Raw genomic sequence first — 63,510 nt, forward strand, 5'->3', positions numbered from 1 at the left:
CAGAATCCCACACGGTGTCTGGGTGGAGAAGTGGACTTCTTTCTTCATATACAGTGAGGGGAAATAAGTATTCAGTACACGTTTGTTTTTGTTATATAATACACTTCCAGTGTGTATATCCACTACAGATCTACACACATAATGTCTTTTGACGTTGTACTGACAAATAAAACCAAAAAAGTGTGTAATCATAAGCATAAAAATTATGATTAAAAAAAAGAAATTGCTAGGGAAAAAAAAGTACCACAAATGACCAACATTAGCAGTTGATGAAAAGATGTTGTTTGCAAGCTTTGAGATGTCTACAGTAAGAAGTAATTCACTTTTTGCAGTATTGTGGTTCAATTTTGGTCCATTCCTCTTGCCAAATTGTCTTCAATTACCCAAGATTATGATATTCCTTCTGATAGACTCGCAATTTCAAAATCCTGTATTAATTTTCATTGGGATTCAAGTCAGGAGATCGGCTAGGCCATACAAGGCCTTCTTGAGTTATTTAGCTGTATGTTTGGGTTCATTGTCTTGTTGAAATATCCATTTTCTCCGCAGATTCAGTTTCTTGGCCAGTTACAGATTAGCCAGATTAAATTCTCCTCTAACACGTCTCGGTACATCGCTCCATCCATGTTTCCCTAGATGCCCCAGTACCGTTTTCAGAGAAGCAGCTCCATGTCATGATGCTCCCACCTCCATACTTCACTGTGGGTATGGTGCTCTTGGATGGTTCATACACACATGAACATGATGAGCTGATATATATTTGGGTGGGTGGAAACGTCTTGCTGATGAGAGGTCAGAGGAAAATGGCCAGATTGGTTCGAGCTGCCAGCAAGTTTATAGTAACTCATATAATCACTCTTTACAAACGTGGTGAGCAGAAAAGCATCTCGTCATGCACAAAACATCGAACCTTGAAGTGGATGGGCCACACCACATCAGGTTCCACTCCTGTCAGCCAAAAACAAGAAGCTGAGGCTATCATGGGCACAAATTGGACAGTTGAAGATTAGAAAAAAAATCACCTGGTCTTTTTCCAGTCTTCAACTGTCCAGTTTCAGTGAGTCTGTACCCATGATAGCCTCAGATTCTTGTTCTTGGCTGACAGGAGTGGAACCTGATGCGGTCTTCTGCTGTTGTAGCCCATCCAGCTCAAGGTTTGATGTGTTGTTTGTTCTGAGATGCTTTTCTGCTCACCCCGGATGTAAAGAGTGATTATTTGAGTTACTATAGATGTCCTGTCAGCTCAGATCATTCTGGTCATTCTTCTCTGATCTCTCTCATCAACAAGATGTTTCAGCCTGCAGACCCTCCACACACAGGATGTTTTTTGTTTTTCGCACCATTCTGTGTAAACTCTAGAGACTATTCTGTGTGAAATTCCCAGGAGATCAGCAGTTTCTGAAATACTCAAACCAGCCCATCTGGCAGCAACAACCATGCCATGGTTAAAGTCACAGAGATCACATTTTTCCCCATTCTGATGTGTCATGTGAACATTAACTGAAGCTCTTGACCTGTATCTGCATGATTTTATGTATAAAACATATAGAACTCACTGTATAAAACTTATATACAAAACAAAATGTAAGACAAATGAAATGTGAGTGTATCCTGTAACAAATTATCTATTCAAAAGATATGGGAAAAGAAAGAAGTCAAAGGTTTTGGTCTGATTTGAAAAAGCATCTTATGACATCTGGCAGGAAGAATGAAGCAAATATTACTGAGAGTGTTGGATGCAGGCAAATAAAGGACATTAGTTTTTGCATATATAATCAGAGGATATTCATATATTCTTTATACAAACTATAAACCTTAGACTTGATAGCAGTTTAATGTTTTTTCACTATTATCACATTGTAAATGGTTTGTGGAACCTATATTACTAAAAGTCTTGTTGATATGACTTTGTTTTCACTTTGTCCTAAGTGTAGGAAAACTAACTTATGTAGGGAAAACATGCCTATTGTTTTTATTCAGACAACTAGCATGTTTTTTTTCTAAGATCAAAGTAGTGGCAGTGTAGGGACTGGGGAAAACAAAGTTAGTAAGGGACAATGTGATAGTCCCTTTGAGACAGTGCTGGAGCAGTGAGTCAAGTTCGTAACTATTGATTTACTGTATTACTGGGCCACAGAGGAATTTAGGTTAAGGATTGCTGTGTCATGCTAACAATGACAATCAAGGGGCCAGCAAACAATCCTGAAAAATACAAGAAATGAAGGAGGGTGAAAAAGAGACAAAGAGTGAGAGCAGTCATAAGATATAAAATATATGGAGTAAGAGGGGGTTTGGGTTGTCTGGACCATTTGGATATCAGGGTAGAAATGTAAAGTAAAACCCCACCAACCAAATACTGCTGTATCTAATGTTTATTTGTGATATTAAAATCAATAATAGCATTAGACTATCATGGTTACAAGCAAAATTGTGGTACCAACTCCGGGCTGATACAATGCAGAGACATAATTACGGATAATACAAAATGAGAAAGAAACAGAGGCACAATAACACAAGTAGACACATGTTCAAAATTCGTCACAACTGATTTTAAGCCTACTTCATATCTGTACATTAACAATGCTCAAGAAACCAAGTTGTTTTCCAACCAGTTGTGCCTCTAAAAATGAAAGAAACAAAAAAACGTGAGAAAGAAAAAAATCCAGCACAACACTGAAACATAAATAGAACAACTGTTAAGATATTGTATTTGAACAGGCATATATGTGAACTACAAATATAGACATTGCTAATAGGATCAAGTAACTGTTAGTTTCAGTAGGATACACTGCAGAATTCTGCTTTAGAATCACCAAGAGATCTAGAACAGAGCACTTAGCAATGAAATACAGCCTTCCTACTGTGACAAAAAGAGATTTTACACTTGGGGAGTACACACACAGTACTAGCTACTTAAAGATCCCATGCTAATTTATCTAGTAGAATACCATACAACATCAGAAGCATTACATCAAGGTCATGAATTGTGATTTTTTCCAAATGGGTGACAAATCCTTCAATTGAAAATTGAACGTTGTATGGATTTCAAAACAAGCAAAACTTTTGTGGTTTTTATTACATTTTTGCAAACCACACGCTGAAGTTCAATAATTAGCAAGAACAATAGAAATTTGGCAAAGTTTGGAAGGAGATGTAAATCATTGCAGTGTGATGTGTGAGTGTGGTGCTCAGAAAAAACACAGGGGTCTGTTATTATCAGGTTGTGTGGTTGTCTTCTGAACGTGTTCAGGACGAAGTCGAGAAAACTGGGGCCAACAGTCCAGGTGACCCTACTAGCGCTCCAATGTCCTCCTTAAAGTAAAAAACAAACAAACAAACAAAAAGAGCTACCACCGCTACATTTACACACCCCTCTCCCACCCGACCGCAGGTTCTGTCCATGCCCATCACAGTCATCCTTTAATGAGGACGAGGCCTTGGCACGGGTGTTTACAGTGGCTCCAGCTGATGTCAAATTGACCACTGTCTAGCACAGTTTCTTGCAAGGGGGAAGAAAAAAGTCCATGAGCCTGACAACAGATGCTAAGTCACAGCTCTCATGCCACTGAGGGTGTTCAAGTATGTATTTTCAAAATTCAGCACCAATGGGCGGCGAGACGGGACTCCTACCCAAAGTCCATGTTTTGTTTTGCACAAATGAAGAGCTTCCTCACCTCCAAAAGCATGGAGGGAAGCCATGCGGTTATGGAGAGAAGACTCTGCACTTCTCGGTGGAGGCGGTCAGGTACAGGGAAAACATGCTGTCGGCAACTTGCACGAGTGGAACATCAACTGCTTCACTAATATGAGCAAAAACAATGCAGAACTGCTTCCTTCTGCTTCCTGCCCTCTTATCAACTGAAACAGGATCTCAGCTAGATCTATGTCAAACAATGCACATGTCTACATGTGTCGTTGATTTGTATTTGGAAAACTGGGATTTCTGTTCATTGGAGAGTAAACTGGTGAAGGCAATTTCTGTTGGTGAATGAATAAACACTGTTCCAAGTAAAGTCACACATGGTAATCAGAGGAACAGTAGAACCAGAAGAATCAAGAGGCACAGTAATCTTGAATGTTGGTGAGGGGACACAATGCTTACAAGGTCTGACATTGTCTTTCCAAGGCTGATCTACCAGCTCCTTCAAGGGCCCTATGGAAGTCTTTAAATGTCTGCTAAATGTATTTAAGCAAGACCTTCTCATGTATCATTCTGGAATTACGGAAAAAAAGCATTTTCAACCAGATATCACTGTTAGCAAGTTGAGAAAAAAATAACAGTACAGGAAGTGTGATGGCAAGTTAAAGGTAAAGATCACAGAAAAAAGGTAAAAACAGTTCAGACTTGTGCATTCACCTACTGATTTGAGCCCGATGTACCCCCAAAAAACAAAAACAAACAAACAAAAAAAAACTATGTTGTGTATATTAACAATATTAACATTTTAAAACAAGTCTACATCATGACTGCAGCACTCTTTGGATAGTCTCTTAACCAGAATGTTCCACAAGTCAAAATGTACAAGCTTAACATATTAAATTGACTTCACTGAAGGAAGACTACATTCATCTTTACATGAAAACTGTCTGAGGCAAAGCAGCAACAGCTCTCATTCTGCAGAAAGCTCATCACAATAAAAAGAAAACAAATTCTTGATTTAGTTCTTGGCATAATGGGCTGAAGTCGTTTCCTTATAAAACATCAATAAATCAAGTTTGGATATTTCATTTGTTTGAATAAGGCACCTGATTTTGCAGGCATCATTTAAAAAATAATTTTGTAATTTGTAGTTAAACCAAGTGCAATTAGGGTCTTTTTTCAGCTTGAAGTATCTGTAATCACATAAACAGCTGGAGTGCCACTGAATTATGTCTACCTCAAAGTCTGTGCGGCATCTATAATACACCCCCTTGTGCTCATCATTTAAGGTCAGTAACTTGATCAGTGTGTATATTCTTTACTCATATTGTCCTTAACATAGACTCACTGGATGGTCGATTACTCTGTACTGTATGAAGTGAGTTAAGTCAGCATGCACAATGCTCATACTTCGTCATCATGCTCAAACAACAATCTGATATTTGTGAAACGGTACAACAAAAAAGCTACAAAAGAACATTTACAAGCAAAAGTAAGCTTGAGGAATGCCATTCTACAGCACTCTTGAAGCAATGGTGTTTACGCATTAGAGTCTCATCTAATGTTACACACCTACTTCTGTGAAACAAGTTTTAGGTTTTTAATTAGTAACAAAAATAAAAGCAAAAAAATGCTTGGTAAAGGTCCATTACATGAGAAACAAACGGACAAAACAACATAACAGACAACCATCCAATAGGTTAAATACACTAGAATGGGCATGTTTATTTAGCAACAGTAAGACAGGCTGCCTCTCATAAAATGTTTGTCAAATGCTCTAAACCATTCATCATCCTTTAATAGTAAGTTATGGCCACCATAAGGAACAAATTGTAGACTTAACCTGAACATTATTAGATACAATTTCTTAGTAAAAACAAAAAAAAGAGCAAACATTTCTTTACTGGGAAAGTTGAAAACTAAAGCAACGTCCCATTTTACTACAAAGACATACAAAATGCACCAATTAGAGCAATGTCTCTCACATGCTCAGGACAAATATTTACAAAAACTAGGCATGCCAAAATTATACAAATGAAAAGGAAACACATGAATGCAAACAGCTCTCTTTTCAAATGCGTACTGTAGCCATTTTGGAAAATTACGCAAGAAATGTTTCAATAAATTTCTACTGGGATCCAACTGGCCATTCTTTGTACAAATACAGTGGCAAATACTTAAACAATAAAAATATTTTAGTTAGGAGTGGGCTCACACACAAGTCAAACAGAACAAGGAATGGTTACTGATTTTCTGTACAATTTTACAAATGATTAAGCAGCTTCAACCCAAACATTCATTTAATCTTTTATATAGTGCAGACAACAAATAGAAGCATAATTTGGATTCAATAGCTAGCTTACTCGTTTTAAGAATGCAATCTGGCAATAATAAAGTTGAAATGGTAATTGAGACTCAGAATAATATGCAAAAACCAATACATCAAATAAACAAACAACAAATTGCTGGTTGGATCATTATTTCTATCTTGAAAAAGCAGTATCAGTTGGAGTATGAAGCAAATACAACGAAGGAACACATGCAAAATAAATGTTATGTACTCTACTAAACAGTTGGTATTTTAAATATATTCCAGCTTAAGATAAGTGTGTATAATAAAATAATGTACAAGTTTTGAAGATCAGAAATAGTTCAGATTTTCATTAGATTAACCAGATTTGCAGCAGAGGCCCCTTATTAACTCTAACTTAAACTATATGTAAAATTCACATGATGCAATAGCTCTTTTCATGCTTTAATTTAAAAACCAAACAACAGAAGAAAAAAAAATTACTGGCTTAGAATAACAACCATTTCCTTAACTGTTCGAATGCCACAGAGTCTCCGGGTTAAACACTTAAACTCACAATATCACATCAAACGCAAGAACCTGAAGTAAAAAAAAAACAAACAAAAAAAAAAAAAAAAGTCGAAGACAAACACAGATACTTTCCCACTACAGCAGGCCACTGACTTATAAACATGCACCTCCACCTTAAATCCCCATGCTCATTGTCACTTGCTAAGTGTTTTTTTTTTTTTTTTGGTGATTTTTTTTTTTTAATTACAAATTGGTCATAACTACTGAGAGCCAACGCCAGGCTAAGAAGCTTTAGTTCAAGATGGCACGACGAAGGCTAGGATAAGTTGTCATAGCAACAAAGCTTTTACAGCCTTGCCTTCTATCAAGAATGGATGGGTGTTTGGAAAGGCAAAAAGGATGTAGTCTGATTAATTCCCTATGGCAAAGAGATTTGCCTTACAGTACAGTGATATAGGTTTTTTTTTTTTCTGAGCCACTAATAAGAAGCTGACGCTTCCTCAAACACCTCAGATTTCCCCCATTAAGTACAAATTACTTTAAAAAAAATTATTGATAACAATATTCACCTCTAGCAATGTCCAGAGAGAACATGTCAATACTGTACATCAACCTGAAGAAGAACACAAAGCAGAATTTGCACTTTTCCATAGGAAATGTCTACTAAAGGCAAATGGAGTTTGTGACGCTTGACTTGTCGTCACACAGGGGCCTGTCCTCTCGAGACTTCACTGTCAACCTGTCCTGGTTAAGATGGTAAAAGTCAAGTACTCACTGCAGCATTCAAACAAGGCCGATTTAGCAGCAGATGGAAGGAAAAGAATGCTTTTTTTCCTTTTTTTTTTCTTTTTGTCTAGACAAAGTGCTTTAGTTATCATACATGTAATATAGTATGTTTATATATACACAAGATAAATATAGAAGATATATCTCATTTCTATGTATAAAGAGAACACTGCAAATTACAATAGCCTCTAACATGAACGATATATACAAAATCTACTACGCTGCCAAATGAAACAAAAAAAAAAAAAGAACAACTATGAGCTACTATGGTGTCCGAAAATCTTTAGCTTAAATATAGTAGGGGTTGTAGAGGAAAATATTCTCCCTTCTTTAATTCAATCAAAAATAAGAGCTCCACGAAACACCCAAAGACAAACCATGACTATCAATCAAGTTTTTTTTTTCTTTTTTTTTTCCAGATAACATGCAGTTCTGCATTGGGAAGTGCAGTAGCTTTTCACACTGGACAAGTATGAAGGTGCAGCAGCTAGCCATCATGGTGCAATTATAAAGCTCTCTCTCAGAATGCTTTCCTGCCTCAAAGTATAAGCACTCTTTCAGGTACGGATAAGGAAGAGCCTATGACCGGGTCCAGGTTTGAAATATTTTTGGGTATGAGGTGCTGATGATAAATTCATCAAAGCCTTTCTCCAAAAGGGTTTATAGATATGCTCATAGAATATTAAACAGAAAACATCAAGGTAACCATTACAAAAATACAGAGAATAAGTCTTTTTTTCTTATTTCCAGGTTACTCACTGAATATAAAGCTGTAGAAATGTGTCATGCTTATTAACATATCCATTGAAAAGGTACCATATTATCAATACATATACAAGTGCGTGTATGCATGAATTACGGACTATACACATACGCAAAATAAAGTTTTTGTTGTATGCTTATTCTCCTCCATAAATTTAAAGGATATTAATAAAAGTGAACATTTTGGTTCTCTGATAACGTCATACGTATGCAATTACAAAAGCATCTTCAGCTCTACAGTTTTAAAAGCATTAATGGACAAAATTGCAATGGTGGGAAACTGAACTGCTTGATCCTAGTACAAAGGTTTCCAAAGCAACACTTCAACTTGAGAGCTGAAGAACAGCACAAGAGCTCTAGGAGGATGCGAATGAATGCTTCTTTCTGTAGATAATTGGACCCAAGCAAATTTCACAGTTCGTTGAAAATCCCTGACCCTACAACGTTTTTTTTTTTCCTACATTCAATACGGTGTCAGGTTAGCTGTGCAAAACCTTACTTAAACTGGCTAGTTGCCAATTTACGTTGCATGTGTCTTTGGTACAAAAACAAAACAATCAGAATATAGTGTGCAAATCTCTTTTTCGTATTTAATATATGAATAGTTGTCTTAAAATAAACCCCCCCCCCCAAAAACACATACACACGCACAAGCACACACATCCATTCTCCACTTAAATGAAGTACCAAAATAGAGAGAGGAAAGAAATATTTGTCAGAGCCATCTTATATTACCTAGCACAGACTCTGTGGCATAAATCAATATTTTTCCATGTTCCTACGTTCATTCAGCGTATCTTTATCGAGCTGAAATACATAACAAACCTGCAAGTCTGACTTGCCTCACTGTTCTTCTTCTCCTTGAAACATGGTCCACTTGCTTTCAAGTGAGATTCGTTATCCCCTCAACATCTACAAGGCACAATGAATCTTACTTTTAATAAGTACAAATATGAACAAGACCGAGTCGGGGAATCAACTTTTGAGCCCCATCGATGCGACTTCGGAAAACGTCCAGGGTCATTTGATGTGAGGGCACTTTGATCAAAGTGGAGTCACCAGTACAGAATAATAGTTCTTCCCAGTTAAGGAGGGAGATTTAAATGGACCATCTGCTCCAGTCAGTCAATAATCTCTCTCTATTCACCCTGAGACCACCAAGACAAAAGGAACAGAACATTCAAGCCCAGTCCTATCCTAATTGTCATGCTGTATCCCTGTCCTAATTTTACACGCCTACCATCGATCTTTGAGTTGCTTTCCAATAAAGGTAGATGATTAACATGTTTGTGTGTTTGCATTGGCGTTATCAGAATTGGCATATAAGGGTGTAACTTGTTTAATCCTGCAAATGCCACAATACTAGAATAGGAAAGCAGAAGTTTAGTTAATGCTGAAAAATTTACATGACCAGGTGAAATATGACATTTAGTTAATATCTCTAAAACGTCTTTTTCTATCCATGAGTCTTAATTAATGATCATAAGGTAACTATATCCCCTAAAGAAACACCTCTGCTTTCTGAATCCAGTAAAGGGGCATTTGCTGGACATAAGGAATAAAAATGGCTACAGCAGGAACCAGTTGCGTCTTCATCTCTAAAAGGACGATATATTCCGGGAGGTATCTCATAAATTGGCTTTTGAATTTTGCAAAATGGCGGCTTGCAGATGGAGGTTTTTTTACCAGCCACATGCACACATGGTAAGGAAACAGACTACTGAGTGCAGAGATTTCTGTAGGTGCGTGGAAGGTGAATATATACATACGTATGCACAGACGGACAGGTGTTCGTATGCATGTATCCACATTAAGCATTTTGAGCATCTCCTGTTGACATGGGCATGCAGAGTGTTGGGCCGTTACAGTGTGAGACAGGAATGGCGCGGATGGCTTCGAGTGTGCTTCCAAATACTATCTGTATGCCTCTACACTTTCAGTGTGGGCACACGCAGTCCCACTAGACCTCCAGTGGGGTCACCCTTGCCTGTATTCTCAAGGATCTGGTTCACAAAGTCTGAAGTCTGGCCAGCTACTGGTGACTGCACTGCACAAGGGGAAAGAAAGAAAAAATTGAATAGAAAGCTAACCATTATTCAGATTGTCTTTCAGATCTCCAACCAGCTTTTAAATGCTGTCCATATCGAATAATTTTCAGAAAACAGACCTCAAATAGTCTGGGTCCAGTACTACTAAATATGCAGAGTAAACATGCACATCTTTGTCTCTAGAATAAAGAAGGATCAATTCCACAGGACCCAGTTTGTCCATTAATACATAGAACTAAATTTTATACATCACAATTAACTTTCACACAGTATTTGTTTACTCTTAAAAAAAAAAAGTAATTAATTCCAAAACAACTGTATCTGAGACAATTTCTTACCTAGTGTCTCTTCTATGAGCTTGTCAAGCTTCTCTGCCATGCTTGTCCCGTTGTTATTTGAGTTATCTTGAACGCGGTTCACAATCTCCTCTTTGATTGTATTAATCACAAACAGCAATCGATCTGCAGATGACAAAGCATACATAACATTGTAAACACAACATATAATAGTGGTGGCCTGGTTCCAGGTAGGCAATGATGGCCATTAAAAGACATCACATTTAAGACACACAACAAGAACAAATGTATGTTGGAAGCTTTTTGTTCAAGAAAGTGACTTAAATTCCAGCACGGAAGTTAACAACCTCACGCATTTATTTTCATCTGTCTAGTGTAACTTTCAAACTGCCGTACCATATTCAGTGCCAAGACCCCACAGCTTGACCTTGTTGGCTTCATACTGAGCTTTTTTCTTCAGTCTGCAGGCCCTGGAGAAACAGAACAATGCACAGGTATATTTAAGACATGAGCAATCCTGAATATGATGCTGTTTCAAGTAGCAGTATTCCACTATACCAGTATGAGGAAATACTGTAATGCTATGCTCATTTGTGTTGTTCAAATTGCTGTACATTCCTGGTTAGTTGGCATTTCTGTCTTTAGTTTAGTAGCTGCTACACAATAACTATCTAACTACAGAACAAATACAAAACCACCCATCAAATCAAATGTATTCTCACTAAAAATGAAAATCTGGATGGAAAATGCATGTGTATAATATGATGTTGGGATGTACCAACAGAGAATGGCGAAAACACCAGGGCTTTTCTTTTCGGAACCAAAAACACAGATATTGTTTCACAGTGAGGAGAAAAAAAGAACAATGCCACGTCCCTCACTCCAGTAGGTAGTCGTCACATCCCTTTGCTTCTCTTTTACGTAGTTAGACTTTAAATTGAATTGGATAGATTTTTTAAAGCAGACAGCAACATTTTCAAGATACTAGAGGATTAGCATTAACTAATGGCTCAGCTTGAAATGTATATGCTAGTTAGTCAACATAACTATAAGATTAGTTTAGATTAGATTCAACTTTATTGTCATTGTCCAGAGTACCAGTACAGAGCCCGTGAAATGCAGTTTAGCATCTAACCAGAAGTGCAAATAGCAATAGGTCTATATGTGTGTGTGTGTGTGTGTGTGTATATATAGATATATATATGTATACACACATGTGCAAGGTATGAGGTAGAGAAAGTAGAGACCAGCTCAGTGCAAATGACAAGCTGTACAAATATACAAGGTGCATTATACAGAGATATGAGATGTGTGTATATATATATATATATATATATATATATATATATATATATATATATATACATATATCTGGTAGAAAAAGCAGAGACCAGCTCAGTGCAAATATAGAAGGTGCATGCAGTAATTAGTCAGTATTGTGCAAGAAGGCAAGTTCTGAATGAGGTATAAGAGCAAGTTACATCTGTAACATAGATAACATAGCTTGTCTAATCTAAATGCTTATCTTAAACTTATTTTAATATACAAAGTAAACACCTTACATTGCTTGTTCATCTACTTTTGCCATTATTTTTGTTAACTAACACAGATGGTTAAGTTAGCTCATAAGCTAATTTATTGCTGCTCCTACAGCCTATTACTTTTGTTGCATTCTACACTTATAAATAATGGGCAATTTAACTGATATTTAAGACTTAGTTGATATTTTTTTTTTTTTTTTTTTTTTTTTGTTTTTATTTGTATAGCGCTTATTACAAAGGTCATTGTCTCAAAGCAGCTTTACACAAACAAAAGTAAAGTGAAGTGTGTGTGTGTGCCGTCTCAGATGAGCAAGCAGGGCGACGGTGGCAAGGAAAAACTCCCTGAGATGGTGATAGGAAGAAACCTTGAGAGGAACCAGGCTCAACAGAGAACCCATCCTCATATGGGTTTACACTGTAGTGTGCGTGTGTGTGAGCACAATGTGTGTTGGTGTAGTCCATGGAAAACAGCTGAAGCGTTTTCGTGGCAGTATGAAGCATTGCCGGTGGACAGGTCCAGAGTGAAGGGGGGGAGGTCTGGATCACCGGCAGCTCAGGAGTGTAGCTCGGCAGAAGGAGAAGGAAAGTGGTTAGGTACACTCACAGTCACTGTGTGGAGATAAAACTCAACATCCACGAGTCCCCCAGATCTACTCCTTTGATAAAAACACTAGTCGCTAAATGCTAGGTTAAATAAATAAGTCTTCAACCTCGACTTAAACACTGAGACCGTGTCTGCTTCACGTACATTAACTGGGAGACTATTCCATAATTTTGGGGCTTGGTAAGAGAAAGCTCTGCCCCCTGCCGTGGTTTTGGCAATGCGTGGTACTGATAGACAGCCTGCATCCTTAGAGCGAAGTAGGCGCGGCGGAACGTAAGGTACTAACATATCGCTTAAATACTGCGGAGCGAGACCGTTTAATGCTTTATAGGTTAGGAGTAATATTTTAAAATCGATGCGGAATCTTACTGGGAGCCAGTGTAATGTAGATAAGACTGGCGTGATATGCTCATACTTCCTAGTCCTAGTCAGGACCCTCGCTGCTGCGTTCTGAACTATCTGAAGCTTATTTATGCATCTAGATGAGCATCCAGATAGTAAAGCATTACAGTAATCTAATCTGGACGTGATAAATGCATGGACTAGTGTTTCAGCATCACTTAGCGAAAGTATATTTCTAATCTTAGCAATATTTCTGAGGTGGAAAAATGCTAACCTGCTTACATTATCTACATGCGCCTCAAATGAGAGATTAGAGTCTATAATCACACCGAGATCTTTTACTGTTAGACTACTTGAAACAGAGAGACCATCTAAAGTAACAGTGTGATCTCTAAACTTACTTCTAGCGGCTTGTGGTCCCAGTACCAGAACCTCTGTTTTTTCTGGGTTTAGCAGGAGAAAGTTGCTTAGCATCTTAACATTCTTATTCCTAGCTTAAAGTACCTTTTGAAACAAATTTTGCTGCACTTCCCAACAAAATGTTAACAATTATTTCTAAAATGAAAATGATCAAGCATGGATAGTATTTTAAAAAAATGTTAAATAAAAAGTGCATCATCTTTACTAATGTTTTCAATATTTAAAAGTGCAACAAATGGAAAGGAGATTGACAGGCAAGTGAGTATTTAAACATATTTAAATAGTGAAAACATTAGCTGAGTTGGTTTACATTTTTATTTACATTTTTAAGAGAAGCAATTCATGTTTCATTGTTTTGGTTTTTATTGCACTTTCACTGAATTCTGTGTACAGCTGAGGAATGGCGGTGTTCGAAAAATATTTGCAACCCTGTAAGTCGTAACGAGGAACTATTTTTAGAAGTTGCCTACCTTTTTGGTGGGTATTATATTCTTGGCTAGGTAAAGTGTCATGGCATCAGTGATGTCTTTCCAACACTTGTTTTCTCATGAGGATAAAATGCATGTGTTCACTTCAGCGCTGTTTCTGGTTGCGGTGCTGTTTCATGTGTACACTCCCCGTGTTGTCTGGATTTTGGCATACCCTTTGGGGTGCTTTCTTGTTGGTTAAACAAATTCATCATGTTTCCTTGATGTGCCAATCTTGCAAAAATATTTTGCAAACAATCGTTGTTTCTCGCTATGTCTGTTGTGTAAAATCCAAACCAGTTCCATATAACCAATGTTGCCAAACAAACGAGCGGTAAGCTAAGGAACTGCCTGCTCTTGGTTACTATTGGTTTGTTTATGTCTGTCAGGGAAAACGCAAGCTGGGCTGGTGAATAGAGTAAAATTTTGTTTGTATAACTGAAGAGTCAGATTTCTATTGTGCCTGAAGTTGGGGCATGATGATGTCTGACACATTTGAGCTGGCATATGACCAAAAATTGGATACACATTTCCTGCCAATTCAGACCCAATGCCCATTAATTACTATTTCAGGATTATCAAGGAGACCTACAGAAGCTCATGATCATGATATAGAGGATATTTTTTTCTCTGCTGACTCAATAATGTTTTTTTTTTTTCTTTAAGACTTTATTAATTATTTTGTACTTGTACTGTAGTTTGTGCTTTGTCTAGATGTTAGACCACTCATAATTTTGATTTTTGTTCTTTTCCATGTCCATTGTAATAACTACCACTGATATTGCATACAGGAAGAACAGACTACTGTATTATTATTATTAGAAGGTTATGTGCATTATTGTCAATTACCATATTCATACTGAAGCAACACTACTGTAATTCATTAACAGTTTTCTGAAGTTATGGTCACTGAGCTCTAGATTTCTCACCAGAGTCTTACCGGCTTGTAGCTAATGTTAGCTTGAAGGAATTTTTGGTTCCTGCCATGTCTTTAAAGCTTACTGCTAAGAAATATGCTAAATAGGAACAGTCACAGTAGGGTCAAACATTAATTGCGAAAAAGGAGTTCACACATGCTGATGTGTAGATGAGGGTAGCGTTTAAAAGGTATATTCCTCACGTCAGACAGCACTGCCATCTTGGAGAGGGCAACCTGAGACAAGCTCAATTGAATTTAACTAAGTTTTTAACTCCAAAAAAGAAAAATACTGACACCCTGAGCAGCAATCAAACAATTTTATGAGCGACTTTAAACTTGTTATCTAAGTCACTGGTTAGATGGATTTACAGGTCAGGCTACTGTTTAGCACATCTTACCTTATATTTAACTTGGCCTAAAGTGTTATAATGTTCTTCATATTTGATGCTACTTGTGAAATTAGGGAAGATTAGTATATTTTTTGAGTGCTGTTAAGTTTGTCTACGTTTATAACAATAGCTAAGTAAACAATTGTTATGAAAGGTGAGTTATAGCTAATTTGATCTGAGTAGACTTGCATTTCTCCTTAGGCTTGCATTGGTTTACAATATGTGTGATTTGTTTGATCAATTTGATCTGCTTGCATTTACAGGTTGCTTTGACATATCACAGTTGCTAGCAACAGTGGCTAATGTGGCGCATACTGTTTTCCTTTATGCAATGACCTATATTCATGTCTTTCTCACTCCAGAGAAGATGAGGAACAAACTACAAGCAAATGTATTTCTCCAATATTTTGTTAAAGCTAGCTGGAGGTACTGCTTCAAACACACAGATTACTGAATCATTACGACTGTCCAAAAGTGTATGAAGTGGGAAAGAAAATTACCCCTTTCATCACCAACTGTTGCCAAACCCATGAAAATTCACTCTGGCCCTGGACAAAGTTTTGGTTGCTTATACTCACATAAGAAAGAACATCATAACACTTTTTTCCAAACAATCTCCTGGTGAGGTCTGATTGGAGCACAATTTTGCAAGTGACGAGAGAATATAGTGGGGAGGAATTAAAACAGCTCCTGAAAACAGTGGTTTGTAGAAAAGCTTACCTGGACGCCAACTTGTTTTTCTCCTTTCGAGAGCGAGGGCGAGCAGTCAGGGGCAGCTCACTAACAGGGGTCAGGTCACTAATCACCTTGTTAAGCTTGCGCAATTCATTCCCGATCTGAAGCAGCTTTCGTGGGTTGGGGGTGAGATCCTCTACATCTGTCCGCCGTGACTTCTTTAGTGTATATTTTCCTGAGACAGAAAAACAGAAGGTTAAGTAGGTAACAGGGGTGTAATGCAATGCCACTGTCTGTATCTGTATCAGTTTAGTACTTCAAGTACCTGTACCTTTATTCTGTATCTTTATTAAACCAGAAGGTTGGTTTAATTAAATGTGAATTCTACCTCTTTGCCCCCAGAAACACTGGAAAACTAACAGCGCTAATGTTAAATGAAGTCATTTATCATTCACAAAATATAACAAATAGCAACCTGCAGAACAACTCTTTGTTCAATGCCTGAACTTCTACAGGTCCTCAGCTATATGACTTGAGTTGATTGGTCTCAACCTGATGCCCTGAGGACTTTCTATCTGTGACTGATTAAGCTATCATTAAAAACGAGATCTTTCCTAAAACTATTGTTTTTTAGTGGATAACAGTTAGGAGACATTTATTTAACATTTATGGAAGGACTCGGTTGTTAATGATTTGTATCACAGTCAACGTCTTCAGCTCAGGAAAACCTGCTGCATTTTGTGTGTGCGTGTGTGTGCGTGTGTGTGTGGGAATGACTGTTTATCGCTGCTATAACATAGGTGAGAACAGAAATCAACTTGATTCTCGGACGTTCCATTAAATCTAACTATAAACCGTTAAAATGTACTACACGTCGTTCATTAATAAATGAAACATTGTGATAATTGGCAAATCGCTGTAGTATAAGTGGAATAACTCACACCAGATCATTAGATTAGCGGCATGCATGAGTTGTGCTTAATTGGCCTTCCTTTAACAAAATTACTTTAGCGTTTTTGGGTGAGGATTTGACAAATTCATCAAGTTATTTTTAAATTTATATTTGTAAATGCTGCAATGTGCAAATGTTTGTCTCATCTTCTCACCATGATGCAGGCCATTCTTTTGATACATGTTGCTGGGAAGGGTGTCTCTGTCCCATTCGGAAGGTTTTAGCATACGTTCTTGCTTAGATGGGGTGAGCTGCTCGCTGTATTCCCAGAAGTATCGGCGCTTGCCCCTCTTTCTGGAAATTCCAGCCGTCAGACCTTTAACGTCCTCTACCATGTCAGTGTCACATCCTGCTCAAAAGGGAGCAGAATGTTCAGATTTACATAAAATTTGAAAACACAAAAAGCCTTACTTGAAGATACAGAGTGAAAAAACACTGCCATCTCAGCTGTAGCCTGACTTAATAAGCCCTAGACATGGTTATCATAATGTCTCATCAATTAGAGCTCACGCTAGGTCTAAGCTTATCAAACAGGAAAAACATGACCCAATTCTGAATCCGCCAGGACACTGCTTAGAAAAGTTATCATACAACATGCTGAATTAACAACTACACATCTAAACTACACATCTGAATACGTTTGCAAATAATTAGCCTGTTGCAGATCACGAGACCTGTAATGAAAACCCATATAAACAGTAAATGTATGTCAAGACACTTGAATAGATTCATCTATATGCTGGTTTGTACCTGGCTCTGAGAACGCATCGCTGATGTCATCATCTTTGTCTCCCTCATAATCATCATCTTCTTCCTCCTCTTCCTCTTCATTTTCTGAAAGCTCATGCTCGCTGCCAAATCCTTCATCGTGGTCTTCATCATCCAAATCCACCCCCTCTGCCTCCTCCTCTTCCTCTTCCTCCTCGCCCTCTTCTTCTTCCTCATCTTCGTCTTCCTCCATGTCAGTGGGAGCTTTGCCTGCAAGCCTCGCTCTGGTCAGGAAGAGTGAGTAGTTGTGCTCCTCCTCTTTCTTCTTCTCAGCAGCAGCAGTAGCATCGGCTCCAAGGGCACTCACGGTGAGCAAGGTTTCACTGCTGCCGGCCACAGGGAAGTTAAGTTTCGGTGGCTTTCCTCTTGACAATCCAACCTCTGGAGTGGAGCCACATGGAGCTTCTCGTTTACAGATTTCCACTCTTTTCTCACAAACCAGGGGAATCAGAGACGATGGAGTGTCACTAGTGGCTGCTTGGACATTACTGATCAAAGAAGCATTTGACTCATGCTCTTTGATAAGAGGGGAGCTGGCTGACACACTGATCTGCTGAGCACAGCTCTCTGGGAAGGGCTTGCGTGGTACACTAATGCGAACCTTGGCTTTGCGTACATAATCTGTGTTCTCTGGCTGTGGCGATGCAACCCTGCTAGGCCCTTGCATCTGGGCCTTTGCCATAGTCTCAGTGCTTGAGGGCACTGGCCACGTGGCCTTCTGGGAACCTTCAGCGTAATCCGGCAGTGTACTGTGGTTGGAGGACGTGCCTGTGACAGAAGGGGTGGTTCGGCCCATCTTCTTACCTACCACTGGTGGAGGAAAAACAGTCTGCTTTTGGCCTGCCAATGAATCTGGAAGGTATAAAGTGTCACACACAGGCTGAGAGTCCTCACTGTTGAGCTGGGCCAAGGTGGGTGTACGACCTATGACTTCCTCATCTTGGTAAGGGCTGGAGAAATCATCCAAGCCCAAGAAGTCAACCTCCTTAGTGCCCCAGATGTCACAGCTGGTGAGGCGTGTGTACTTGGTCAAGTCTTCCCAATACGTGTCCCACTGTTCGAAGTTGGAGCTGTAGGCCAGGTCATTGTCTATTAGTTCTGGAAGATTTTCCATGCTGTCAAACTCCTTGCAGTCCTCAACTTCAAACACGTCTCTTCCAGGGCTCTGGCGACAAGTCATATCTCTGTCCTGCAACAGGGATACGATATCAACAAGAAATAACTAAACAAAATGTTCAGAGTGATTCAGAGTGATTCAAACCCTCTGCACAATCTCACCAGTTCATAAATGAAGTCTGGGTCAGAGCTGTTGGCTAACAGGTCAGTGCTGGTCAGTGCCTGGTCAGCGAAAGTGTAGTTTTGAAAGGCATCCCCAAAGGGAGGATCCATTCCACTGACACTAGGCTACATGACAGATGAAAACAGATCCTGCTGAATTATCAATTCAAGGGTAAAAAATGTTGATATTGGTCTTTAATAAATAGATATCTTGAAAATAAGTACGGTAGACATCATTGCACGTTGTTGACAAAATGTAAAGGAAATGAAATACAGTAAATCTTTAATGTACAACATTTCTGAATACAGCTGACACGTTACATAATAAGCCTTACCTGAGGCATTGCCGAGAACAGATCCCTGGTTCCTTGGTGGAAACTTTTCTGCCACCTCACTCCCCACAATTCCCTTGTTCTTATGTCAGTCTCTGGCAGAAAATCAACGTGACCACCAAGTCGTTCTGTAATAACAATGCCTTAGCCACACATGCGGGTATGGCTGTGTTTTTCTCCTCTGTTCTCTGCAGATAAGTCAAATGTAAAAAGGTATTAATAATTGAAAATGGGTATCTGGTTGAAATAACACAATGATACACATTATCTGCATGTGTGTTACACTTCTGTATGACACTCAGCCTGTGCAGTGTTGTAAACAAGTTGTCCATAAATAAAATGTCACTTACAAACTGCAATTCAGTGCACAAACAGTAGCTACAAGCGGCTGTCACAAACGGCTGTTTGCTGAAATTAGAACAAGCACTAGCAGCATCAACTAATAGACCTCTGATCCTCGGTGCTGCACGACACAAACAGCAACAGGAGACAGGAAGAAATGGAATTTCTTGGTGCAAGATAATGCATGTCTAGCCATGGTCAAAAAAAGTTACAGAGGCCCTCTGAAAAAGGCGATTCAGCTCCATGGAAGAAACGATAGCAGCCCTGAAGCCAGATCGGAGGAAGGCGAGAGAGCAAGAGCGTCGAGCGCTGGGGCTATTTTTAAACAACCTCTGCAGCACCCTTTCACCGCTGCCTACAGATAGTCATAAACAGAGGAACCCGAACAGCCTAACGCCCTTTGCATAACAAATTAAGTGAAATATGCGTGAGAGCGCCAGAGTTGTACTGGCCAGCTGCAAGATGGAGCAAAACAGCCTTCTTCGTGTGCTAGATGACATCATTTCCTCCTGGCATAGCGAACAAGTCAAACGAATGTCTTATCACCCTTCAGTTCTCGCAGACAGTAGAGCTCGTATACAAACCATAGAAGAAGACAGACAGGAAATACAACAAAGTGCCATTTTCCCTTTAGTGCTTCACTGCATTCTTATATTCTCCCAACAGACAAACAGGAATATTTGCACGCAAAACTTTCCATAACACAATGGCTGCATAGCTCCAATCCAACCTCACGCTGTTGTCACAATCCCAACTTTCTGTGCTGTCCAGGAGAACCGTCAAAAGCCACAACTGGAATGGGGAAGAGACAGGGTTTCCCTATGCAATTAATAATTCACCTGTTGTGGTGACTCATGTACACATAGTCGTAGCTAGGAAGAGATCATGCAAGACATCTCTTGGATAGATCTGAAAACAATTTCAGTCGAAAGTGTTTGCTATGATTTGGATGATCAAGTTTAGCAGTTAGTAGTTAAGCCTAAAGCATATAGTATTTTCACTGTGTTATCTTAAAACACTAAACTGATTTAAACATTGACGTTTTGTTATTGACAAATACAATACATTTGTTTGATAATGTGCTATAAGAAGCCGAATTCCTCTGAATTCTATACTAGAGCCCTGGTTAGAATTAAGGTGCCTCAATTTATCCTGGAGCAAAAGGTCACAGATCACAGGCAAGTTGATACCAGCTTTTGAAATGATTGTGTTGCAAAGAATGCTCTGGCTGGAAAAAGAAATGCTGAACAAAGAGAAAGAGAAACCTTGTAATTCCGTCTACAAGGTCTCAGGTTAGATACTTAGATCCATCCTGGTAAAGGATGGATCTAAGTATCCATTAATGATGGACATTATTGGACAATAATGATGCTATTCTTTGTTCTTTTCTAAAGATAGTTAGTGGGTTTGAACAAACACAGTCTTTCGAGCAACACCGAACTAGGCTAGGCTTGTGCTATATAACAGTATTTTACATCAGTTAGTTCCGGTTCACTAATTTGATTGGTCGAGCAGCGTTCCCAGGGTGCCCATATTTACTCTAACTGCACTTCATTTCACTGTGTGTATCACTCCATTCTTCTGTGTTTGCCATGTAAAATTCCACTTGCTACTTGAAACAATTACTACAGTAATGCTAGCGACATATTTTTTGAAACTGCATTATAATTTTAACCACGAGGTGGCGCTGTTCCGAACCTGTGCAGCTACCCTCAACTCACTACGGTTATTACACGTACTAAGTTCGGTCTGAATACGTTAAAGTGTGACGGAGATATAGCCTCACATCCATTTCGGAGCGTTCGCCGTCAAATTCGTTTGCGTGTTGTTCGAGAACGGTTTCACTGATCAACTTGAATTCCATAATTTTTTTTTGTTTTGTTTTTTTGTGCCATGGTCTGAAGATAATGGCTTTCGATTTTCGTGAAAATCGGACGAATAGTCTAGGAGGAGTTCAAAAAAAGTAGGTTTTTCAGAAAATTCCAAATGGCAGACAGCAAATCATATACTTTACAAATATGCTTATAGAACTGTTGTATAAACCTCGTGCCTGCGATGAATCACAGCCATGCCAATATTCAGCACAACCACATTCTTGCTCGTGCGATACTGCTTAAATCATCCCTACACGATATTACACTGCCACGATAACCAGCGACGTTTACTATGATTGTATTATATTACCAGACCTGCCAATCTTTACGCATTTTGTGTAGGAGCTCTGCATTAGTGTACACTGCTACAAGTGGTCAGATGTTTTGGCGGATTATATACCCAAAGAGCAGCCTTTTTCTCCCCAATATAACAGGAGACGGGCCGATCAACATGTGAATCTGGAATGATTTACGCAGGTGTTTTCAACTCGCTGATATTAATATTAATTACTTTCCCCCAATAACTGACGTCTGCTCTCGGCTGGACCTCACTTTCTGTCGGGGAAATGGAGAAAGTTTGGAGGTCATTAATGTGAAATAAAATCTATCAATGTGTATTTGACTTTGCTCATATTAAAAGTAGAAGTAGAAGGTAGAAAGTAGAAAGTTAACATCAGTTAACTATTTCTATTAGGCACGTCACTGAAAAAAAAGCGTCCAATATAGCTTTTTGATTTTCGGCCGAAAAACAAAAAAGGATGAAGATTTTGAGCTAATAATATTAAACTGTCCTACAACGAAGTGTCAGATTAACACTTTAAAAATAACGTTAATGGTGGTGCTAATAAGAAAGTGATTAAATAACCTGTTTAGGCTGTTGGTTCTGTATGAGTAAATAGTTAATAGTGATTATCTTAATGGTAAATTGCAAACAGGGAAAAATCTATATCGCACAAGCCTAAACCAGGCCATGAATCTGGGGTGTGCAGTGCTGTCTCCATAAAGACATCATAATTTGTTTGAAACAGCATTAGTGTTGATGCATACTTTATTTACTCATCAACAATAACCAGAACAACATTCAACATTTCAATCCAATATAACGTTTAGACGTGAAGGTGGCAAAGAGAAACTCCCGGAGACAACATGAGGAAAAAACCTTGATAGGCACCCGACTCCAAAGGGACCCCATCCTGAATGGGTGATTGGGATTACAAATCATTACATTCAGGAGAGGCATACTGTGAATAAGAGTCCAGGAATAAGCACAAGACAGTCTTTATGATTACAGCAGCAATACAACAGTCTACAGTACGCAGGCAAGATTATCCACCAAAGCAGAAGTGAGTCTTGGGCTTACATAACGCTGGGGATAATTATATACCTTCAGATACACCCCATTCAACTCTACTCAAATTTGATAAGACAGTGGTGTTTCATCAAAAATTAGCATTGCCTGAATACGTGCTTGCTGATGAGAGAGGTCAGAGGAGAATGGCCAGCCTGGGTCGAGTTAACACAATAATTTAAATAACCACTCTTTACAGCCATAATGAAAGACTAGCAACTAGCTAATTGTTGAGGTGGATGGGCTACAACAGCAGAAGACCACATCAGGTTCCACTCCTGTCAGACAAGAACAAGAATATGAGTCTACAGTGGGCACAGGTTCACCTAAACTGGACAGGTGAAGATTGTAAAAGCGGTACCTGGTCTTTTTTTCTCCGATCTTTAACTGCCCAGCTTCGGTTAGCCTGTGCCCACTGTAACCTCAGATTCCTGTTTTTGGCTGACAGGAGTGGAACCCGACATGGTCTTCTGCTGTTGTAGCCCCTCTGCCTCAACACGCTGCGCTTTTGGAGATGCTTTTCTGCTCAGCATGGCTGTAAAGAGTGGTTATTTGAGTTACCATAGCCTGTCAGCTCGAGGCAGTCAGACTGTTCTCATTTGACCTCTCATCAACAAAGCACTTCTGTCGCATCACTTCCGCTCACTGAATGTTTTTTTTTTTTTTTTTGCACCATTCTGTGTAAACTCTATAGACTGATGTATGTGGAAAATCCCAGGCGATCTGCAGTTTCTGAAATAATCAAACCAGCCCATCTGGCACTAACAACCATGTCACAGTCAAACTCAATGATGTGAAGCTCTTGACCGGTATCTGCATGACTTTTTGCACTGCACTGCTGCCACATGATTGGCTGACTGGATAACAGCATGAATGTGCAGGTGTACACATTTTCCTATAAAAGTGGCTGTGTGTATAACAAAACAAAAGCTGTGTTTTAGAATGTAATAAAATTAAACACTTTTGACTGGTGTGACTCTGGGTGGCATATCTGAAGCAAGAGGCTTTTCTTATTCCGCTGTTAGCTTGTTGTGCTTTCAGAGTCACGCAGAGAGAGAGCACACTGGCTGTCAGCGATGTAATTTACTGGGCCTAAGTACACCAGACCTTAAAGATTTGGAGGAATCTTTCAGTTCCTGCTTGGTGCTGTCCAAAGTTATTGCTGTCTTTTCCGAGCTAATAAGCTAGTAGTAGTATGTTTATTATACCTCACGTAATCCAAGCGGTATTTTATAACAAACAGCCTACTTATTATCAAGTCTAATGAATGTATTGTTTAATATTAAGACGTGTCGATTCGAGAGCGTTGTATCGAGTAACACAGTATGCTATAGTTACATTCCTAATACATACACCTCTAATTTATCATCATGCTGCCAAGCACTAATTCTAGTTCACATTTTTCTTCCCCATGAATTTGATTGAAGAATTAGGTCTAAGCATTAGTTTTAACTCCAGTTAATAGTGCTTGGAATCTACTGGTTTGTGAAAAAGGTTATGAAATATTGATTTATGAAATGAAAGGCTTTAAAAATATCAAACGAAATGAAATCTGTTAACTATCTTAGCTATGCAGTTTACATAACAGTCTTGACTATGCTCAGTTCTCTATCAATGACTTTCAGCATTTAATTGACAAACTAAAGACTCACTGTGGTCCTTTTTAAAATGTCCAACAGTGATCAGGTCGTCAACATTAAAATCAACCAGGCCTGCACTCTGTCTCTCTGGCATGTCTCTGCAGCAAGCGCTTGGAACTGAAGAATCTTAAGAATGGGGATGTTGTGATCAAATCAGTGCCCTTCTCCCTGAACGTGCAGACTTGCTGTGTCTAATGCAGCAGGTATCAAAAAGTAGCAGTTCAGTCATTATAATATATGTCACTTTCGCTGTGCTAAACAGGTAGGTTTCATCTTAATAGCCTGGATCTCCATGTGTCCTTCTGCCCACCAGAAGTACAGTAATGCTGTGTTTATGTTTTGTGAGAACTTTTCTGAGAACAGCCTGAAACAAACTGCGGAAAGCCCTGAGTGTTCTGGTGTCAGGACCAGTAGGGACCTTAGCTGCCCATCAAATAAGGGGGTGGGTGGTAAGCAACGAGGAGCAAATCAAACTGTAATGTAACATTGTGATGATGTGCAGTATAAGCATGACACCAGTTACAACTACCAGTGCAATCTGGAGCTTGGGCTAGTCATGTCTGAGATCTCTGCTTGCTCAGGCAACCTGAACTATGTCAAATCAAACAGAATTTTTTTTTGTCACACAGTAAGAGCCACATTTTCTAAGCAAATAATTCCGTGTGAAAAACCAGCGTGGCTTCTTCGCTGCCGTTCCTCTTACAGCATGTTGCCACCCACGCAATGTTTACAGGAGGAAATGTTGACCTACAAAACCTCAGAGCCTGCCACATCTATCTCTGCGAAATGAAGCCCTGAAACACTCGCTTACAAGTGGTACACTACAGCAACTGGAGTTCCTACTCCTTTAAATCAAGTCGAAGATTCGCGTCTGACTCTGACCTACTCCACAATGCTGAATTCAACATGGGCCCCTATCGAAAACAAACGTCAACCAAACTTCTAGCGCACTGCGCCAACGCCCACGCTTTCGCGCGCTCTCATTGGCTGGACGCGCCGCTTCAGCCCGCCTCCTGCGCATAGCTAAGCGGTCCGTCTGAGTGTCAATCACAGAATACCGTAAATATCCTTCACCTATAAAGTGTGGTTGAGAACGCCGAGCAACAAACAACACTCAAGGCCTTCCCCGCGTTACGTAAATAAGTGGATTATACATATATATCATTTATATTAGCTCGTACTTTATTATGAACACTCTACTCCCTAGTTATTTACATGCTAGTGGTGAATAAACATAATTTTCCGTGACGGGGAAAAGAACAGCCGTGCAACTGGATGGCTAAAGACAAAATCAAATATAAATATCAATGCAAATAATTCCCTACCATGCAGGCGTCTTTTGGGTGAATAGTTGCATTAGAGCATGGCGAAGGGATACAGGAGAGCAACTTTCCAGAGCCTCTGTCACTTGGTGTTGTGCTGTAGGGGGGCGTGTACCCAGACCAGTCTGCAACAGACTCCTCACCCTCAATATATCAGGCTTTCGTTCCTCTTTCCGATATATAAAACAAAAATATGAGCAAGCTACTATAAGTAAATCAGTCCTACAACCCATAAGGATAATGAAGATGATACTGATCGTCATTTATTTAGCTGATTTCATCAACTTCTACATATACTGCTTGGTTAACCGAGCTGTTTATCTGAGCCGATCTAGCTTTTATCTTCAGTTCTCAGATCTTGTTGCTTATTAATTTAGACCGAGCTTTAAACGGCTGATGGACAGACTTCCTGAGGCAAACCCGTCTATAGTTAAGCATTTTCTTCCTTCATGTGGAAATTTTAGAACTTTATCCGCGGGGATAAAGACTGAAAGATGGCAAATGAGCATGCCCAAAACGCCTAAACAGCCATCTGTCCCGCATTCAGCAACATTAACCTTGACAACACAGCAAAAAAAAAAAAAACCTTCTAGAACAATTCAGCGATTATCATCAGAGTGACAGCAAACCAGCCATCATCAGAGTTCTCCACTAGCGCTAACTGCAACAAAAACAAGATTTAGAGTAGTATCCTGATACATCAAGCACACGAAATATGTCAAATCACAAGAATACTGGAGTGTTTAGTGCGGAACTAAAACTTGCTGTGCTGCTTTGATAACTATGGCCTCCGTCCCTCCCACTCTCAGTTAGCAGCAGCTAGCTGCTTATCACAACTTAGCTTCCGAGCTAACAGCAGGAGACAATGTTTGTATTCATTTTTAACGAGTACTTCGACGGTGTCTGAGACTTTAACTGCGGATAAAAGATTTACTCACCTGTAACTAGGCTTTACAGTTGTCAAAAAAAGGCTTCACGCTTCGGCAAGAGTCGTCTGGACGAAAACTTAAATGAAATTTCCTCACAAATCCACGCTGTCTTCTTTCTCTCTGGTTTGTTTTGTTTATCTTCTTCCTGACGGGTTCCTGGAAAGCGCGTGACTCCCTCACCACGTGATTACGCCTCGACCAATCAGAGCGCGCTTTCGGGATTGACTCAAAAGAGGACCTCGAGCCATTTAAACCGCTTTGTACAGCATTGTCATCAAATGAATATAATGATAATCAAGTCTAATAACGACTTTTATTCATCAGATTTTTTAAATCAGCTTTCTGCTGAAGGTTTGCATGATTGAAGAATAGTACTAAAGGAAAGGACCAAGTCTTACTTTCTGTTGTGTAAGAATAGGGCTTGTACTAGTAATAGGCAATACTTAACATACATGTAATTTCTGACATCTAAATCGTTGCATATAGTAACATTTTCTGTCACAGAGCAAAATGCATTGAATGACACATTAAAAGTGGAGCAGACAAGCAATCAGATTCATACTCTTTATCACTTATGTTGAGTTTGCAACAATGACAGTAGACAATTAAGTTCAGTGTGACAGTCACCAAGCTTCCACAGTAGATCTTCTGGCCTACATGTTTACATGACATTCTTTCTTTACAATCATTTTACATATCCATACTTGATCAAGGTGTTACTTGACCTAAGGTGTGTGAGTGCTTGGATCTTGAAAAAGGAACAAGTGCAAGATTCCACCAGTGGGCAGGGCGAGCGCTGCCAGTGTTTCCACTGGTGCGGTCTGCAGCGCACCACAATGCACTGAGTGCTTGGATCTGCCCAAGATCCACCAACAAACACCCAAAATAATGTCACTACAAATATTGGTATACTTGTTTTACCATATTTTATCATCTGTTCTTATTGAACTGATTCACCATTTGATCAACAGATCAAAAATTTTAAATAAACTGCAATGTACAAAACCTTATTCTTATTTACAATGAGCTTGTAGATTCTAATGAATGTTGCTGGTTTCCCTTTACACCTGCATTCAGGTATAAAGCAGTTTTGATCCAGGTCCTTGCACTCAGATAAGCCAACAGCTAGGGCCAGTGGTGCCAGAGGTACCATATGGTGTCGTTGCTCAGAGTTGGTCCAAACAGTGGGTTCAGCTGAGCTAGGATGGCTATCAACCAGCTATAAAGAAACAAGAACAATGATGTCAAAAGGAGCAACACACAATAAGGCTCTCATTTACTGTTCTGCCAAACCCCACATTTTTGGGATTCTAGAGAAGTGAACAATCTTCTTTTTGTCATGGTTACACGTTTCACACAAACACACAGATGAAAGGGCCAACCACACAATGTAGTCAGTATGAGCCTTCACGAGACAATAATCTCTACCATTAGAGGACTTGGGTCATAAGAAAAAAAGGACATTTAATCATTAAATCATGCCAGGAATTACAAGAGGAAAAAAATGAACCAGAGTTCCTGGAGGAAACATTTTACTACGATGCATACCTTAAATTCAATATTACCGAAATAGGTCAGAGGCCATCCTTTAAACAGCATTATCATAAAAATAAATGCTCGTCATAGAAGTGCTCTCTGTACTTGCAAAATAGGTTGGAAGTTAAGGCCCATTAGCCGAACATCAAGAATCACAGCCCATTTAGCCTGCTTCTATGTATAAACCTTCATTCTCTAAACTTACAGAGATTCACTATCTGTTCATTCACTCTGTGTACAATGAGGCTGTTTCTCAGCTACAGTTCTGAACTGTGCTTCTGGTACTGAACAGTCTCAGAACTACAGCGTTGCTATAAATTGTGTGGCTTGCAGCTGTATTCATCTAATTAGAGGAACACAATGGTACAGTGACACAAAGAAATGGCCTCAATGGTTTATGAATGGGTTGCCATGTAAATACATTCCACAAACTATCTATAAAAATGGATGAGGGCTGTGCTGTTTGTTTCTGCTGTTTCCTGGATTCACTTGTGCAAGGCAGACAGCTCTCTTTCTGCAAGAATTTCTTTCTGTATGTGAAGCCTAACTCGTCTACTTTGATGAAAGTAATGTCGGCATATGGCAGAACAGACTGTAGGACAACAGAGTATGAAACAGCATCATGGCATTACTTAATTACGTTAGTAGATCTGTCAAGATCCAAGAGCTATTACATCTTCACTGATGTGTCAATCTGCACACTCTAATCTCTATAGTTATACACAAGTATATAAAAGATTGTGAGGTTTTTTTTTTCCCCCCAAAACTGTCAGAAAGCCACTGCTGAGGCATTAAGCAAGACATGTGAATCTCAAATGCTCAGCTTTTTCGCTTAGATTGGATTCGGCCTCACTTCTTAGTGTGAATGAATAGATGTAGATGTATGAGAGAAGATTTGAGCTATCCTGAGAGGTTATAAAAGGAGTTCTGGGTCTTTAGCTAACAATGTGTTTATCTGAAAACTTGGATCTGAAGTTAAAGGCCTTTTACTTTATCCTCTTGAGAAACGCACTGGTTCTCACAGCAGGGCTGTACAAAAGCCTTTTCTGTTTCTCCACAGGTTTTGGCAGAGAGGACAGTGAGGAGGAGAAAATACAAACAGCTGACTGTAGCGCCATCTGTAGCTGATCACAAGTAAAGCACACAGTTTAAATGTGATATCTGCCAGTACTGTGGCTTGCTTTTTACTTACACATTCTGCTGCTGGTCAGAATTCAAAAACCTTACATGAAGAAGGGGGAATACTTACAACAAATAGCAGCAGATTGCAGTCATCACCAACATGATCACTATAACACTAGAGGAAAAATGCAAATACCACGTCATTTATTACCAGACATGTGAAAGATATTTCAGACTAATTTCCCATTACTGAGACTTCATGCACATTTATATAAGATGTTAATCCTAACTGATCCCTGAAGTATGAAACTCATCTCCTCTTTATAGTATTTAAAGTAATCTATAGAGAAAAACAAGGCGAACTTTTCAGAGTTTGTAAGAAGTTTTAATGAAGGATGCATTACCCTCTGTTCGGCCCCTTGGGAATGAACAACGGCACAGCTCCACCAACAAACACCCAAAATAATGTCACTACAGATATTGGTATGGCAAAGGAATGATCAACCATTCTGCTCCGTTAGTATGCGTCCTAATAACTTTAAAAAAGTTGACAAAAATACTGTTAAAAATTGTACGCAAACAGGATTCGCAGACCAGGAAGTAATAAAGTTCAGGAACGACACGCGCTAGTCCCGCCCCCTGCGCTGGGGATTGGCTAATGATCCATCTCCATTAGCGCAGGAGGCGGGGCTTGACGGAATGCGGATGAAGTAAAATGACAAAAACAATGTAGTCTAATGGTGCGTTCAAGTCATGACGGAAAGATCATATTTACGAGTTGAACGCACATGAACGCCACTGTAAAGTCGTAATTACGAGTGGGAAACAGGGGATTTTCTTTGAGCTCCTGTGTTTCCGAGATGGGTGTTGTGTTAGTAAGAAAACATGGTGAAATGTAGAGTCTGTAGAGTGGATGTAGGTGACTGTAAATTAGTTGAAATTGATTGAGTATTAAAAAAAAAAAAACAATAAATAAATAAATAAAAATTTTAAAAAAATTAATGGGTATTTAGTAGTGACATGTCTTTGTCAGGCTTTTTTATTTACAACTAAACAAGCTAATTGCCTGCACAAAATGCATTGTAGCATTGTACAAGTACGATATAACATGCAACGATAAAGTTTATAGTGGCTTCATAAACTGATTAAAAACATAAAAAAGCAAAACACACCTGATGCACATTCTTTGTTCTTCATTTTCTAAAAGTAAAGTTTAAAAAAAAACAACCTTGCTGTAATTAAGTTAATTAAGAGAAGGTACACCGCCATCTTGCTCCAACCAAAGTGACTTGAACGCACCTGATGTCGTAATGACGACTTCCCAACTCGTAAATATGAACTTTCCAGGAGCACTTGAACGCACAGTAACATTGTAGTCTTTTGTCCCCCCAAATTAGTCTCCATGTAAAGCTCTTTAAACCATTTAGACACAGCCCAGCTACTTAAAATTACTTCCCCAGTATGCGTAGAGTAACCAAATCAGTACTAATAAAGTATTAGTAACTAAATAAGTATTCTAATAATCCATTATTTTATACATATTTCATTGCGCTGCATAAAACAATTAAACATGAAATGAAAGAACTGTTGGAGGAAGTGTAATACTTAGACTGTACAAAACCCAAGAGTGTTTTAATGCAAAATTTGACGATAAATCAGGTGTTAGATGAACAAGCTAACTGGGTTACATTGCTATGAGAATGATCTAGAAAGAATCTTTGGTACAGCATAACCTTTAATTAACCTTTAACCATAATCTTTATTCAAACTAGCATTCACTCAAGCAAACCACATAAGGTAAGATTCAAAAATCAGTACTGTTTCCCCAAACCACTTTAGCCCTGTCATTTTTTTTTTTCAACTACAGCAGTAATCATCTTCTCAAAACAATGAGTGGACATTTTGTAATACAAAGGGCCATGTCCTCCAAAGCAAAGCTCTCAATTTCAGACAGTGTTCAAGAAACAAAAGTCTTCAGCTAGTGCTGGGAAACAGAAAACTGTTGCTGGTCACAAAACGTCACAGTTCTGTCTTGATCTTGTGCATGAGGTCCTTCTGGTCAATCATCTCGAGCTGCCTGCTCCAGCGATGGTAAGCCAGAAGCGCAATGTTCTTAGCAGACACAGAGCTCATCTCCATGGCACTTGCTGCCCATTCAATTCCATTGAGGTAGTAAAGACTGTCATGCAGGATCATAGGTGGCATCTCCTGAGAGCTTCCATATCGAGGGTATGCCTTCCATTCAGTGACCTGCACAGAGTAGTAAGACTTAAAAAGGGTCTTTAGCTCATCCTTCTCCAGAGGTTTAGGGGAGAAGACTTTGTAGACTCTGGCCTCATGTGGCTGTTTGCGGCGAAAGCCAGTGCTGATGTTGACAGGGCAGATGCTAGAGACACTGTTGAAAAAAAGATCAGCCGTTTCTGTGGTCAGCACACTCGTGAAGGGGAAAAGCTTGGGGTCAGAGAAGCCAAAGTAAGTGCAGTTGAGATAACCATGGACGATAGAGGCCACCATTGTGTGGTAAGACCCAGTTATATCTGCTAGCTGGGGTTCAAAGCCTTGGAAAGAGATTCTCGAGTCGACATTTTGCTGGAGAGGAGTGGCTATGATAACTATGTCGTAGATGTCTGATGCAATCTCAGCTTCAGTGGTGTAACTGAGCTTGTACTGGTGCGATTCACCTAGAATGAGCAAAAATGACATATGTTATATAAATACATTGTATCAGCCAAATATTGAAGGCACGTTGGACAGAATCAATGTTTGAAACAATGTTATGGCAATGGAAAAGAACAAAAAAAACAAGCTCACATAAGACCTGAAAAGCAGTGTATATAACTTGCTACCTAGCTTTAGTTAATTAGCTCTGACAAAAATTAAACTATTTTAAACTTTTTTTTTTAACTATTTTTTGATATAAGCCAAGAATCTCTGTAAAACCTGCAAGTAAAGAAAGTTCACCTGCACAACACGAAGTATGTGATACTGAAAAGATGGGAAAAATATGATGCCTGCAAAGGTTCCATTTGAGTTAACTGACTACACTACATGGCCAAGAGTTTATAGACAACTGACCATCACACTCATATGTGGTTCTTCCCCAAACTGTTGCCACAAAGTTGGAAGCACACAATTGTTTAGAATGTCTTTGTATGCTCTAATTTCACTTCCCTGGAACTAAGTGGCCCAAACCATGTTCCAGCATGACAATTCCCCTGTGCACAAAGTGAGCTCCATGTTTTGCCAAAGCTGGAGTGGAAGAACTTGAGCAGCCTGCACAGAGCCCTGACCTCAACCCCACTGAACACCTAGAGAACGCTGACTGCACCCCAGGCCTCCTTGCCTGACATCAGTGCTCGGCTTCACTGATGCTCTTGTGGCTGAATGGACAAATCCCCACAGCCATGCTCCAAATTCTAATGGAAAGCCTCCCCAGAGGAGTGGAGGTCATTATATCAGCAAAGGGGGACTAAATCTCAAAAGTGGTGTTCAACACGCACATACGAGTTCAATGGTCAGGTGTCCACAAACTTTTGGCCATGTAGTGTATAATCTTTTTTAGTCATTTCTTTTAGTTGTTGTGATGTTATACCACAACTGAATTTTCGATTCTGATTGGCCAGAAGGTGTTGATTAATTTTCTATAACAGTAGTTCCGACATCAGTTCTGGCTGTAATTCAAATCATCGGTATTTATTAATGAACTTGTCTAACATGTTACCATCTACTGAGTAACAACTCATTCACAGGGATTTGTATGGGAGACAATCTACATAATCTAAGGCAAATAATAAATGAATAAAAGTGTCATCTAACAAAGAAAAATGTATAATAGTTGAAATGAAGATTTCTGCAAGTAGACATATATTTATCATATATACTAGAAAAGAAAAAGGCTTGTGAGGAGAGGTTTGCAGCTGCTATAGCATAAGTGATAACAGAAACTTGTGTTGTGGACATTTCACAACATTCAATGTTCAAATGTCATTCATTAATAAATTAAAAATTAGAATCATTGGCAATTAACCGTGGAATAAGAGGAATAAAATCTGCTGGAAATGTGCTAGGGAAAATAAATTTTTTTTTAAATTTTAAAGTGTAGGGATATTGCACAAATGTGGACAGTCTTGGGGTTCATGAGCTTTGAGAATCACTGACTTAACAGACATGTAGTTATGTGTACATGTAAATACCTGCTGACTGAAGGGAAATGGTGGTAACTTGTGAATGGATCAGGTTGGCCTTTGCTAGTTTTAGAAGTTCAGAGCAAACTAATTTATTCCCTCCTTCCACTGCCCACAGATTGGTTTGTGCACCAGCCAGTGAAACAGCACCTGTGAAAGCACAACAGAAATTAAGATTTATGTGATTTATGTGCTAGAACCTCAAGCAAAATCTGTCGTCTGCTCAAAGCAAAAGTTCACATAATTTAAAAAGAAGCAAAGAGCAAAGAGAGAAGAGAGTAAGAAAATGTAGTATGAATAGGTACAGCCATATTATAAATATGCTACTCTATAAAAAAAAAATCATCTACTTTTTGTACACTACTATATTAAAGTACATATTTTTAATCAAAGGCCATTTGCAGTGCTGTTAAAATTATTCCTTCAGGGGAATTCTGGCCCCAATCTCAGCTACCATTCCAAAGATTTAGCACAAGTAAAGGTAAATATAAACAAAAGCTATAAAGTAAACAAAAAATTAAACAAACACTACAAAATACATTACTACTACTACTACTACTAAAATACTACTAACGTGATAATCATAATTATTGAAATTATGATTGCTTTGAAATATTAATGTCAATTAAAAGAGACTGGCTGTTAGTTACATTAATTAAATGAATATTTTAAAAGCTAAATATAACCCCAATTAGATTTAAAATAATTACACAAATAGGCCACCACATCTTTGATTTTAGATAATGAAATGTAATTTAAATGAGTGAGGTAATGCACCAGAGTCAGTAGGCCTCATTCATCAAGCTGGATATATTTACACAAAAAATTTGATAAGTGATTGATCTTGTATGTCTCAAGCTGAAATGTGCCTTATGCTCTCCAGTGTGTTGCATGACTTCCTATGACACATAGGACACTCACAGGCTGCATGACTTCCTACGACACCCTAGTGCTTTTCCAAAGAGAGGACTCATTGGTGTGCAAGAAATTTCTGGCCAAGAGCCACAAAGACACATTGCTTTGAACAAAAAAAACAGCTGTTTCCCTGAGTGATATATTTTGTTTTCATGTCAAACCATTTCCTTTTCACCCCACTGAATACACATCAAATTCACCTTTTCTGTAATTCAGCTCCAGATTTTGGCTTTTTTTTTTCTTTTTTATAAATAATATATATTTTTCTGGGTTTATGACACAAAATAACTTGTACCTCTGTGAGCTTTTCTGGAGTTTCGTGAGTGTCACCAAATGCATTTTGGCTGTGGTGTGCACTTCCCTGGTAATTTACACATTTATCAACATATGCATGTGAGTATGAAGAAAATCAGCATTTCTGAAAATTTTGGAAATCCAGTGGTTTTTTCAGTTTAGTTTAGTTTCAGTTTAGCTTACCTAAATATTTAAACAGAACTTTACCAAATGACTGATAAATGATGCGCAATGTCTTTAGTTATGCTCACCAACATCACAGTCAATTATGTCCAATTGAGGAAGCCAAAAATATTGAACAGATTCAAAATACAATTAATTGTGCAGTCCTTCACTGTACATCACTTTTAGTACAATGTGCTTGCTACTAAGGGCCAATATGCTCTCTGCTTTCCCTCATACCCCCGTAATACTGCATGTGATGTAGCTGATCCACATTTATAGGAAAAACAGTGAATATACCTACCAACAAATGCTGGCATACTGACATTCTGGCCATAGTTGACCCACATAATTGGAGCCACGACTTCATCAATGAATCGCTGAGACACACCCAACTCCAACAGAGACTCAGATAAAGAGCGACGGGTCATGTTGAGAAATCCTGAACCACCCAGTGAATTTAGCAACTCCTCCACTGTACTGAATGCATAGCCATGAGCCTGGTATTTATAGATTCTGGGGAGAAACAAACATATTATTGCATAGTACAGACATAATAAGTCCGTTCTTAATGAAATCAAAGTACAAAAACAGGAGCAAGCCAGAACATGCAAACTCCAAAATGTAATTCAAAATTCTCCTTCTTGTTTAGCGAAGACATGTGATCACATATCTAACAGGGCTGAAACACTGGTTAAAATTTTTTTTATTTCTTTGCACAACACCCACACACCCAACATTCCTGTGAATACAGATGGCATATCCTATATTTATAAATATTTATATTATATTGTTAGCTTATTCACTGCAACTACCTCAGGTCGAGGCTGCACAGCACTGCATTGCACATACAACTATCTGCACTTTATACCACATACAGTTCATACATTTTTTTTGGCGTCTGTCTTTTATATTTTTCTTTTTCTATTTCTACGTAGGTAAATTCTGTTTTTATGTAAATTCTGATTTATGTCATCAGACAGTCATAAAAAGCATTTCACTGCATGTCATACTGTGTATGGTTGTGTGTGTGTGTCCAATAAATTTGATTTCATTTTATTTTGATTTGAAAAAAATGAATACTTATCTCCTACATTTGATGCAAGTAAGACCCACTTTTAAAAATGATTCAGAAACACAAGTCGAGTGCTGGCCTTTACGGTGATTCAACGATTGACTCTGAATCCAAAAATATATCACCCAGTGTTGAGACCTACAAGTATGTTGAAACTAAAGAAAAGTTAATGAAGCACAAAGACAGGAGGGATGGGAGACTGATATTATTAGCCTACAAGCCTGTGTGAGTTCTTAAATATGTTTATTAACTTCAGATATTTTAATATTTTTGCACAATAAATAATATATTAGGGGTTGCACAGCTGTTAAGTTTTACTAGTCGATCTGTAATTTTAAAAAGTAGCAAACAAGTAGAGTTTTCCATCATTAAGACAAAAAATGATTAATGCAGTACACTTCATACAAAGTGATATCAAAGTGACTTAGCCTACTTTAGTGAATCATGATCCATTGAAAGAAAACGTCTCCCTCATATAATGTGCAGTTGACTGCAGAATTTGATTCTAGTCTGAAATATTACATATACACTGCTTTTTTAACCACATGCCCTGAGTAGTAGCTGCCACCCCATTATATATTTTATAAAAAAATTTTAATCAGTATAATAAGTGTTATCACCTAATAGTGCATACAGTTTAATAGTTTGTTAGGCCAGAGGGCTCGATAGCATGCCCTGTGTCATTTTTCTTAATTGTTAGCATCCATTTTAACCTTCATGCCACAAATTTGTTAGGCACATGGGTCCTTTATAGATTTCTTAGGAATTTTTGATATCTTAAAACGTGTTGCATTGGCAAGGCAATAAATTAATTTCCGTGAATGTCGTGCAAACAGGAAGCGTGGCATAATTCCACTGAACATCATGCAGTGTGGCTCAAAGTTCACATGTACTGTCTGTTCAGTGATTCAGCATAATAACATCCAAATGCCAACAATGGCTCATATTTTTGCCTTTTGGTTATTAAATTATGTGTGATGTGAAACCAAAACAAATAGCAAATGAACGAAAAGTATTTCAATAGGGGTATTTCAATGATTATATTAAATAATGCAGCACTTGCAACATACAGCCTTCTTGCTTAGATAAGCCATCAAACCAAATGTCGGAAAAAGGTTTAATGTTGTTTCATGTCGCGTTCATATGAACACAACCAACAGAAAACACGAGGTGAGCCACACTTTCTCTCTGTCTCAGACAGAACTTTTAATGATGGCAGCACCGAGTGAGAAATTAAAAAAAGCAAAACCCATAACACTGAATATATTGCCCTTTTACCACAGCGTGGTTGAATTCTCAAGCACGGGTAATGTGCTCGTTCTAATGCACTCGTTATAATACATTATTATTTATATGGTTACAGCTCAAACACGGAGACTCGTACGGCAGTTGTCTCACATAAGCTAAGACTAACTTATTGTTACTGTAGGGGATTAAAAAACATGCCGTTTAACATATTATACGTATAACACTGATGTGGTGACATTTGTAACTAGGAGACATTTATTTAACATTTATGGAAGGAGTCTGTTGTAAGCCCTTTGTAACAGTCACAGTGCTTGGCAATATTTCCCAGTACAGTTTTAGGTCAGAGGAGTTTACGCTTTCTTGGTAAAATGGCAGGCTGTGTTTTTAGAAAGCACAAGCATGAGAGAGAGAGATAGAGAGAGAGAGAGAGAGAGAGAGAGAGAGTGAGAGAGAGGCTGGTGAGGGAATGGCTGTTTATTACAGCTATAACATAAGTGAGGCCAGAAGCCAACTTCTCTATCGGACGTTCCACAACAATAAATGTAACTATAAACTCTGAAAATGTGTGATGTGTCTTTCATTAACAAATTAAACATTGCAATCTTTGGCAAATTGCTGTGCTATAAGCGGAATAACAAACTCCACTCCAGACTTTGCCAGACCGAGAAGGGGGTGTTGGGGTGGTAACATCATCAGCCACCACCACCAATTCTAATGTATAGCTATATAATAATTTAAAAGATAGTAATATACATATACTGCTAGTTCATGCAAGAAAATGAGGCATTTGTTCAGCATGCAAACAGTGATATTTTTGGGCAAGTAGGCTGGACTATATAAATTGTAAGAAATCTGCAGAATATCAATTTATCTGTTCTGTACAGTATCTTCAACATATCTTTTGTGTTAGATGTATATAGGTTACATGGATGTGACTTCTGTTCCCCTTATGCACCAGGCAGCGTGGCATGGTTTGACTTGACAGTTAATGCTGATCACCATTTCCACCACCAAGCAAGACGAACCCATGCTGAATATAGTTACACTTCTTGCCCATGTACCATGCTAACTGTGTCAGAAGCTAAATATAGCGCAGATCATCAACTGGTCAAATGTAATTATCACAGAATCATCCTTATAATATCTCTGGCTGAAATCACTACTTCTGCTATTTTCTTTCTGTTTACTTCACAGTTTTCTCCACCAATTTAATTTTTTAGATTTTATTTTATTTATCCCTGGTGTGTTTTCTTGTCGCTTGATTTTACATTTTTTCTCTGTTTTCTCTGATTTTACTGTTCTCTGTTTTATTGCTCCCCACACAGGGTACAACTTAACGGAGCTGGATCTTACCTACTGCTCTACATACATAGTTCACTTGAGATTCAGCCATTGAAAATGCTCAACTCGTTATTTTTATGCCTCTGCCACTAGGTGGTGGAGGCATTACGTTGTCAGGTTGTTCATGCTTTCATCTCTCTCAGATTCTCGTTAGTGTGATATCTCAAGAACCAGTGGTTCAGGGTCACAGCACGGTCAAATGTCTGAAATAATTTTCCTCCTTAGCTTCCTTTATGTTTGAAGTATATTTTATTTCAGGCATAAAATTTAGTAACAAAAAAGATTAGACTTATATTGTCCAAAAAGGTTTGCACTAAATTATATTTATTTAGTATTTATTTACTGTATTTTCAGTAAAGTATTGGCACACCTGGCTGCATTAGGATGCATGTGCTGCATGCACATTTTAACATCAAATTAGATGTACCTAGCTTAATTTCAAAGTTTTTTTTTTACTACTCATTCCTATCACCACCTGAGAACCTACAGAAAATTTCTTCTTTCACAGGCAGTATTATGTGATGAGAAATTCAATCAAGATATGAATAGTCCTGGGTTTGGAGCCATGCTGTGCTGCTCTGTTCAGTGGAAAAGTGCTATTCCTCACCTCATGAATTTCTCCATGATCTCCTCCACCCACATCTGCATCCGGATAAAACTGATGCCATACCGCCACCACAGGCGGAACAGGTCCAACAAGTACCAGTCAGTCTCTTCCAGTGTGACATCCTTACCATTAAACACAGCCATCTTGCCGGCCACACTCCTTCGATATTTCAGCCCTATCATAGTAAAACAGTGGAATATGGATCAGTGTCCTGGACTAGATCAGTGAAATCCTCCTCAACTTAAATTTCCCTATCAAGATCTAAGAATGTTTCTGAGGACGTCTAGAAACACTGGTAATGGTAACTATGAAACCTCTCTGGTTGAGATTCCTATGAGTGCAAAGTTAGAACAGTAACTTAGTAGTTAGAAGAATCTTTACTAAAATAGTAATGTGATATTTTCAACACAAAATCTTGCATGAATATTTTTATGTGAGAGTAAAATCGGGGTGTTTTGACAGCAACATGGTAACATCATATTGGTAGAGCTCCTATGTGAAGGGGTTTTGTGTGCCTATTTCCATAATTGTTGTTTATATTCCAGAAGATACAAATAAGCTATATTGGCCATAATCCATTAAAAAATACATTTTGCAACTGTATTAGTATAAAATCAGTAGAGATGACAAATGAGTGGTAATTGTAAATTGCTAATTGTTAAACACTGTGAGAGCTAGCTACAGACCCAGCTGCTTCATGAAGTCCTGCATGTGTAAGTTGAGGGAATGGATGATGGAGCCGCCACTTTCGTAGGCTTGGTTGTTAACGGTGACGGTTGCCAGGCGACCACCGACCGCCCCCTTCTCGAACACGTCAATGCGCACTTCCGGTCCGAAATGCTGCCGCAGGAAATGCGCTGTCGCTGTTCCGCCGATTCCAGCACCAATAACAGCTTAAAACACAAACAAACATTGACAGAAATTAGAGATTTCACTAACATGCCAAACATCCAAACCTTTTGAATTGTTCACACTTCGGTCCAATCTCAAATGAGTCTTCACACTCTATTGGTGCACTACCTAGGGTATGAAATATAAAAAGTCACAACATATGACGTGCACTACAGGCTATGCCTTGTAGGAAACCATTCTGTACTTAGCTATGGTAGCTAGCTGGCGTTAGCCGCTCGCACTATGGTGCATTCACTCTAGCCTACCGATTTTAGAAGGCGGTGCGCCGTCCAGTTGTGCGAAACCCGAGTCCCCCAGCGCTGGACCAGCGCATATTATTACAGAGAGAAGACCTAATGAAGCGTACAGCAGCATGGCGCTAGACATTCAGACAGTTTAACAAGCAGAGGTGCTGTCCATTACTGAAGCGCGGCCATGCAGGAGGAAGTCTGTGGGCTGCACCAAATCCAAGGTGATATCGGACTACATTGCATATGTTGCAATGTCAGAGTGGAAATATCGTTTCCACACCGTTTCCCATCAGCGGAAGCGAAGCAGCTTGACAATTCGCTCCGATGTGTCAAAGTCACGTGTTTCCGCTGACCGTTGCGTCATGACGTCATGCTTCTGAAACCTAGGAAACGTTCTGCCACTTTTTGGCCGTAGCAGTGTATCTGTCCTCTGTGTAAAAATATGGCATACTCATACCAACTGTCTAGAGAAAAGTACAAGCTATAGTATATAGTGTATTTCTGTTGACTAATTTGGATATTATGTCCTCTGTATTTTTAACTGCTTTGCTAAAAAAATCCTTATTCATATGTTGTATATTTTAAGTAGGAGAAGTGTGTAGTTCTCCACCTACCTGTCCACTCATTGGCCATTTAATCATCACTGCTATGATTCAGTCCCTCAGTGTTGGCTTAAGAATAAACAGTCGACCAGTTAAAAAAAAACCAGCCAACATCAGTCCTGTTAGAAAGGGACCACAGATTAGGAGTAGAGGAGGATTAAAAATAGAAAATGAAAAGAATCTGTTTATTTCATATAAGAAATATTCTATTATATTATTGTACCTTACAGTTTATAAAACAGTTTCAAAATGAGAAAAGCAAAACTTTTTTTTGCATACAAGTGGGAAAAATATTTTGTGTAGAGCCCTTGAGTACTCAGAAATAGGCTACCTAGTATATCCTAAAGTATAAAACAGAAGTGAGAACTTCAGCAGAAGTGTACACTGATCTGTATTTTTAACAAGAGTACTTCTGTCATGTTTGCATTAAGGTCAGTCTTACAGTAACAGCTGACTACTGCAGATTCTTGCATTTGGTATAGCAACAACAGCGTGTGTGTGTGTGTGTGTGTGTGTGTGTGTGTGTCGGTGTGTGTGCGTGTGTGCGTGTGTGTGTGTGTGTGTGTCGGTGTGTGTGCATGCGTGCGTGTCAAACTGCTGCTCATATTTTCTTCTTCACATATTTGTTTTTAAGCACAGAAAGGTCAATATTTATGAATATGTTCAGTTCCTGTCATTTGGTGCCTGTGACTTCAGGTCATTTGGAGCCTGACGTGAGTGTGACTCACTTCCTCTATCATGTGAGTTTAGAAAATTGTTTATGTGGGTCAAGATGGGCTACTTTGTGTGGAGGATATGTGTGTGCAAGTGCAGGAGGACTACACTATAGGTCTGATCTTAGTGTGTGAATAAAGATCTGGACCCATGATGAGATGAGATAAGATGAGATGAGATGAACAAACCCAGGCAACATTATCCTCATTCTCTCATCTTGCAAGCAGATTAACTGCTAAACAATTCAGCATTAAATGGTCACTGCAGTATGACCTGTATCAAAGATTCAGTGAATTTCAATGCTCCAAGGCTCCTGTATGTTTTAAGGCGATTTTTAATCGATAAGCTTAAAATCAACTAAAGATCAAAGCTCAAAAACATTAGCTAGGACGGTTACAGAAGGCGAAAGCTCGTGGTGCTTCAGGATTTCCCCGTCACAACCCGCGGAGTTTACAGAGCGGAAATGGTGTATCGACTGCTTCACCGCCGTTTCCTCCTGTTTCCAGCGGTTAGGGGTTTTCTCAAACACCACGTCGCCTTACAGCGAGCTCGTATAGATGAGAGGAGGAAGAGGTGGAGGAGGAGGAGGAGAAGGAGGAGGGGGGGGGGGTATGAACACAACCCGTTGTTATTTGAGCAGCGCGTTGACTTCAGGCTATCACAAACACCGTTTCAAAAGCCCGTGTTGCCGAATGACGCGGCTCCGTTATCATGGCAGCCTGCGCGCGCGTGAAAAAAGGATAAAGCGGGAATTTCCACCGCAGGCCACGGGGGCGCGCGTGCACGAGTAGAAATGATATGCAAATGAGCGCGCGCTTTATATAGGCCGAAACGGGCCTGGGCCAGAGGAGTAGGCGGCTCAGTGCACGCCTTTTATATTATCATCAAGTGCACTTATGATTCAGCATCCTGAGCCTGCTGCTACCGGAATGACTCACCGGAGCCTTTATAGGAGGAAAAAGGCAAAATAAGAGGTGAGCGCGACAGGGGGAGAGATAAATGACGTTTAGAGATGTTAAGTAGCTCAGTGTGCATTAGGATGAGCATCTTTATTAGTGGCTTTGCACGTGTTTAGTGTTCAGGTGAAATGTGTGTGTGATGCTTAGTTCTGGCTGACCGGCGGCGCTTCTATTACACACAACAGGGCTTCAATGTTTTTTTCTATCCTACTTTTGCTTAAATAACTATTTCTCCCCTCATAACTTTTATATTTATCACTTTTTTACACTGTGGAAGCAGATTTGTAAAGAACTTGTGTACCTTTTTATCTATTTATTTTTTTAAAGCTCATGTTGTCTTACTTTTATTACAACCAGTGGGTTATAATATTTAAAACAGGCAATCAGATGGTTTAAACATAAATATTAATATATAAAGAAAAAATAATAAGCAGTAATAGGCTATAGACAGGAGGGCAAGTTAAGGACATTGTGATTGGACACACACTTGAACACATGATGTGCTGGTCAGCTTTGTGGTTTCTCCTCCTTTATTTTAGAATTAATGAAATTCTTTTCGAAACAAAGCACATTGCAGGATGTAGCAGCATTGAGACTTTTCCTTCACAGAAATGTTTTCATAAATTATTTTAATGTTTTTCTTAACCTATAAGGAAATGTATCAGGACAGATTTTCTGTGTTCTTTTTCCTGTTAGCTTGTCAGTTCCTTTCTTTATAAAACCTAGAAAACAAGGCGCCTTCATTAAATAATTTCGTACCTCTTTTGTTTTTTAGTTTTTCTTATACAATTATGTTCATTGTATTTCTTCTCATTTAGGTCTTTAGGATGCCATAAATTGGTCTTTTGATGATTTGATCATTTAATACAAATAACATCTATCAGATATAGTTTAGACCTTTTAATCCATAGAGTCCAGTTACTCTTTTTTTTTTTTTTAAATTGTCTGCAATTGCTATTTATGGATGACCTTAGACATTGACACATGAATGAATTCTATTTTCGTTTTTTTTCTTTTTAATCCGTAGAGACCAGTAACTGTTTCACATAGCAGCAGTTATTTATTGTTGACCTTAGACATTTATATATGCAGGAAGTGTAACTCAAATCATGCACAGTTACAGATGAGGAACAAGGAAATAAAGAGAAATTCCCAAACCCAGAGAAAAACAACAGGTGATGTCTCAACAAGATATGTAAGGAAAACACATTTAAATACAAATTCATTATTTAATTATATATACACTTATTTTTTGGTTTAGGACAAAACATTTCGCACTGCTCTGAACTGAGGTTTTGGCTTTGAGAACTGAATTCCAAGGGTGTTCGATTTACATTCAGCCCACGGAGTTCAGTTCTTAAGCTTGGATGCTCCAAACAACATGGATGGACACAAAACAGCTGCAGAGAAACCACCAGTATCATGTAATTGATAAACAAACTGAAGGTATTCATTTAATTGATTTTGTGCTATTAATGTCTTTTTTTCATGTATATTAAACAAAATCTTTCATTAAATTCTGAAGAGGTTTGGGTTAATATGCGTTTGCTTAAGCTAGTACTATATAAATGTTGAAAAAAATATATGTTTGCCTATCATTTAATATTCATTATGCCTTTGTGGCTGTAGTCGGGTAGAGAAGAATACAACTAGGACATTTATTTCCTCACTAAGTAGCACTTACCTTGATGTAACATATAATACATACATATAACATTTAACAATTCTACACTTTAAATAATTTTTTTTAAAAAATTGACCGAATAAAAATGAAAAGGCCACAAGTGGCGTTTATTAACTTGTGATGTTACCAAAATGATTAACCGACAGCGGTGATGACTGATTTTTCATAAGCAGGATTTAATAATCAGAAGTGAACACTTTAATATGGACAAACATTGCATCTTTTGCAATAAAAAGAGAGCTAAATGAAGACAAAAATATAAGCTGCACATACTGTATGCATCTGCAGATTTTACTAATTAGAAAAAACATGTTTTTGTTTTATTATTGATAATTTAAATAAATTTTATGTATATTGTGCTTTTATTCATGTTTGTTAATAGCTGTACTATTAGAAAACCTACAAGGCAAGTTAAATAATATAAAGGAAATGGAAGCTTCATGAAAGCGTAATAGTGCAAAACTATGACTAATTGGTATTTATGAAACACTGGTATTTATAAATGAGCATTATATGATTTACTTAGGCCTAGTTAGAAATTCAGTGGCATCCGAAAATGACCTAAAATATCCCAATGTATAGACTACCTGTCCTGATTTATTAGAACGATTGATGCACTTTGCTTTGAAGTAACTTATTTACTCAGTGTTTTCCATATATATTTTTTCTACATTTATTTTCAACTGTAAGAATATTAATGGCTAAGTATATTAAATTCTTTTTTATTGTACATTAAGAAATTTGTTTTTATCTGATTTCACACCATATGGTGCTCCCATTAAAGGGATCATATAGGATGTTGCAAGTTGTTTTTAACCTGTTTGTGTATTACAAAGTGACATTTTCTGAGGAAGTTAATTCACAAACGTGTATTATTTCTTTGTAAGTGAATAAATAAGTATAAATGTGTTAAGTGTGCGTTTTAATATATACTCAGTGGCCACTTTATTAGGTACTTACATTTACACTCACTGATTATTTTATTAGTTAAACCTACCACAGAGGTACAATCTGTACATATGTAATTACTAGCTGTAGCCCTTCTGCTGATATGTACAATTTGTTACGCACAGTCTACTTCCTGCACTAGTAGAAAAGGATGGCCATACACACAGCCAGATGTGTAAACCATATCCTAGACCCCACACACCCCCAACCCTCTACCCACAGACACCACTGCGTCAATCAGTAATTATGCCGCTACTACTGTTTATTGTTAACATGGCATTCTGTAAGATCTTTTAATAAATTATAATTTTTTGTCATATAAATATAATGCACAGATGTAATATTAAGTCTACTGTGTAATTTCTTCACAGACATAAGACTCTACTATACACTAACAGAGTGAATTTAAATTTAAATGTGAGTGTGTGTGTCACAGTGATTAATGTAGACCATATACCATTTAGGGAGTGCCTCACACAAATATCAGTACATAATGTGATGGTGGCACTGAAAGGGAGAACATGAAGACATTATGCTGACACACACACAGATGGCCTCCTTTAACCACCCCCAGGCACCTGCTATTGACTTTACCATTGCCATTATAAACCATAAGTACATAAGTGACTTGTTACAGGAAAAAAAAAAAAAAAAGAAAGAAAGAAATTATGCATGAGGTCTGAAAACCAGCTGCACCGTTTCACAGCAAGCTCTCAGATTCATGTACATAAGTTTGATTTCCCTGCAACTGACCATGAATCTGTGCTAGAAATGCAGGTTGTATTTTATGCATGACTGGAGCGCTCCCTCATGGCTAGATCAGCCACTTTATATTTTTTTTAGAAAGAGGAAATAAGACTCATCATGAATTGTTCCTGCTCAGAAATGACCTCATTAGACATTTGCATGCCTAGTTGATTTGAATAGAAAACAGAAGCAATGGATGCATTTACTAAATTGTACACTGATGTAGATATGTAATTGTTTTGGCTCTCTAGTCTAGCACTCATGGATTAAAATGAACAAGTGCAGAATTCCAGCTTTAATCCTAGTGTTTTTGCATCTGGGTGTGCCACAGAGAATTCCCAACCCTCTCTAAACATTTAGATTCTTTTTCTAATAAGTAATTCAACTACCTCAACTAGCAAAGCAAAGGCCTTACTCCAAAATTGTTAATATCCTCAACCTGTCACGGAGAGTAAACCCAGCACTCTGTTCTTTCACTCATGACCACAGCTTATTCTTTCACACTTATTGTTTCAGTCATGATCAGAACTCATCTCTGAGGTCTGTCCTCTCATGTGAAGGGAGCATCCCATTCTTGTCAAGGAGAGAACTATAACCTCAGACTTAGAAGTGAGATTTAGAAGAGGCTATCGTAGGCACAGACTCGCTGAAACTGGACAGCTGAAGACTGGAAAAGGCCAAAAAAGATGATTATTTTGTCTAATCTTCAACTGTCCAGTTTTGGTGAGTCTGTGCCCATGATAGCCTCAGATTCGTGTTCTAGGCTGACAGGAGTAGAACCCAGTATGGTGTTCTGCTGTTGTAGCACCCCAAGGTTCGATGCTTTGTGTATGCTGAGATGCTTTTCTGCTCACCACAGTTGTAAAGAGTGATTATGAGTTACTATATCCTTTCTAGCAGCTCAAACCAGTCTGGCCATTTTCCTCTGACCTCTCTTATCAACAAGGCATTTCCACCCACAGAACTGTCCCTCACTCAATGTTTTATGTTTTTTGCACCATTCTGTGTAAACTCTAGAGACACACACACATTATATATATATATATATGCAAGAATCATGAGCCAGATTACTGATGTTTATATACAGTGTGTGCTGTAATAGAAATAATAAATGATTAAATAAAAATAAAATAAAAATTTAATGATGATTTGGATAGAAAATGAAAACTACCACTATGATACTGTTCAAGATTCTTCACCACATAATCAACAGAAACTGCAAAGAACTGTCTTTGTGGCAATTCGTGCATATGACATCAATGAGGCTGATACTGCATGTGCAGGGTGTGCATGTCTGCAGCCAGGCTCCAATGATGATGTTTTTTTTTTGGTAGGGGGAGGGGGGCAAAGACTCTCCTAGATTTTTATTTAGCATTTCAAATGTGTTAGAAGGCTTTGTAATGCCAGAAACCTTAAACAGTAAAAATAAATACAGGGTATTCTGAGTTGAGTTACACAGTCATAATGAGAAGTAAATACCAAAATTGCACAAATCTTATTCAGACCTCACACACTGCTGTTTGCTGAGACATGTCTCAACAGTTACATGTGATTCTGACCTTAATGTAACTACAGTCACCCCTGTCTAAGCTTCATGCTTTTTGCTACTGCTAGTTTTGTAATAAAAGATTTTGTATTTCAACAGATGTGTTTGATAGGATGCAGGACACACAGTTGCTTCTGGTAGCAGTTCTGGTTTCTTTTATTTTTCAGCATTATCTAGGTCAACTTTGACCTGTGAATTCACAAGCCACCATCTTGTGATCCAATAGAAAAGACAGGGCCTGTGTTCTCTTTATTCGGTAAAAATATGGAGAAGCTGCTTACTATTAAATCCTGGGTTCACTGAAACTGGTCAGGTGAAGATGGGAAAACCATTGCCTGTACAACTGTCCAATTTCAGTGAACCTGTGTCCAGTGTAGCCTCAGATTCCTGTTCTTGGCTGACAGGAGTGAACCCAATGTCATCTGTTGTTGTTGCCCAGCCGCTGCAAGGTTTGGCTTGTTGTGCATTAAGAGATGCTTCTTTGCTTAGCAGAGTTGTAAAGAGTGTGTACATGAGTTACTGTAGCTTTCCTGTCACTTCCTGTCCAGTAGAAAGGCCACTGAAATACTCAAACCAGTCCATTTGGAACCAACATCCATGCCATGGTCAAAGTCACTGAAACCACATTTTTCCCCATTCTGATGCTGGATGTGAACATTGCAGCTCTTGACCTGTACCTGTGTGACTTTATGCATTGCACTGCTGGCACATGATTGGCTGACTGGATAATTGCATGAATGAGCAGGTGTACAGGTGAACCAGCAAACCAGACACTGAACAACTGGTGAACCGGCGACAGGGTCATGGGCACCCAAGACTCACTGATGCGCATGGGGAGCGAAGGTTAGCCTGTCTGGTCTGATTCCACAGAAGAGCTGCTGTAGCACAAATTGCTGAAAGGGTTAATGCTGGCTATGATCGAATGGTATCCAAACGCACAGTGCATCGCGGCTTGTTGCGTATGGGGCTGCGTAGCTGCAAACCGCATTACCAAATTTGGCATAAATCATCTACCCATCAATGCCCATGCTGACCCCTGCCCACCGCCAAAAGCACCCACAATGGGCATGTGAGCATCAGAACTGAACCATGGAACAATGAAAGAAACTGGCCTGGTCTGATGAATCACATTTTCTTTTACATGTACCTGTGCATCGGTTACCTGGGGAAGAGATGGCACCAGTATGCATTATGGGAAAAAGGCAAGCCAACAGAGACACTGTGATGTGCTGGGCAATGTTCTGCTGGGAAACCTTGGGTCCTGGCATTCATGTAGATGTTACTATGACACATACTACCTACCTAAACATTGTTGCAGACCAAGTACACCCCTTCATGGCAACAGTATTCCCTAATGGCAGTGGTGTCTTTCAGCAGGATAATGCATGCTGCCACAATTGTTCAAGAATGATTTGAACATCATGTCAAAGAATTCAAGGTATTGACTTGGCCTCTAAATTCTCCAGATCTCGATCCGATTGCGCATCTGTGGGATGTGCTGGACAAGCAAGCCAGACACCACGCAACTTAAAGAACTTGAAGGATCTGCTGCTAACGTCTTGGTGCCAGATACCACAGCACACCTTCAGAGGCCTTGTAGAGTCCATGCCTCGATGGGTCAGAGCTGTTTTGGTGCACAAGGGGGACCTACACAATATTTGGCAGGTGGTTTTAATGTTATGGCTGATGAGTGTATACAGTATGAGCAGGTGAATCTCCTCATTTTGATCTACACCTGCTGCTTAAACTATAATCATCTGCTAACTTCTCACTACATATTTCTGTTTCTCTCTCTTTCTCTCTTTTCTTCTTCCTTTCTTCCCCCTTAATTTTTCTTTTTTCTTTTCTTTTTGCCTCAGTGCTTTTGTTCTGTTTGTATACCCCCTCTAAGTAGGGACTGATAAAAGCTGTAACCAGTATTTAATAATTTTGTTCAGGTAAATGTAAAGAGGTAATCCTATGCAGTGATGGGATTGTAATAATAATAATAATAATAATAATAATAATAATAATAATAATAATAATAATTAAAGGTGCAAGCAGCATTTTTGGGGGCCAAGCACCCAGACTCGGTGAGCCACACATTCAATTGGAAAAGAATGATTTGTAGTATCAAGCATTTGCCAGTCTGTTATGGGAGAATGGTTTTGAATATCAAAATTCTGTTGATAACCTTTGTTCAGATAGGTTTCAAAATGATGTGAGCCAGATTTGGAGAAGATTGGACAAAATTTGGAGGAGTAGCAAAAATGGCAGTTAGATGTAAGCATTTTTAACATGTTATTGTAACTTTTGACCAGTAAGTGGTGCTGTCACAAAATTGCTATTGTTGCATAGACTCAGGGCGTCGTCCTAAAGATGCCTACCAAGTTTTGTGTCAATGCACAAAGTCGTTGCTGAAATACGGCCTCACTTCCTGTTTGGCGGCGTCGCTGTCAGATTCATTGGCTCATTATGAGCAAACCATTTGTAATATTCAAAATATATTGTGAGGCTTACTCTGAAGATGATTTATGCCAAATTTGGTAATGACTAGACAAAATTTGAAGGAGGAATAGCGAAAAAACAGTTTTTGACAAAATCCAACATGGCAGAAAATTTAATTAGGCAGAAATTGATGTCATAAGGTGCACTGAACTCATCTCAACCCAGAGAATCATGACTTTTAAACATGGCTTTAAATTTTGGGCACACAGTTCAAAAGTTGTGACCATGTTCCTTAGACCCTCCCCAATCAGTGTGCCAAATTTCACAACTTTTTTTACCAGGCAGTTCTATGGGCTGCCATAGACACTCCAGCCAGAAGAAGAAGAAAAGGTAGAATAACAATAGGGTGCTTATGCACCTTTGGTGCTTGCCCCCTAATAATAATAATAACAATAATAATAGTCCAAGCTCTACCTCCTTGTGATGCCAGACAGGCAACACTAGTTGTGATTCTCTTGTGCATTGCAATAATACTTTGGGCACCCAGCTTGCATTTGGGAAAGATGCACATAATGGTGACACAGCTGGTGGCTAACAGAGCATAAGGCAACAAAACAAATATGATAACACCGAACAAAAGAAATACATGCCACATCGCTCGTCACGTGAACAAGGAGCGCATCCCCCCAGTGAACACCAAACAAGCTGGGATTGACAGGTTAGCTATTGTTTTGGAAATTTCTTCAAGCAATACATCAGATTGCAACCAGACCAAGTCCAATACTCAAGATAGCCTACTTGAGGCTGCAACATCAATGAAAGCAGAGTCCACATCCTCTCTGGGATGATCAAGAATCGCCATCTAAACCTCACAGAGTTGCAAAATCAAGACAAGGACTGGCATGGAAGAAAAGAATTCAATCAAGGATTGACAACCATTGGCAATACCTTCCCATAGTGGTGAACTGAAGAAGGGAGTCACAACTAAGCAAGTACATGCTAACATAAGAAGCATCTACCACAAATATCAGGCAGATGGAAAAAGCAATCAATCAAGATGAAGCTTCAGGCCACAGCCCAGCAACTGAGAAGGTTCACAAAGTGGAGGAACCACTACCACCAGAACAAGCTCTTTCACAAGGATGCAAATAAATTATACTGTCAACAAAATGAACAGAAAGGTGCCCTGAAGGAACCACCATCTCAGTAACAGGTAACAAGGCATGGAATCCTGGAAGAAGACATTGCCCATAACGCCAAAGCTACAACATGAGGAAGAAGCCCACAGGCCTGTACCAACTGATACTTGGAGTGACTTCACAGGTAGTGAGATCCAACAAATCATCAATTGGACACAGAACTGGAATTTCTGAGTTAAGCTTCTATATGCCTTGCATGAAAAACTAACCAGGGCCTTAAATTATGCCATCCAGGGCCTTAAATTATGCCATCCAGGACCCTAACAGCAACCCAGAGTGTTAACATATGGAACCACTTTCCTTCTTTCAAAAGACAAGGATACAACAGAGCCAAAGAAATGCTGAATGATAACTGGCCTGCCTACCACATGCAAGTTCTTCATGGACTCTGTTACCAACAGACTCTACAATCACCTGCTGAACAATGGCATCCTCCCAGAAGGAAAAAAAGGCTGTTGAAAGACTTCAAGAGGATGGAAAGAACAGCTGCTTATCAGCAAGATGATTGTGACTCATGCAAAAAAGCTGAAGAGAAATCTAGGAATGGTTTGGATAGACTACAAGTAGGCCTTCGACAGTGTGCCACACATTCCTGGATCCTTGAAGCCCTGACACTCTACCAAGTATGCCCAACTATCAGCTGGTTTATGGAGGCATCTGTGAAAGAACAGAGGTCTGAAATGCTCCTCTTCCACCAAGGAAGATGCATCAAGTCAGGAATGATCCCAATCGAGTGAGGAATTGGTCAAGGTTCACAGTTCTTTATTTGTCATGTACATATTACATACACGTAATGTAACGTAGTGAAATGTTTTTCCTTAGTGTCTCATCCCACAGTGCAACAATGATACATAATAAAAAAAATTATAAAATAAAAACTAGTAGACTATTATGTAAATAGTTCAGCAGCCTTTAGAGAATGAAATGTAGAATATGAATATGCATAAATAGAATATGTTAAAAAACAAAAAACAGTCCAAGGTGACTCACTCTCTCCCATGTTATTTTGCTTAGTGCTAACATCACTAAAACATGCTGAATAGCTTGGATATACAGTTGACAAACAGCACAGCATTGGTCATCTGCTTTATATGGACGATCTCAAGCTGTTCACCAAAGAGGAGTATCAGCTCGAAAAAGCCCTGTTAACCGTAAAAGCATACAGTGATGACATCAAGATGTAATTCTGCCTGAACAAGTGTGCTACTGCAGTTTTCAAGGGTGGCAAACTTGTGAAGAGGCGAAACATCTAGCTAGACCACAAAAGTATTTTTCACAGCCTGGGCCAGAAAGATGCCTGAAGTACCTAGGTGTTGATGAAAGTGATGGTATCCTGCATGATAAGATGAAGGAGAAGATGACCAATAATACTAATGGAAAGTGTGCCTGGTCCTAAAGCCTGAGCTCACCTCAAAGAACAAGATCTCATCCATCCACAGTCTGGCAATTCCAGTCCCCGTATACAGCTTTGGGACTGTCAAATGGAAGAGATCTGAGACCAACAGAATTTTTTTTTTAAGATAAGAAAGCTCTTGACCATGCAAGGGATTCACCATCCAAAAGTAGATGTTAAGCCACTTTATATCAAGATACAGCATAGTAGCCATAGACTTACCAAATCTATATGTACATACAGCATATTCAAAAGAAATCATAACAGCGGCAAAAGAAATCAGGAGAAAATACTTGCCAGCACAGCCCATGGATCTTCAAAGAATTAGGATCAACATTGAAGCTGACAGGATTCAAGTGCTCAGAGACAAGCCACTGCATGGCTAGTTCTAGCAGAACCTTGAGAGAATGTTCATTGATGAAAGTGCTAGTGTGGCATGGCTGAGCAGCTCTGGGATGAAGGGAGAGACTAAAAGTCTGATTATAGCAGCACAGGACCAGGCATTCATCACCAGGTACCACCAGCAAAACATCTTGAAGTAGCAGTTCGACAGCAAATGAAGAATGTGCAATAAGGCTGAGGAGACAATCAGCCATGTCTTGACCAGAGCTGTGCCTGTAGTGGTCAAGGCTCTTGGAACCATCAAGAAAGGATTTCACAAGAACTTGCAGGAGCTACCTGTACAACACACAAACCAAGAAATGAGGAAAATAGCACTGATGTGAACCGCACACATCCTATGCAAAAAAGCTGGGCTAAACTTTAGGTCCCTTGTTGGGACACGGACAGCTCAGTAACCACTGGCTAACTGCTGAGAAAGCAAAATAAATAAATAAATTTAAAAAAACTAGTGTTCATTTAAGTGCTTACTGAAAAGGTAGATGCTCTCTCTTCAGTTTAAGATCACCAGTGACTCTGCTGTTTGGACAGCCAGGGGAAGTTCATTCCACCACCTGACTGCCGGTATATTGATGTGTTGATGTATGTTATCCTTGTATCTTGAGGGATGAATTTGGGTCAAGTGGTGCTAGAGACTTGAAGAAACATGGTGCAGAGTGGGATTTGATACGATCCTTCAAGTGGAAAGGGGTGCACACAGTGCACACAGTGTCAGATGGTGTGATCTAGGAATTCTCTAGAAAGATGACAAGACCTTGACATAGGGGTACATCTCCAGGGGTATACAGTAAATTAGTTTTGGTGCGATTTATTTTCAGATAATGAGTTAAAAGCTGATGAGAAGATGCTGCGAACTGTGCAGAAACATGTCTGAGGGAAAAAGGAGACAATTACTTGAGTGTCATCAGCATAGCAGTGGTATTTCATACCATGTTTAAAAAAAACATATGCTCACCTCACTGAAGGTATAGGAGGGAAAATTGTGGGACACCTGTGGAGAGTCTGCATGGAGCTGATGTTGATCCCCTCCATATAACCTTATACTAGTGACCAGTGGTGGAAAGAGCACAAAACACATTTACTTGACTAAATCTAACAAAGATGCCCATTACACATTATCCTGAGTGTTGAATAATTAAAAAAAAAATCTTTGGAAATAATGTTCAAGAGAGCAAAAGTGGCTGTACTCTGAGGGAGGGAGGGGTGGCATACTCTCTCTCCCCTATCAATCACAGTGACCCTAGCCAATCATGAGTGTCTGTGAGCTCATGAATGCGGAAGTGGGTGGATAGAACTTGCCTTCTAGTATGTTATGCCACCCCCTTGACGTTGTATGAGTGGCAGTTCGAAAAGATGTTGTCGGCTGGTTTCACATGCTTCACAGGCACATTGGACAATTGGCTGATAAGTAGTTTAATGGCCAGATGTGGCCTGTTTCCTCAATATTTCATGAAAAATTAAGGAGAGTTGACTCCAAGTGTTGATTTTGCATTTGGTAGCTGGTCATGGGAACTCTCACTATGTGGTCCAAAGAGGTGTCAACTATTTGGTACATTCTTAAACAGAAGGAATGCACTGGTGAGCTCAGCAACACCAAAACCCCTGGAAGATCATGGAAGACAGCTAAAGTGGATGATCTCAGAATTATTTCCTTGGTGAAGAAAAACCTCTCTCTCTCTCTCTCTATATATATATATATATATATATATATATATATATATATATATATATATATATATATACACATACAGTATATACACTATATTACCAAAAGTATTCGGTCACCTGCCTTGACTCACATATGAACTTAAGTGCCATCCCATTCCTAACCCATAGGGTTCAATATGATGTCGGTCCACCTTTTGCAGCTATTACAGCTTCAACTCTTCTGGGAAGGCTGTCCACAAGGTTGAGGAGTGTGTTTATAGGAATTTTTGACCATTCTTCCAAAAGCGCATTGGTGAGGTCACACACTGATGTTGGTCGAGAAGGCCTGGCTCTCAGTCTCCGCTCTAATTCATCCCATAGGTGTTCTATCGGGTTCAGGTCAGGACTCTGTGCAGGCCAGTCAAGTTCATCCACACCAGACTCTGACATCCATGTCTTTATGGACCTTGCTTTGTGCACTGGTGCACAGTCATGTTGGAAGAGGAAGGGGCCCGCTCCAAACTGTTCCCACAAGGTTGGGAGCATGGAATTGTCCAAAATGTTTTGGTATCCTGAAGTATTCAAAGTTCCTTTCACTGGAACTAAGGGGCCAAGCCCAACTCCTGAGAAACAACCCCACACCATAATTCCTCCTCCACCAAATTTCACACTCGGCACAATGCAGTCCGAAATGTACTGTTCTCCTGGCAACGTCCAAACCCAGACTCGTCCATCAGATTGCCAGATGGAAAAGTGTGATTCATCACTCCAGAGAACGCGTCTCCACTGCTCTAGAGTCCAGTGGCGGCGTGCTTTACACCACTGCATCCGACGCTTTGCATTGCACTTGGTGATGTGTGGCTTCGATGCAGCTGCTCGGCCATGGAAACCCAATCCATGAAGCTCTCTGCGTACTGTACTTGGGCTAATCTGAAGGTCACATGAAGTTTGGAGCTCTGTAGCAATTGACCGTGAAGAAAGTCGACGACCTCTTTGCACTATGCCGCTGACCCCTCTCCGTCAGTTTACGTGGCCTACCACTTCGTGGCTGAGTTGCTGTTGTTCCCAAACTCTTCCATTTTGTTATGATAAAACTGACAGTTGACTGTGGAATATTTAGGAGCGAGGAAATTTCACGACTGGATTTGTTGCACAGGTGGCATCCTATGACAGTTCCACGCTGGAATTCACTGAGCTCCTGAGAGCGGCCCATTCTTTCACAAATGTTTGTAAAAACAGTCTGCATGCCTAAGTGCTTGATTTTATACACCTGTGGCCAGGCCAAGTGATTAGGACACCTGATTCTGATCATTTGGATGGGTGACCGAATACTTTTGGTAATATAGTGTATATATATATATATATATATATATATATATATATATACAGTATATAGTTAGTTTGTCCAATTCTTTTTGAGTCTGTGAAAATGGAGGGCCTATGTTAAAAAATGGCTGTAATTCCTAAAAGGTTAATGCAATATTTTTGTTAAACCCCTTGAATTAAACCTGAAAGTCTACACTTTAATCTTTACACTTTCATCTTGATTGCTTCATTTCAAATCCATTGTGATGGTGCAAAAATTGTATCACTGTCCAAATACTTACAAATACACTGATCAGCCATAACATTAAAACCACTGACAAGTGAAGTGAATAACATTGATTATCTCATTACAATGGCACCTGTCAAGGGGTGGGATATATTAGGCAGGAAGTGAACAGTCAGTTCTCGAATTTGATGTGTTGGAAGCAGAAAAAGTGTAAGGATCTAAGTGACTTTGACAAGGGCCAAATTGTGATTGCTAGATAACTGGGTCAGAGCATCTCCAAAATGGCGGGTCTTGTGGAGTGTTTCCGGTATGCAGTGGTTAGTACCTACCAATAGTGGTCCATGGAAGGACAACCGGTGAACCGGGGACAGGGTCATGGGTGCCCAAGGCTCACTGATGTGCATGGGGAGCGAAGGCGAGCACGTCTGGTCCGATCCCACCGAAGAGCTGCTGTAGCACAAATTGCTGAAAAAGTTATTGCTGGCTATGATAGAAAGGTGTCAGAACACACAATGTATCACATCTTGTTGCGTATGGGGCTGACCAGTCAGAGTGCCCATACTGACCCCAGTCCACCACTGAAAGTGCCTACAATGGGCATGTGAGCATCAGAACTGGGCCATGGAGCAATGGAAGAAGGTGGCCTGGTCTGGTGAATCACGTTTTCTTTTAAACCTTGTAGATGGCTGGGTGCATGTGCGTCGCTTACCTGGGGAATAGATGGCACCAGGATGGACTATGGGAAGTAGGCATGCTGTTAGAGGCAGTGTGATGCTCTGGGCAATGTTCTGCAGGGAAACCTTGGGTCCTGGCATACATGTGGATGTTACTTTGACACGTACCACCTACTTAAACATTTTTGCAGACCAAGTACACCCCTCCAAGGCAACGGTATTTCCTAATCTCAATGGCCTCTTTCAGCAGGATAATGCTCCCTGCCACACTGCAAAAATTGTTCAGGAATGGTTTGAGCAACAAGACAAAGAGTTCAAGGTGTTGACTTGGCCTCCAAATTCCCCAGATCTCACTCCAGGCGAGCATCTGTGGGATATGCTGGACAAACAAATCCGATCCATGGAGGCACCACATATATATAAAAAAATACATTCCCTGCGCAAAACTGCATGAGCCAAATCTTCAAACAAGGCATAATCCCAATCAACTTTTAAATGTTCCTTTTATATGAATTTACTTTACAGTCCGTCTGTGTCATCTGTCTCCATCTTGTGAGCACCAAGATCAGTAATTACTCTCTGATATGCTGATATGATGGACAGTACGTTACATAGAAGCTCTGCATAGTCCGTTTACCTGCTATTACATTTTACTACCACTAGGGTTTCTTGCATACGCATGGTCAGGAGTGTGCGGAAATATACACACATCCTCACACATAAGAGAAACTTGATAAATCCCATTAAGTTCATAGAAACATGCATATGCACTGTTACTTCCTCAACCTCAAGCATCTTGCAAGTCAGCAAGCAACTAAATCTCCTCTCCAATAACCACACAGACAAGGGAATTCCAGTATATCTGTTTAGCTGAAGGCAGTTGGAGTAGGGTAAAACTGAGAAAGAATCAACATGACACACTCTAGACACATAACTGACTGAAATACTTACAAACAAACTGAAATAACTAGTGATTCAATTAAATAGATATTAAATATAAGCATCTATAGAAAGATTTCAGTTATATTACCAATAACAATGAAATTAGCAAAGATCGAATGCTGTACATGCATGACAGATTAGCATTTAGTAAGTTAATTTTAAGTTCACACAAACTTCAAAAATACTTGTCAATATAGAAAGATAAATATCTGAAAATACTTCCTACATACCAACAATGCCATGTAAAGCCAATTTCTAGAAGATGTTTAAAGATAAAACAGAGAAAAGATAGCCATGCTTCCACTAGCAACTGCATGAACCAGACTCACACTGATGACATCATCAGCTAAGAACAAGTCATATCACTTAAACTGCATGTAGAACATTGTCAGGAGGTGGTGCCAATGTACAAGTACAGAATACAAAATACAATGCCTATAGAAAATACAAGCACCGTTTATGCACCAAACTGTGTGTATACATGGTTGATAAATGAGGCCCCAGGTACAGTGTACATATTAGGACATCCTCAGACCTCAGTGTCAGTTGTCGGCCATATGAAAAAAAATGGCATTGCGCCTCAGACTAAAAGGCTGCAGGACTCAGAAAAAACTATGCCAGGTGTCAGGTCTTGTACAGTTAGGCAGCGGGCAAAAGGGCTTCAAACTGAAGGTAGAAGGTTTGCATTGCCCCGCCCTCATGTGACGTCATGTCTGTAGGAAGTTCAGAAGCAGTTCAGAACGCTGGATGCAGACAGGTAGAGATGGAAGGTAAGCCATACCTGATACACTTTATTCTTACTTTTTTACTGTTACACTGATTAAGTTGTATACAGAATAGAACATGTCCCACTGCAATTATTTAGTGTTATTCGTGATTTCTATTTAACTCTCCAACATTCAAGCTAGCTAGCTGCAATATTTTGTTTAGCTAACTTTTTAAACATGTAAAGAAAACTCATCAATAATGCTAAATAATTGCAGTGGGACATGTTCTCTTCTGTCTAGCCCTAAAACTTAATACAAAAGTAAGTTAATAAAAAAGTAAGAATAAAGTATATCAGGTACGGCTTACCTTCCGTTTCTACCTGTCTGTCTGCATCTACCATTCTGAATTTTACAGTTTTCTGTATTTCCTGGCTTAGACCCTTATTCTTGTTTCCTTTTTCTAAATATAATTTGTCTCTTTTTGATGCCTCTCTGCTCTGCTGAGGACATTGCTCTGCCTCCCTGCTCTGCTGAGGACGTTGCTCCACCCCCTGCTCCTCTGAGGAAATTGTCCCACCTCCCTGTTCTGCTGAGGATGTTACTCTGCCTCCTTGCTCCCATGAAGAAGGTGATCTACCTCCTGGCTTCACAGACGTTGTGGTCTCTCTGCCTCCTGGCTTCATTGATGTCATGGTCTCTCCGGCTTCTGGCTTCATCAACGTTGTTGCCTCTCCGCCTCCTGGTTTTGCCGATGTCATGGTCTCTTGCCTCCTGGCTTGATTCATATCATCTCCTCTCTGCCTTCTGACCTCGACTATGATGTTTAGTTAATGATTAGTTTGTCTCTTTAAGCCCTGATGTATTATTGTGAAGATTGTGAAGTTGATTTTCTGTGTGCCCCCTTATTATGATGTAAATCTGTGTGTTCATGCCTGCAAGATTACCAGATTTTTCTTGTGTTGAGGTGTCTGAAATGGGGTTTCTCAATAGTGTCAATAGTGTCTTAGACCACTGACTTTAAACACAGGAACTTGTCGTTAAGCCTGAAATGGGGTTTCTCAGTTGTGTCAGGGGAAAGACTATGTTCTCCTTTCAGCAAAACAACAATCTGAAGCATACAGACAAGACAATGCTGGAGCGGCTTTAGACAAGTTTCTGACAAGTTTTCAGTGGCCCAGCCAAAGCCCAGACATTTGCAAACCCCATGAACATCTGTGGAGAGAAAGGAAGATGGCAGTTCACAGATGCTTCCTATCCAATCTGATTGAGCCTGAGAAGATCTGCCAGGAAGAATGGGAAAATCTGCCAAAATCCAGGTGAGCAAAGCTTGTAGAGACTTTCCCAAGAAGATTCAAAGCTGTAATTGCTGCCAAAGGTGCTTCTACAATGTACTGAATAGAGGGTCTGATTACATATCTAAATGAGAGATTTCAGTTTTTGATTTTTAATAAATTTGCAAAAATTTTGACATTTTTGTCATTATGGGTTATTGTGTATAGACTGGTGGCCAAGAAAGTCTATTTGATCCATTTTAAATTAAATCTATAACACAATAAAGTTAGCAAAAATTGAAGGGATCTGAATACTTTCCTAACCCACTGTATATATAAATGCCCTCATGTCCTGCTACCAATCGCATGCCCACTTCTGCCAGACTACCATGTGATGTAATGTAATGTGCTAATATTGCTTGCAGCTACTGCACAACTGTAGGCTACTGCATTTTACTTTAGGCCATATTAATACTTTGCTGGATGGCTAGGTAACTGCTAATAAATTATTTTGTATTAGTCACAGGTTACTATAAGTGAGATTTCAGTATGTGTCATACATTGAATTGTTATATTTTCAGTGATTTACTTTACATTTGCCAAGCATATCAACATATACCATAGTCACCACTAATCAAATAACATTAGTTACATTTCCAGTTTCCCCATCATATATTCAGTAGATTCAGGAGTTAATCAGAACATAATAGGTCCCACTCATAATGGTGGTCACACTCTTGATCTAATACTAACATTTGGATTAAATATAGGAAAATATAGTCACATTTCTACAGTTTGAAGTTCTCAGAACATTATCTCATCTCGTTTAAACTGTGTCTTAGTTATAATATATAAATCTTGCCACCTTGCTACCGCATCAAACGTACATTCATATCAGCTACTGCACAGTCTTATCAATAATCTCTCAGTTATCAACTATGAGTTTGGAGTCAGCTTTCCGCCACACGATAGATAATGTAGCTCAACTTAAACGAAAAATAAATTAGAGAGAAAAAACTAGCACCCTGGTATAACAATCACAAATGCACCTTAAAACAGACCACTCAAAAATTAGAATGTAAAGGGCATCAAACTAAATTGGTAGTATTTCAAACAGCATGGAAGGAGAGCCTTAGTGCTGCTAGATCAGTGTATGTCTCCACCCTAACAGAAGATAAGAAAAATAATCCTAGATTCTTATTTAATACTGTAGCAAAATTAACTAGGAATAAGGCCACCACAGAGACATGCACACCATCAATATGTAGCAGTGATGACTTCATGAATTTTTTTCAAAGACAAAATTGAAAATATCAGGCAAAAAATTCAGACTATAAATTTAAAACAAGACAGTTTTATAACTAACCCTGTAGATAATGATATAACCATTAACAGATCAGCGATTAGAATGTTTTACTCCCCTTCGAGAGACTGAACTAATTTCAGTAATTTCCTCATTAAAATCATCAAACTATATACTAGATCCCTTACATATAAACATATGTTTCTTCAAACAGATAATTCCAGAAGCAATCGAACCTCTTCTAAGAATAATCAATTCTTCCCTTAGCACAGGCTAGGTACCTAAATCTTTTAAACTAGTAGTTATCAAACCCCTGATTAAAAAAACCTGACCTCAACTCCTGTCAGTTGTCCAAGATCCTATTTTTAAAAAAAAAAAAAAGGTTGTAGCACAGCAGATATTCTCATACCTACATAGGAATAACATTCATGAAATGTATCAGTCAGGATTTAGGCCTCATCATAGCGCAGAGACAGCACTGGTTAAAGTGGTAAATGACCTACTACTGGCCACTGATCAGGGTTGTGTCTCCTTGCTTGTGTTGCTTGACCTTAGTGCAGCCTTTGATACCATTGATTATACTATTCTCCTTGATAGTCTAGAAAATGTTGCTGGTGTTAAGGGAACGGCCCTCTCCTGGCTCAAGTCTTTGTTATCTAATTGTTATCAATTTGTTGATGTAAATGGTGACTTCTCCATGTGTACTAAGGTAAAGTTTGGTGTTCTAAAAGGTTCTGTTTTAGGCCCACTATTTTTTCTTTATATATGCTACCTCTGGGTAAAAATATTCATAAACACTGTATTAGCTTCCACTGTTACGTTGATGACACACAGTTGTATGTTTAAGCAAAGCCAGATGAGAGACACCAGCTTAATAAATCTGAAGAATGTGTAAAGGACATTAAACACTGGATGCTTATTAACTTCCTTCTACTTAATTCTGACAAGACAAAAGTACTTGTACTAGGACCACATGCAGCTAGAAATAAGCTTTCTGATTACATAATATCTCTGGATGGCCTTTCTGTTTCATGTGCAGCAGTAAAATGCCTTGGTGCGATTATTGACTCCAATCCAATCCAATCTCCAAGCAAATGTAGATAATATTACTAGGATAGCCTTCTTTTATCTCAGAAGGTGGTGCATAAACAAGCTCCAGTTAGTCCAGAATGCAGCATTCTTCTAGTTCTTACTAGAACCAGAAGATATGACCACATCACCCCTATCTTATCCACATCGCACTGGCACCCAATCAAATTTCGCAATGATTCTAAAATATTACTATTGACCTATAAAGCACTGAATGGTCTCATGCATTAACTGAGTAAGATTTTGGTTTTTTATGATTTGCTACACCTACTTCGATCAAAAGGTACAGGCTCCTTGTTGGTACCTCGGATAGTGAAGGCTACAACAGGGGGCAAAGCTTTTTCTTATAAAGACCTACAGGTATGGAACAGCTTTCCAATTAGTGTTCGGGACTCAGACACAGTCTCAGTGTTTAAGTCCAGCCTGAAAACATATTTGTTTAGTCAAGCCTTTTGTGAACAGTTTTTCCTTAGGTAAAGGCAGAGATCTGGAGGGTGAACTGGGATGTTTGGATGCTGTCACCCCCCCACTCTCATGTGTTCACTCAGGTTTGTTGACGGTGGCTGGCTGCTTTATGTCCCAGGGTGCCCTCATGTCTTTGTTACCTTCTGGCTCTCCCTTTTAGTTATGCTGTCATAGCTAGTATTACCGGAGTCCCTGCTTCCACTCTGCAGACAATGTACAGTGTCATGACAACTAGCATACCTAATAATCTCTCTTTCTTGCTCTCTCCCCCTCTCTGTCGAGCTACACATGCAACTCCTGAGATGCCAGTGATCCTGACCCATTCTGCTCTCTGGACCTGCCTGATCCATCCTGATGCCCTACTTCTGGTTGGATTTCTCATCATTTGGAAACCACTTGCTGCTGCTGAGTATAGCCCCACATGGACAGCCTAAAGTTACATGAGATTACTGTGGATGGTACCACTTAGAAACCATCAAGATGGCTTCAGACTGCAATTGATAAGAACAGTTTTACTACAATAGCTTAGGACTACAATTGCTATAATAGCTTTAGGACTGCAATTGCCACGAACAGTTTTGCACTCAAGTCTCCATCAGTGAACAACTGATAACTTCAACAAAATAGACTTCATGTGTAAACTATAACGAATTTCATTGTTACACAATTGCACTATTAGACCATATAGTTTACAGTTATAGAAGGGATTTATTTATAATTGCACTATCTGGTGTCACCCAGATGAGGATGTGTTCCCTTTTCAATCTAGTTCCTTTCAAGATTTTTTCCTCATATTGTCTCAGGGAGTTTTTCCTTGCCACCGTCACCTCTGGCTTGCTCATTAGGAATAAATTCATAAATTTAAAATTTATATCCTGAATTTATATATTTCTATAAAGCCGCTTTGTGACAGTGTCCATTGTTAAAATAAAAATTAATCGAATCTATGCAGGACTGTGAGCTTATTTCTTTACTTCACAAATTGAGCTCATGTAATGATTCCTGAATTAGCATTAATAAACATTACCCAAAAATCTAGATAACCAGAACCTGAAGTCGTAGTACACTAAGGCTACATTCACACAGCAGACAAAAGTAGCCCACAATCTGATTATTATTTT

At 39.1% G+C, this 63,510-nt stretch overlaps 3 protein-coding genes across 8 annotated transcripts; all 3 read right to left on the reverse strand.

Annotated features, from left to right (window-relative positions):
- Positions 1 to 2,354: 2,354 nt before the first annotated feature.
- On the reverse strand, positions 2,355 to 26,909 carry crebrf (creb3 regulatory factor). Of its 6 annotated transcripts, XM_053240072.1 has the most exons (12): positions 26,505 to 26,909; positions 25,570 to 25,735; positions 22,966 to 23,139; positions 19,391 to 22,882; positions 19,044 to 19,228; positions 18,709 to 18,834; positions 17,413 to 18,619; positions 16,817 to 17,011; positions 15,756 to 15,945; positions 10,750 to 10,823; positions 10,396 to 10,518; positions 2,355 to 10,056 (listed from the first exon to the last, which is right to left on the reverse strand). In XM_053240072.1, exons 5-12 carry the CDS (start codon positions 19,050 to 19,052, stop codon positions 9,938 to 9,940), a joined length of 2,043 nt encoding a protein of 680 aa, XP_053096047.1. In that variant the 5' UTR covers positions 19,053 to 19,228; positions 19,391 to 22,882; positions 22,966 to 23,139; positions 25,570 to 25,735; positions 26,505 to 26,909; the 3' UTR covers positions 2,355 to 9,937. The 6 variants fall into 6 exon arrangements, with proteins under 6 accessions (XP_053096047.1, XP_034166964.2, XP_026796953.3 ...); XM_034311073.2 differs by lacking the exon at positions 19,391 to 22,882; XM_026941152.3 differs by lacking the exons at positions 19,391 to 22,882; positions 25,570 to 25,735.
- A 136-nt stretch (positions 26,910 to 27,045) lies between these two features.
- On the reverse strand, positions 27,046 to 30,022 carry LOC113543128 (V-type proton ATPase subunit e 1). The gene is made up of 3 exons (XM_026941184.3): positions 29,558 to 30,022; positions 29,281 to 29,328; positions 27,046 to 27,714 (listed from the first exon to the last, which is right to left on the reverse strand). The coding sequence occupies exons 1-3, from the start codon at positions 29,659 to 29,661 to the stop codon at positions 27,621 to 27,623; spliced, it is 246 nt and encodes an 81-aa protein (XP_026796985.1). The 5' UTR covers positions 29,662 to 30,022; the 3' UTR covers positions 27,046 to 27,620.
- A 736-nt stretch (positions 30,023 to 30,758) lies between these two features.
- LOC113543127 (prenylcysteine oxidase-like) lies at positions 30,759 to 40,471 on the reverse strand. The gene is made up of 6 exons (XM_026941183.3): positions 40,137 to 40,471; positions 39,666 to 39,872; positions 38,980 to 39,154; positions 35,013 to 35,224; positions 33,347 to 33,487; positions 30,759 to 31,834 (listed from the first exon to the last, which is right to left on the reverse strand). Exons 1-6 carry the CDS (start codon positions 40,255 to 40,257, stop codon positions 31,173 to 31,175), a joined length of 1,518 nt encoding a protein of 505 aa, XP_026796984.2. The 5' UTR covers positions 40,258 to 40,471; the 3' UTR covers positions 30,759 to 31,172.
- Between the last annotated feature and the right edge of the window lie 23,039 nt (positions 40,472 to 63,510).

Source organism: Pangasianodon hypophthalmus, chromosome 15 (genome assembly GCF_027358585.1).
Source record: "Pangasianodon hypophthalmus isolate fPanHyp1 chromosome 15, fPanHyp1.pri, whole genome shotgun sequence".
In the NCBI taxonomy this organism is placed as follows: Eukaryota; Metazoa; Chordata; class Actinopteri; order Siluriformes; family Pangasiidae; genus Pangasianodon; species Pangasianodon hypophthalmus.

Coding starts and splice junctions, on each gene's coding strand:
- crebrf (XM_026941150.3), bottom strand. Junction 17,012..17,412: donor CGATGCGTTCTCAGAGCCAG/GTACAAACCAGC, acceptor CCTTTTGAGCAG/GATGTGACACTGACATGGTA. Junction 10,824..15,755: donor AAAAACAAGTTGGCGTCCAG/GTAAGCTTTTCT, acceptor CTGTTTCTCCAG/GGCCTGCAGACTGAAGAAAA.
- LOC113543127 (XM_026941183.3), bottom strand. CDS start 40,257: ATGTCTAGCGCCATGCTGCTGTACGCTTCATTAGGTCTTCTCTCTGTA. Junction 39,155..39,665: donor GGACTTCATGAAGCAGCTGG/GTCTGTAGCTAG, acceptor TTACTATGATAG/GGCTGAAATATCGAAGGAGT. Junction 31,835..33,346: donor CATTTCCCTTCAGTCAGCAG/GTATTTACATGT, acceptor TGCTCATTCTAG/GTGAATCGCACCAGTACAAG.
- LOC113543128 (XM_026941184.3), bottom strand. CDS start 29,661: ATGGTTGATCATTCCTTTGCCATACCAATATCTGTAGTGACATTATTT. Junction 29,329..29,557: donor CCCAAGGGGCCGAACAGAGG/GTAATGCATCCT, acceptor TTTTTCCTCTAG/TGTTATAGTGATCATGTTGG. Junction 27,715..29,280: donor GCAATCTGCTGCTATTTGTT/GTAAGTATTCCC, acceptor GTTTCTTTATAG/CTGGTTGATAGCCATCCTAG.